The sequence below is a fragment of the Haliotis asinina genome, chromosome 14 (genome assembly GCF_037392515.1).
Source record: "Haliotis asinina isolate JCU_RB_2024 chromosome 14, JCU_Hal_asi_v2, whole genome shotgun sequence".
NCBI lineage: Eukaryota > Metazoa > Mollusca > Gastropoda > Lepetellida > Haliotidae > Haliotis > Haliotis asinina.
In genome coordinates this window covers 48427114-48487889 of record NC_090293.1, presented here as the reverse complement: position 1 = coordinate 48487889, position 60776 = coordinate 48427114, and the positions used below count along the sequence as shown (strand labels likewise).

General features: G+C 39.9%; 3 protein-coding genes across 4 annotated transcripts in view; 1 reads left to right on the top strand and 2 right to left on the bottom strand.

Moving 5' to 3' along the window:
• Window positions 1-14274, bottom strand: part of LOC137261241 (DNA repair protein XRCC4-like) — a 14599-nt gene extending 325 nt beyond the window's left edge. The window contains exons 1-12 of the mRNA XM_067798955.1: window positions 14234-14274; window positions 10107-10245; window positions 8985-9175; window positions 8362-8526; window positions 7690-7746; window positions 5955-6009; window positions 5721-5756; window positions 4613-4724; window positions 3847-3880; window positions 3099-3208; window positions 2573-2662; window positions 1-1973 (exon numbers count right to left, since the gene is read on the bottom strand). The exon at window positions 1-1973 is cut by the window's left edge and continues 325 nt beyond it. Coding sequence (XP_067655056.1) covers window positions 1865-1973; window positions 2573-2662; window positions 3099-3208; window positions 3847-3880; window positions 4613-4724; window positions 5721-5756; window positions 5955-6009; window positions 7690-7746; window positions 8362-8526; window positions 8985-9175; window positions 10107-10242 — 1095 coding nt within the window. The 5' untranslated portion in view covers window positions 10243-10245; window positions 14234-14274 and the 3' untranslated portion in view covers window positions 1-1864. The remainder of the gene's footprint in view (window positions 1974-2572; window positions 2663-3098; window positions 3209-3846; window positions 3881-4612; window positions 4725-5720; window positions 5757-5954; window positions 6010-7689; window positions 7747-8361; window positions 8527-8984; window positions 9176-10106; window positions 10246-14233) is intronic.
• Window positions 14275-27523: 13249 nt separating this feature from the next.
• LOC137261743 (adhesive plaque matrix protein 2-like) lies at window positions 27524-47588 on the top strand. 2 transcript variants are annotated; one of them, XM_067799527.1, is made up of 11 exons: window positions 27524-27630; window positions 31975-32118; window positions 32591-32707; window positions 36007-36123; window positions 36404-36520; window positions 37395-37511; window positions 38394-38510; window positions 39449-39565; window positions 41848-41967; window positions 44577-44687; window positions 46631-47588. In XM_067799527.1, exons 1-11 carry the CDS (start codon window positions 27600-27602, stop codon window positions 46705-46707), a joined length of 1185 nt encoding a protein of 394 aa, XP_067655628.1. In that variant the 5' UTR covers window positions 27524-27599; the 3' UTR covers window positions 46708-47588. The 2 variants fall into 2 exon arrangements, with proteins under 2 accessions (XP_067655628.1, XP_067655629.1); XM_067799528.1 differs by lacking the exon at window positions 27524-27630 and having other exon boundaries at window positions 32028-32118; window positions 32591-32703.
• Window positions 47589-48324: 736 nt separating this feature from the next.
• LOC137260857 (uncharacterized) lies at window positions 48325-60540 on the bottom strand. The gene is made up of 6 exons (XM_067798411.1): window positions 60306-60540; window positions 59592-59729; window positions 58375-58605; window positions 50212-50487; window positions 49483-49620; window positions 48325-48587 (listed from the first exon to the last, which is right to left on the bottom strand). Exons 1-6 carry the CDS (start codon window positions 60538-60540, stop codon window positions 48325-48327), a joined length of 1281 nt encoding a protein of 426 aa, XP_067654512.1.
• Window positions 60541-60776: the final 236 nt, after the last annotated feature.

Sequence of the window (60776 nt, the reverse complement as noted above, 5' to 3'; positions counted from 1 at the left end):
TGGAGGGGTAAATGGATGAGAATAGAGTAAGTGTGGAGTAGATGGAAGCGCTGGGCAGATAAATTGGGTGGATGGACGAGTGGAGAGGAAGGGACACAGTTGGTGGAGTAGATGGGTGGGCTGGATTGATGGGATGGGTGGAGGGGAGAATGGATGGGTCAAGTGGCAGTATGGGGGTGGGATGGAAAGGGTGGGGGACAGATTAGGTAGATGGATAAGCGGAGTGTGGGGGTGGAGTAGATGGGTGGGCTGGATTGATGTGATGGGTGGAGGGGTAAATGGATGGGTTATTTGGCAGTGTGGGGTAGATGGGAATGAGATGGAAAGGGTGGGTGGACAGATTGGGTTGATGGATGAGTGGAGTGTGTAGGTGAAGTAGACGGGTGGGCTGGATTGATGGGGTGGGTGGATGGGTAAATGGATGGGTCGAGCGGCAGTATGCGGTAGATGGGAATGAGATGGAAAGGGTGGGTGGACAGATTGGGTGGATGGATGAATGGAGTGTTCAAGTCTTCATGGGGTAAAAGGGTGGGGTTGGATGGAGGGGATAGTAGTTTCAGCTGGGAGGATAGATGAGTGGAGGGGCAGTGTTGATTGTTGGGGTTAAGGGTGGTGCAGATGGGTGGGGTGGATGGACTGAGTAGATGGGTGAGGTGGACAGATGGGACGGGTGGATAGTTTGGGTGGATGATGAGGAGTGGCAGAGTTTTGGTGGGTTGTATGGATGGATGGATGGAGTAGATGGGTCAGTCAGATAGGAGGGAGGGCTGGAAATATTGATGGGAAATGTGACTTGTCATCTATGATATTGGGTTTTCAATACACGTGTGTGTAATACCATATAAATAAAACAACAAAATACACTGAAATATTCTTGGTCCTGATACACCCTAAAACATCACAATATTCTATTTCTAATATGGCGATATAAAGATACAACCAGTCTCACACACCAAATATTGACCACCAAACATACTGAATACTTTCCCTGATGTCTCAAAGTAAAGCCTGCAAACTTATGCTTTCTTGTAACTTGTATGGGCACTCTATTGACCAGATAACATGCCAGCGCATTCTTCACAGGACAGCTCGTACAAATGTAACAGCTCTAGTTATTCTATGACTCATTCATCTCCCAACTCTACTATTTCACTTCATACCATGGATAAAAGGCAGTTACTGGGGTCATAAGTGTCTGTACATACACACTCTATGATGTATGATGCCTGATTGTGCATCATCGTACCCAGAATGTCAATCAACCCATGTTGGATTTTTTCACTCTGCCTTGCTACAGTTCAAATATATCTCACTGCAACCCATTCTCTCACATACAGCTGTAACATTGCTGATTTCATTGTTACACACAATACAGCTGTAACATTGCTGATTTCATTGTTACAATCAATACAGCTGTAACATTGCTGATTTCATTGCTACACACAATACAGCTGTAACATTGCTGATCTCAACACACAATACATCTGTAACAGTGCTGATTTCATTGTTACAATCAATACAGCTGTAACATTGCTGATTTCATTGCTACACACAATACAGCTGTAACACTGCTGATCTCATCACACAATGCAGCTGTAACACTGCTGATCTCAACACACAATACATCTGTAACAGTGCTGATCTCATCACACAATACAGCTGTAACATTGCTGATCTCAACACACAATACAACCGTAACATTGCTGATCTCATCACACAATACATCTGTAACAGTGCTGATCTCAACACACAATACAGCAGTAACATTGCTAATCTCAACAGACAATAGAGTTGTAACATTCCCGATCAAACCACACAAACAACTATGCTCTCTGCTCCTTGCAAGGGATGCAGAAAGATCAGTTTACTCCAGGTCTGCAAACAGATCGTCTGGATCTTGTTGGTCGGAGGATCTGTTTGACGAGTGAGAGCTGCTTTTCCTCATACTGCTTCTCCGCTCGGGACCGCTGGAGCTGGGGAAGGACAAAACACATCAACAGAGGATAACACTGGTCAAGTTGTTAGATTCTATATGTAAACTGGGCCACTGGCTTGTCTCAAACTATGTTCTTTTTTAAACTGTTTTCCATTTTGCAGCCTTTGAAATACCTGCCTGCCTGATTACCCAGGACGGTTATTTTCAACATGTACTTTCAGATTCTCAAATTCATCTGCCCAATGGTTGAGTTAAAATTTAGAAATATAAATAAAGATATTCATCATATTTCAAGATAATAAATCATTATTAATTCACATGTAAAAAATATATGAATTCCAACTGGATGTCAAACCTGAATTATTTGCATGCAGGTAAGTTTCGGTTAGGGCTGGCAAGTCTTATACAGAACCAGCCCTGTGGTTTCATACCACGCATTTCGCAGTTGGTGCCATAAAGACAGACCATCACAGATTGCACTTGTGTGAGGAATCAGGCTATGCTACAATCACTCTCGAAGATTCTTCTCTGATGAGCTGTTTTTACTGTAATGATACACTAAGAAGTGATGTGAAAGTGCAAGAAATACTGCATTTGTGTGAGCGTCTATCAGTCTCAAGAGACTGCACTACTTACCCGCCGCTATCTGATCGCTTGGACGTGACTTTGGGGAGCACTGGCTTTGAAGGGGTTTGTTTCTTGTTGGCTCCTCTCTGCCTGGCCGGTCTGCAAGGGGGAATTTGAAACTTCTAGGTACGTTTTGGAAAACGAAAGAGTACGATTTTCTCTTCCGAACCCTTATCCCCCAACAGTACCTTTCTCTCCTGCACAGTACCCCAACAGTACATTTATCTCCCCCACAGTACCTTCGTCTCCAAAAAAGTACCCAGATATCATTTCAATAACCTTATCTCCCTAGAAGTAGCTCAATCTTCACAATAGTACCCATACCTCCCTTTCAACAGTTGCAACTCTCAAAAGTACCCCTACAAAAGTATCTTTATCTCCACAATAGTACCTATATCCCCCCTTCAATAGCCCCATCACTCAACAGAACCCCTATCTCCACAATAGTACCCATATCTCATCCTCAATAGCCTAATGTCCCAACAGTACCCCTATCTCCCAACAATACCCCTATCTCTTCCCATCACTCCCTCACCTCCGTGCGACTGTCGTAACCGCTCTATCAGGCTCATCTTCTAACACCAGTGAGGAATCGGCTTCTTTCTTCGCTGGGGGCCGACGTCTGCGTTTTGATGGAGCTGGCTGCTGCAACATCCCATATACACCATCGTGCACATCCCAGGCAACAGCTGCAGCAATACTGACATTGCTAGACTAAACATATTGGTCTCCTTATACTTATATCAACAATAGAATGGATTCATCATAGTGCTAGACTCCTAAAGTACACAGAATAAACTGTTCCCATACCCTGAGCGAGTTTAGTTTTACACTCCTTCAAGCAATACTCCAGCAGTATCACACAGCAGTATCACACATCACAAATTTGCTTCACACACTGCACCCATGTGGGGAATCAAACCCATCTCTTCAGCGCAATCAGTGAACACTTTAACCACTAGACTACCCCATCTTTCTCTAACAGGTAAAGTGATGAACTCAGTTAAAAGTATTACCCATTGATACATCACAACTGATAAACTGTTATAGGTTTACAGTAAAGATGAACTGCAATAACTGTACCAGATAATGTGGTTTCAAGGTGTTTGAGTGAGTTTAGTTTTAAGCTGCACTCAGCAATATTCCAGCTACATGGCGGCTGGTTTCAGAGAATCATTAATGATGGGCATGGGGCCTGTCCATCATCACAGAAGAAGTACAATAATAGACTAGATACAACAGAACCCTGCCAGAAAGAGGATGTAAGTCCAACAAATGCTCACAGACTCCTCATCTGTATTTTCCTCTTCGGCCACACTGCAAAGTCAAACAACAGGAGCTTTAGTTCCATCGCTTTTAGCAATATTCCAGCAATATCATCATTGGGGCAACAAAACTGAACTTAACACATTGTACTTGCTGAGATTCAAACCCATACAGGTGTGATGAGCGAACACATCACCCACTAAGCTACCCATTTAACAATATGGTTACAGCAATGTGCATAATACAAGACATCAGCTTAAAATCACATTGACACAACAAACAAAGATAGATGCATTATGAAAGATATTTCCTGTTCAAACTTGCCCCCAATGAGCTCCCCTTAGTTTCTAAAGAGTATAACAAAATAATTTATTTCATCGGAGATGTTCTCCCAAACAAATGACAACTTATTTTATCCCCATTTTGACATTTATCCCCTTCCAGAAAAACACAGAACAATAAATACACGTTCTGTCAACCTCCAGTTACGACAAATTATCATGATCGGAGTGAGTGAGTGAGAGAGTTTAGTTTCATGTCGCACTCAGCAATATTCAAGGTATATGGTGGCGGTCTGTAAATAAATCTGTAACATGAGCATTGATCTACGCAATTGGGAACCGATGACATGTGTCAACCAAGTCAGTGAGCCTGACCACCCGATCCCATTAGTCACCTCTTACGACAAGCATAGTCTCCTTTTATGGCAAGCATGGGTTGCTGAAGGCCTATTCTACCCCGGGACATTCACGGGTATATCATGATTGGAAAGAACGCGCGAACCTTTCTCCTGTGATTCGGGAGGTGGAGCTGATGCTGTTGGTGATGTCCTCATTTTCTGACTCATCTGATACTCCAGCATCCCCCATACCTGACGTTCCAGGCCTGGCATCACCTGCAACATCAGCAATATCTATGTCGTTCAGTCAGTGTGAGGACATACCATACTGTCACATCACCGCTGTCACAGGGAAGGTTAAGTGAAGAAGATTCAGTTATGTGGCATAAGCAACAGGCCATTGTGCCTTTGTGAGATTTAAAGACTAAAAAAATATATAAAAGTTTGAGATGACCCTTCACTGAAATTGCTTTACAATACAATACAATATATCATGACAAGGCTGGACACATCGGTACACCCAACCTGCCTGTTTTGCGGATCGCAACACTACCATCCCAAGCAATCAATTAAAACTTAATGTAAATATAATCATGGATGATTGTCCTATCGAGCACCATTCATGACACCTACTTATTCTTTATTATTTCTGCAAGTTGACTGAAACCCGATTTTGACTCTCAACTAAACGATCTCAACACAAAGTGATAATGATATGTCTGCACAAAATGGGGGTGTTGTGAAATGGTCGAAGCAAACTCTCTGATTGGTCATAGCATGTAAATCTGCACTTTCTTCATGGGAATTTTTACTTGCATCAGCTGCTTGACTAGGAATCACGAGAATGACAGCAGCTTCTCAAATGAAAGCTGTTGTAAAGTAAAGTTGTTGTCTCTTTAACAAGTATTAGCCAACCACAGGGCTTGCTTTCTGATCACACATTTGATCAAATCTTTAATTTTTGCAAAGATACAAAGACCTGTGACATAAGTCTCTACTTCGGAATTCATGTTACAATTTCTCCCTGAAGTTGGTATGATGAATGGAAATACCTTTTTAAGGATTGATAACATTTTTGGATGCAATGTCTTGGTGTAGATGCTAACACTGTCATCAAAAATGTAAACAAAGGATCTACATTCAAAATTTCTATATTCATACAAAAGTCGAATGCATTAAGGTAATGCTTACACCCACATCTTCACAACACACTCAAACACAATCTTGTACGCAGAACACTTCCATTCATCATTAAAAACTCTTCAAACTTACCTCTAACACTAGACGAGGATGGGACGCCATCTTCTACTGTAATGAATAAACATCACACATGACACATAGATCATTAGTACTCCATAAAAAATCTTAAAGCCTGAAGTAAACACATATAAATATTGCCAAAATGTTGGAAATTCCACAAGCCCTATAGAATACCAGCACAGAGATTTGACGTGGGACAAGCACTGTAGCCACCCAAAACAGAAAATACCACAACACAGAACTTACTTTGTTGTTTCAAAGCTCGAATTTTATCTTTTTTGCTGTTGAGAACTGCTACAAACTGAAATAAAAAAAGAACATAAAACACTGATGACAAACAAGGAAAGACAAATCTGTCTCGGAAAATATATCAGTAGATAACTTGGCAATCACTCAAACCTTGTCAATATTCATTTAACTCAACACAACTGGGTAATCATTCACCAGTCAGTTATCATCAAACTCATCATAAGTCAGTAACCGACCAACTCACCATATGCCAGTAATCACTGAACTCATCAGACTAACAACTAGTCTCTGAAATGAACATATTTTACTGAAAAAAGTTCATAGTGAAAAAAAATAACAATGTAATGAGACTTTCTTCATTCTCAGACTTGTCATATTTTCTAGCCTTGCATGGGCTATTTGGGATATATTTGCTTCAGGGTCTGTACGACAGACTATCAACTCTTCAGAAGTCAGTAATCACTCAACTCATCAGAAGTCAGTAATCACTCATCATAACTCAATAATCACTCAACTCATCAGAAGTCAGCAATCACTCAACTCATCAGAAGTCAGCAATCACTCAACTCAGCAATCACTCAACTCATCAGAAGTCAGCAATCACTCAACTCATCAGAAGTCAGCAATCACTCAACTCATCAGAAGTCAGTAATCACTCAACTCATCAGAAGTCAGTAATCACTCAACTCATCAGAAGTCAGCAATCACTCAACTCATCAGAAGTCAGCAATCACTCAACTCATCAGAAGTCAGTAATCACTCATCATAACTCAATAATCTCTCAACTCATCAGAACTCTGTAATCACTCATCAGAAGTCAGTAATCACTCAACTCATCAGAAGTCAGTAATTACTCAACTCATCAGAAGTCAGCAATCACTCAACTCATCAGAAGTCAGTAATCACTCATCATAACTCAATAATCTCTCAACTCATCAGAACTCTGTAATCACTCATCAGAAGTCAGCAATAACTCAACTCATCAGAAGTCAGTAATCACTCAACTCATCAGAAGTCAGTAATCACTCAACTCATCATAAGTCAGTAATCACTCAAATCATCAGAAGTCAGCAATAACCCATCATAACTCAATAATCACTCAACTCATCAGAAGTCAGTAATCACTCAACTCATCAGAAGTCAGCAATAACCCATCATAACTCAATAATCACTCAACTCATCAGAAGTCAGTAATCACTCAAGTCATCAGAAGTCAGTAATCACTCAACTCATCAGAAGTCAGTAATCACTCATCTCATCAGAAGTCAGTAATCACTCATCAGAAGTCAGCAATCACTCAACTCATCAGAAGTCAGCAATCACTCATCTCATCAGAAGTCAGTAATCACTCATCAGAAGTCAGCAATCACTCAACTCATCAGAACTCTGTAATCACTCATCAGAAGTCAGCAATCACTCAACTCATCAGAAGTCAGTAATCACTCATCATAACTCAATAATCACTCAACTCATCAGAACACTGTAATCACTCAACTCATCAAACTCATCAGAAGTCAGTAATCACTCAACTCATCAGAAGTAAATAATCACTCAGCTCATCAGAAGTCAGTAATCACTCGACTCATCATGCCTGAATAACTACTAAGCTCAATGTTTAATGCTGCTATGTGAAACAGCTCACTGACTGATACCTAGAGCATCAATCAACACAACTAGAACACAATCACATTCATCAATCACACAAGCAAGCCTGCCTAATAAAAAACCTCACCTTTTCATACAGGTCTCTCTCTACCTCCTCCTTTGCGGTGATACATTTGTCCAGCCTCTGAAGCAACAACAATGACCTGCATCACCATCAAAGATGTAACATCACAATATGCTTGAATGTATTCTTTTCCCTGAGCTTTCAGCTTCGTTTTGTGTTACTTTGGCAACCAGTGAAGATCCAGAGTAGAACTGATCTTCAGCAACCCATGCTTGCCACAAAAGGTGTCAATAAGAGGAAACTAATGTGATTGGGGATCAGGCTCGCTGACTTGCTTGACACGTCATCGGTTCCCAATTGCGCAGATCAGTGCTCATGTTCTTGATCACTGTATTGTCTGGTCAAGACTTGATTATTTGCAGACAGCTGCAATATTGTTGAGTGCAGCATTAAACAACAAACGAGGAATGAAAACATTTAAATGAACAACATAGAGAACTGGTTGCTAATGTCTAGATGCTCAAAGGTGGTAGGCTGCCATATAGGTGGAATATTTGCTGAGTGCAGCGTAAAACTAAAGTCACCCACTTTTAGCAATATTCCAGCAATACCCCAGTAGGGAACACTACATTGTATATATATATTGTATATACATATTGTATCCATGTGGGGAATCAAACCAGGTCTTTTGTGTAGAGACCTTTGGAAAGGTTGAATTAGATGTGTTAAATATACCTTGAGGGCCATAGCTCTCTCCTGAGATAGACGTGCATTGTCTGTGTCTAGAGAGCGGATGCGTTCCTGTAGACTTGAGGTGGCAGTGATGTTCTGTTGGAAAATCTGACGGATACACCGAGCTGGATCGTCCTTCATGTACAGGGTGACGCTGCCGAGCTGGAACTGCAACAGAGCATCCATTTATTAGATGTCATTAAGTTTCCATTCTTATACACTTGTTAAATTTAACAGGTCTATAAGTTTTTCATCCAACTACATAAAATGTTTAACGTAATCCAGTAAACAACTGTTTCCTTGTATAGCAGACCAAAATAAGTTGTTAGGATAACAGTTTTTACAGAAAAGATAGAGCACACTGTTAGAAACATGGGCCTGGATTTCAAAAGCTCTCTTAGCACTAACATTGTCTTAAGTTAATGTTAATGCATGACACTTACGACTATCGTAGCGCTAAGAGATCCCACTAGTCACCTCTTACAACAAGCATAGTCGCCTTTTATGGCAAGCATGGGTTGCTGAAGGCCTATTCTACCCCAGACCTTCACAGGTCCTATTCAGTCTGAATAATTTATCTTTTTGTTGCAACATCTCCTGACTGCAGATTCTGTTTTTATCCCTACCTTGATTTCATCAGCTGGAACATGCTTCTTCCAAATAAAGTCGACAGAGTCATCTCCCCTTGTTTTCATCTGAAACTCAAACTGCATCCCACCCAGGTTTTGTTGTGTAAATGCCTTAGCTGTCTGAGAGACATATGTGTTGTAGTCCATCTTCGCCTTGGTGCTCAGGCTGTCGATGTTGTCCTCCGTCACTGTCGCCACAACAACATCAAAGTAAACACTTGTGACATATCAGGAATATTGCTGAAAGTGGTGTGATACCGAAAACTTACTCACTTAAAATTGGATTATTTGTTACTATCAAACTTAGAGTGGAATCTGTCAAATCCGGGCTCTCTGCAATGTGGTTTTCTCTATAAGCCTGACTACTCTCTGAGTCCCAGCAAAATTTTTCCTAATTTATCATTAAAACTTGCTTTCTAATTTCGGATTATGGACTAAAATAACAGTTCACACAATCAGTTTGCTATGAGAACAACGCTTTGTAATGTTGACTTAGCTGCCTAAATTGTTGCAACTCAGACCACAAGACTATTTTAACAGATTTCATCTCCTCTTACAATTTCAAATGTTTCAACTAAATCACTGGTACGTTTTTGAGGGTGGTGTGCACAGCTGATTGCTATTTCTGGCTCTGTATATGAAACAAATACCCATGGTAATCTTAATCCCTGCATACAGGACAATGCCTAGGACAAACAAATTAGAACTGAATAGGTAAGTAATCTTGTCTAGTGATGTTAAATTGCAAATTTGATGTCTTTACTGACAGTTGTTTGTTCACGTGAAGCAAAACAACGTTCTTTTCTTACACTGAAAAACAGTTTGACGAAAATGTAACCCATAAATATGCCGACTAGTGCCTATGGTAATGGACAATCTTTGTCTTTCCAGACTTCCTTACAATCTGGACAAGCTGTCTAACCTGGCACTCATTGTAACTGAAAAAATAATTGGGTTTAGACTATGTGCCTGATTGTACTAGCCACAGAGGGGACTGAGATTTTGTACCGGTGCTGACAACTTGCCAGATTGGACAGATGCTGGTTTTGACAACTTCCATTGTATTCAGACACTAAGTGTCGTCAGTATAGCAACAAGTGTGTGTTCTGGTTTACATACAGTCTCCACTCCAGATGTTCTCCCCATCAGTGACCATCAGCTGGAACCCTTCCTTCCCTCCATCTTTCAGTGTTGTCTGCAGGAAACAGTCCTTCCTGGTCGCAGTGTCCAGCTTTACAAATGTTGTCTGCGACATTGTCTGAAGCATTACCATTACATGATACTGAGTTCAACACTGCGTTCTGCAATATTCCAACTATATGATGGCTGTCTTTGAATAATCGAGTTTGGACCAGACAATATAGTGATCAACAACATGAGTATCATCTTCGCAGCAGGGATATGAAGACATGTCAGCGGGTCTGACCACCCATGGATGTTGGTTGCCTCATATGACCAGCATTGGTTGCTACAGACCAGATCTTCACAGGCGATACTATTTATGACATTGTACTGTTTAATAGCACTGTAATGATCAACATGACAAAGGACTGAATTGTTCTTCTAGCTGAAACCCATTATGTTTGAAAGTGGTGACTAAGCAGATTGGGTGGTCAGACCATGGGATTTGATTGATGCATTTCATTGTTTTAAGGATAGACAGATGCTTGTGAAGTCAATCACTGGATTGTTTGGTTCAGACTAATATATGGAGACTCCTGTTATGTAACTGGAATAATATTGAGTGTTGTGTTACAGATAAGATGGCGGGCTGTAAATAACTGAGTATGAAACACACAGTTCAAAGACTGTTCATTGAGAGCAATGATCAATGCCGACATGTATGATGAAATGTCTCAATGACCACCATTTATCGCTCTCTTGCAAATGTCTACTGGCTAGCGACCAGTTATCGCTGCGTACCAATAATCGCGAACGCCTGGCTGTAGCGCTTGCGCAGACAGCTTTACTTGTACTTCCGTAGTATTTTACATATTGACACATCCAAAAAATGATAGGTTACAAGAGTTAAAATTACTTTGAGTATTTTACGTTGCAGATGTTACAAATATGAATCCCTCGGAAGATGAGACCCACACACATCGGGGGCTGTCACATGACCATTAGTGTGTTGACATGAAATTTCATAAATATTGAGAATTGAATGAAAATCATCCTGGCTGTGTTGTGAATCTATAATCTCTGACTTGACAATTCAGTCCACAAAAAGTGCAGATTTTAATGTGTCTGAACATACCCATAATGCCAACAATCAATCACTTAAAGGGGCACTGATGCGGAGCGAATAATGTTTCTCGCCAACGGTCTAATTACGAAACCAAACCGCGAATTGGTCAGCGCCCGCTCCTTCGACCGTGACGGACAAAGGAACTGGGCTCCTGTCCATATTAGCAGAATTTCTTCACCTAAACAGTCGGGAGGCCGGATGCCCATCATATGCCATTTGTTTAAAAATACCCATGGTATTCCTTGTCTGATCGTAACCAAATATCCCAGCAGTTTAGTTCTTTTCGGATGCTTGGGTGGTATAGTTACTGATCCAATTTGATCCTATTTCAGTGTTTTAACCTCGATATTTCATCATGTTACATGAAAATATGATGTCTACAGGCACGTAGCCATTTGTGTCAGTACGGAAGATTGCAAAGCTTTATATTTAGGTAGTTTTGAGTGTTGGTTCAGCTGTGATAGCAAATATCATACGTACATTTTGGTAGCTATGGTAGCTACAATGGTTTATTATTTATGATAATAAAAACACACAGTTGATTTATTTGAATTCGTAAACAAAAACCGATGACTTTGCCTTTGGTAGAGAAATCTGAAAATTTTCTTACGTAAAAAACCCTTATTTCACCTATTTACCCAAGTACACAGCAAATGCCTGTCTGTATTCCTTATGTAAATTCCTAAATTCCCTTGGTATCCTCAAAACAGTTTCGGCTCATAAGTGTTTTCAGGCTGCATGCGACACAGAGATTACATCTTCCTTGCTGTAACTCGCGTTTGATGGTGTAAACCTACACGTGTTATTTGTCATCATTCTCTGGATGGTCAATTAATGAATTTATAACAGGTATAATTAGTAGTAACACCACTTTGGTTACTCAACAAAGGTTCCCATTTGGCATTTCTCCTGTCTGGAGTAAATACTCAACATTATAAATTAAGGTCTGTAATGGCAAATGTATTGTATGTTATGTAATATGTGCATGTAAGTGATGCAAGAGGGTTTATCAGCTGAGTTAGAAAAACAAACATCGATCAAAGGATTAACCGATAACTCACTGATTGATTAATTACTTTTATCTTCTAGCGGATTTGTCAAAAGGCAGTGTGTGTAGATGACTACACCCTGTCGTAAAGTGTAAGTGCAAAAACAACATCCTCCCTTCAAAGAATTAACCACCCTTGCGTTGATTGATTGATTGCTCATTATTGGTTAACTAAATTACTTAGAATAGTGGACATCATACGATTAGTTGCCAGGTGTGCTATCTTGGGAGACCAATGAGAGGTTTATCTGGTTTTCACCAACGAAAGACGTGAAACGATGTGTTACTTTTTCGCAAATGAGACAGTTGTAAGACATGCGACACAGAGCAGGATTATTTACCAGCTGCAGATGAATGGAATTTCCTCTACGTGGATATTGATGGATACATTCCTGAACAAGGTAGTAGCCTGACATCGTTGCTAGTCTGTTTTACATTCATTTTTTTGCATTTTGTTTTAATTTATTTGTTGTAGCATTCAGCAGAATCTGCATGACAGAAAAAACACACTAGATCGCGTATGTGTGTCAAATAGGATCCACACTGGCATTCTATACAATGTATAAATGTTGCTGTTATGTTAGAAATTTACTGTGAGTATAAGCAGATCGTGTGTTCTTTTATTAATTTTCAGAATCATACAAGTATGACAATAAACTAACTAGGGTTATGAGACATAATATAGAGACGTACATTGGCTTCGTTATTTTTCCGTCCTAATAGTTTTTTTACCATTTCTACCACTGGCAGATGATTAACCTTCAAAGTGTTTCATTTGTTTTCATAATACATTTGTAATGAAGTAAAATGACTTCACCTCAGTTGATCTGTCTATAATTAAACTATCAATTGCGCTTACGGACTGCGCAGCAGAGGTCTCGAACCAGTCACGAATTCTGGGATATCATCCGGGTACTCACGGGAGAAAAACAATAACAAAAGTTTACACCAGTCCACGGAAATTGCTCCGCATCAGTGCCCCTTTAACTTTGAATTGACCCGAATTTCTATCTCCGTTTTAAGGACTCGACAGATACCATGCAGACGATACTGACAAATTATAACAGTAAATTTTCACCTTTATCTTCACGTTTTCCCCCGAGAAAACAAACATTGCCAAAACTGCAAACAAGTACTTAAAATGTCAAGTTTGGTAACTTCAACCCCGTGGTGGCATCTCCATATTCCCATCAGCTTCTATCAGTATCCATCAACATTCACAAATTGAAAGCGAGTTTTGTTCTTTTAAACTTCTTTTTTTAAAACAAATTCCAAGTATGAAATTTCTTCAACATGTCAAGGTTTGAAACACAATAGTTTTAGTACCAAGTTTATGACAAATTAGGTGAATAACATAAAAACTTCAGAAATGGCGATAATTGGCCTTGTTAGTTGCAGGGAAAGCACAATCTACACTACCGTGTTTCCTGTCGACCGTGTTTTGGAGAAACATGATCGACAACAGTAAACAAGCAGAAAACATCGGTGAATAGCTGATCTATCATCGAGACAATTTTTATATCATTCTGTAAGGAAAAAATGGAGCAAAATCGTTAAAAACCGCTTAAAAATGTCGATAACTGGTCGCTAGCCAGTACTGTGGTTTGTAAAACATTTCACAACCTTTATCTGTGAAACAATTTATACTCAGTTTCGGTCACTTGTCATCTCCATTTTTTTAAACACACTTATACAAAAGGCATCAGTTCATCGCTAGACTATCTCTGTGTACACCTAGTTCGATAAAAAAAATATTGAACAATTTTGGAGTTTTGATTGGTTAATGGTCGAAAATAGGACAATCTACCGGCGATATATAAATCCGATTGGCAACCATTAATCAACTACGTGGGACAATTTAGATTTACAGGGACACTCGTCTCTACGAGCACGCACACAATATAACACTTATTTGTCGTGAAATATCATACGTAAAATAACATGGAATACCTTATCTTTGGAAGTAGGAAGTATTTCAGCATAGGTATGGGTAAAAACCTACATGGGGCCAGGGCTACGAATTAGATCTTATGGTTCCTTTCATCTTTACGCTTGTCATAGCACATCAAAATATTTTGGAGAAATAAATCTTGGTTTAATTCATTGTATTTTGCCTTAAAATGCATTTTTGAAGTAACACTCATTCAGCCTAACGCAAATATATATCTTTATTTTCGTCTGATAGTCTATATTTTAACTACATCCCGGTTTCAGTCAGCACATATCGGTTATGTTCGGCGAATAACGGTTATTTTCGGTTCATTGTAGCTCCATGACAGTGCATGTACCTTACACGGTATTTTCCCAATGGAATCAAGGGGGATAAATACCGCTGTTTGGAGCTTAGGTAACTCTTCCCGAGTAAACAGACAACCGCCATATCAATCTGATTGAGATACCACCAGATAAAACGTTAGATTCCATTGGTTGCAAGAATGAACATAAACCAATCAACCGCATTTCTCTCTCTCTAACGTAAAGACTACACGTTGTCAACAATGGTAAGTGGTATACCTGTCAATGGTCATACAAAAGTAACGATATGTCTTTTTCACATTTATTCCTCGGTCGCTTGTTTGTAGACGTAGTAGATAAGGAGTACACTGTGCCTGGACAAATTCTGAAACTGGATCATTCTGGACCCGAACCTTGATTTTTAGTGTCAGTCCACTGTTCAGCATCAACGTTGTCGGTAGCATGTTGAATCCCTTGTACTTGCTAAAGATTCAGGCTGTTGCGACTCACTCACATACTCCGTGAATCGAACCGAAGCCCTTCATCATGTTCATGAACTCACTTTCATATAAAGCGCCTCTGCTTGTCGTAAGAGGTGACTAACAGGATCGGGTGGTCAGCGATGCTCTTGCTGTTAATCACAGGATTGTCTGGTCCAGACTTGATTATTTACAGACCACTGTCATACAGCTGGACTATTGCTAAGTGCCACATAAAAGTAAAGCCATTCACTCATGAATTCAATTCATTATTCGTGGTCACCAGAGCAGAATAATAATGACTATTTACTATTTTTTAAGTGGGCTTGTTTTGCTTGAACCGTTATACCTTTTTTCAAAGTGACATATGCAGTTATGAAATGTGTATTAGCCTTGCAGTAGCATGAGATGCTAGATGACTCTAAATTTACATACCATGAGTCATCTCAGTGGAGATGGTGAACTGCAGCTTGGCTGGAATCTGTCATTTGTCTAAGTACAAAGCAGGACTTGAAACTGACAAGAGTTTGCACCAGTTTCCGTCAGATCCAGTCATCCGAGTAAGATTAATGTAGTTTGTTTGCAACCCACAGACATAAAATCATGTCATGTGTACAAGTATCACACCTGCCTAATTGCATAATGAGGCAGAGACAGGACTCAGATGCACGAGTCATGAATCAATTTATTTTGTTTGTGGTGTATAGCCTGATAGCTGTTAAGTTCAAATTGCATGTGATCAATGATTGAAGCTGTGTATAGCATATTGTCTTTGGCAGACAAACAGGCAGACATATAGGTGTCAATAAACCAGACATTGAGTTTTCTCTGTGGCAAAGGCTGCTGACTACAATCAACAAGTTTTTTTTATGTAACAAGTAGATTATTTACTTGTTTGTTTACACAACCAAGATTAGACTACTGCTCATCGCTCATCCGGGCAAGCATACTGTGTCAAACTCCGCGAACCTACTCACTGCGCTTGTGTGGTTTTGAAACCACTTTTTCCCCAGTGCTGGGGGAAATTTAGTGAATCGTTTGAACTCTGATTTCGTGGGCTTTTTTTTCATCGCGTTTTTTTCAACTTTATTGGTTGAATTGGCATTTTTGATGATTTGTTTCGGTAAGTGCATACCGAAAGGTATCAGAATCTGCAAAGTTGTATTCTACATTGCATGTGACCTTTAACTACTATTCTATACATGAATAATTATTTGCTTTCTTTACCCAAAATGCGTGATCCGTATCATATTTGGGACATAGTGTACCCTTTGCAACCCTACTAAAGATATCAACCATCCAGTTTGTCCAGCCATGATTTCATTGTTTACTGGAATAAAATCATAAGACGATAACAATCCAAACAAAGATTGTAGTTTATAAGCCAAGAGTGAATAATGACCCTATGTTTTGTTTCAGTCGGCGTTGTTCAACTTCCAGAGCTTGTTGACAGTGGTGTTACTGTTGATTTGTACATGTGCATACATCCGATCCATAGCACCAAGTTTACTAGATAAGAACAAGACTGGGTATGTATACCTTCACTAGTCACCATTGCATACGAGAGTATACTGACTGCCTCAGTTGCCCAGAGCAGTGCAATACTTGGCTGCATCTCACCAAACAGCTGATCAGTTGCAGCTAGTACTTTTTGTCACCTTGCTGGTCATAGTGGAATAAAGCAATGACAGGTTTGGCTCTGGGTCTGTATACTGCCTTTCTCTTGACTAGCACCTACAGCCACACATGCACTCACAGACTTAGTACTTCCCCAGGAGAGTGAGCGAGTGAGTTAAGTTTAACAGCGATATTTCAGTTTTAATTTTTGAAATGCTCATTGTGAAAACAGATCTGAACTTTGATAAGGTGAGCTTACAGTTTCTTCTCCAATTTCAGATTATTAGGAACCTTTTGGAAATTTGCCAGAATAGGTAAGTAACTAAATCTCGTTTATGAAATGAATAGTGACAGGATTGAGACTATGGAATTGGAAAGCTCTGTCATCCATCTTGTACCTAAAGTCTTCGCTGATCACATGACTTTGGTGGGAGATTGCAAGACAGACAACTCTGACATGAGAACAGCTGTCACTGATTTATGTACATGATGTAGAATTCTTTGGTTCTAAATGTATCTATGATTGTGCAACTATGCAGAATTCTAATCTAATGTATTATTTTGAGGCATGTCTATGTTTCTTAATGTGAAGGATTCTACTCATACCAAGAGTTCTACATGTATCTAGGATTGTAACATCCTCGATATCTCCAGGGTATACGTTCCAATAAGTCTCCACTATACCCTGGACGCATATACGGGCCAACCCGATAATTTTATTACCTCCTTTTGCTGGCTCAGCTTTCTCACAGTAGCCAATTAGCAAGGCTGCCATTATAACCGAGCTTGCCAGTGTCAACAAAGGTAGCAGTCGCAACTGCGAAGGTTTGCTCGCCGTGTGACCCACAATTTGGGGACAATCATACAGACAAATTTATAGGTCTGAAACCTTTTTAAAAACATATGCAAGAAATCCATCTACCTCTTTCAGGGAACCTCTGCATGGTTTGTTTGCCAAGTTTAATCGGTTAGATAATTTAGAAAGTGAAAATGAGTTGTGATTGGTTCGCTCAACTTCCCAGCGTGGACACCTGATTGGATAAAAAGCCAGCCAAGGGAGGTAATAAATTTATTGGGCTGAGCCGTAGATGCATCCAGGGTATAGTGGAGACTTTTCAGAATGTATGCCCTGGAGATACCGAGGATGGGATTGTAATTGTTTAAAGGATTCTAAACATATATTGGATTCTAAGTATACCCATGATAGTCAACTGATCTAGAATGCTACACATACCAAAGATTATAAGCGTATCTGGGGTTCTGAACTTCTTGATTCAACACATCAACCAATTGTTTTCCACAGAGATGGTTTATTGTTCAAAATTTGGATTTTTCAGTGTTCTGATACATGCCTGAGTAATGTATAATTTAGATCAAGTCAGATTTATTGGAAAAATTCAAGTAAATAATAGAGCTTTGCAGTTTTAACCGGGTCCATGGTATTTACCGGTTCAGACACGAAAATGATACATTTTGCGATACGTTGATAAAAACCCAGTATTTTGACATATGTTCGGAAAACTTCATCACACGTTAGAATCTTCAGATATTTCCTTTTTTCACACCGGATGTCATGCTTTTCTTGCAAAACGATGATAATGATCGTGGTGAAAATTATATTTAACTGAATCTTTAAGTTCGGTTTGAAGTTGTGTTCTGAATTTTTGATAAGTGCTTTACAATCTTTAGGACCTGAAAGTTTTATATTTTTACTCATTAATGACCAGTGGTCACTGATATGTGTTGATGTTTAATTGTTCTTTTCCTTGTGTCATTTGCACTAAATACATGTAATAGTTTCTAGGTACATTTCTATTTTGTCATGATTAAAAGTTTTGATTGAAGCTAACAAGAATTCTTGCAGCAATTCATATCACAATGAATGTTATCACATCACAATATGAAAATTCACTGCAATACTCACATCGGGATGTCCCATTGGTGTTAGCTACTATATCATATCATAGTGAAATATGTTTCAACCATGTTAGACACTCATATTTTTGTTTGCAGGTGAAAGAAAAAGTCCATATGTTGCTGTTTGTTGTGTTGCCATGGCAGCAAGTATTTTGTTCTGGTCCTGAAGACAGTGGTTACATATGTGTGAAGAAGATGATGAAGAGATGAAGTAATGCTGGTGCTGACAACACTGAGCTCCTAGTGGGCAGCGTGAAGACGCTTTGAAAGAGTTATGCCCCTTGAATGATGGACAATACTTTAAGTGTATGAATGGAGTGGGTTGGATTTAAAAAGAAAAAATACTGGAAAGAAGTCATACACTAACTCAACAAAATCCCATGTATATTAATAAATAAACAAACATACATCTATGAAGTAATGCTGTCGTAAGGAGACACTTGTTATTTTATGTATTTTAACATTCTCACCGACTTGGAAAGGTTGTAACTTCGATCATGTGTTAGGAAACCTTGTCTTTCTGGTCAGAATTATTTGCAGGATGTATTTGGATATGACAAAAATCTAGAAATGATCCTTTAATAATGTTTCTGCGGACAGTCATTGTTTGATATTTATTTGTCCATTCTGTGTGATTGTAAGCCATTGTCTTGTTCACAGTAATGAGCATATTCTACATTCATTTGTACAAACTAATCATGTCTGATGTTTTCCTCTTATATACATTTCTGTAAATAAAGGTGAAACATGCTTTTGGAGGAGTATAGTTGATGGAAATGTGGGTAAATACTAGATTGGCTTCTGGTTCAGCAAGTAAGTTGTCCGTGGAAGACCAGCATGTATGTGAGTGAGTGAGGTAGTTGGTTTGTGGGTGCTGATGTGAGTGAGTGCAGTTTTAGCTTGCTGTTAGTAACATTCCCACAATATCACAATGGGGAACTCAAGGAATGGGCTTTACACATTGTGCGTATGTGGGGAATTGAACTGTGCCTTTACATATTGTACTGATGTGGGTAATCAAACGGGGCCTTTACACATTGTACCTATGTGGGTAATCAAACAGGGCTTTTACACATTGTACCCATGTGGGTAATCAAACGGGGCCTTTACACATTGTACCCATGTGGGTAATCAAAGTGGGTCTTTACACATTGTACCCATGTGGGTTATCAATCGGGGCTTTTACACATTGTACCCATGTGGGTAATCTAACTGGGCCTTTACACATTGTATCCATGTGGGGAATCAAATGGGGCCTTTACACATTGTACCCATGTGGGTAATCAAACGGGGCCTTTACACATTGTACCTATGTGGGTAATCAAACAGGGCTTTTACACATTGTACCCATGTGGGTAATCTAACTGGGCCTTTACACATTGTACCCATGTGGGGAATCAAATGGGGCCTTTACACATTGTACTGATGTGGGTAATCTATCGGGGCTTTACACATTGTACCCATGTAGGGAATCGAAGTGGGCTTTTACACATTGTACCCATGTGGGTAATCTAACTGGGCCTTTACACATTGTATCCATGTGGGGAATCAAATGGGGCCTTTACACATTGTACCCATGTGGGTAATCAAACGGGGCCTTTACACATTGTACCCATGTGGGTAATCTCTCGGGGCTTTACACATTGTACCCATGTAGGGAATCGAAGTGGGCCTTTACACATTGTACCCATGTAGGGAATCAAATGGGGCCTTTACACATTGTACCCATGTGGAGAATGAAACTGGGCCTTTACAGATTGTACTCATGTGGGCCATCTAACTTGGCCTTTACACATTGTTCCCATGTGGGGAATCAAACGGGGCTTTTACACATTGTGCCCATGTAGGGAATTGAAGTTTGCCTTTACACGTACTTATGTGGGGAATTGAAGTTGGCCTTTACACATTGTACCCATGTGGGTAATCTAACTGGGCCTTTACACATTGTACCCATGTTGATTATCTAACTGGGCCTTTACACATTGTGCCCATGTGGGGAATGAAACTTGGCCTTTACACATTGTACCTATGTGGACCATCTAACTGGGCCTTTACACATTGTGCCCAAGTAGGGAATCGAAGTGGGCCTTTACACGTTGTAACCATGTGGGTAATGAAACTGGGCCTTTACACATTGTGCCCATGTGGCTAATCGGACTGGGCCTTTACACATTATGCCCATGTAGGGAATGGACCTGGGCCTTTACACATTGTACCCATGTGGGTTATCAATCGGGGCTTTTACACATTGTACCCATGTGGGTAATCTAACTGGGCCTTTACACATTGTATCCATGTGGGGAATCAAATGGGGCCTTTACACATTGTACCCATGTGGGTAATCCAACGGGGCCTTTACACATTGTGCCCATGTGGGTAATCTAACTGGGCTTTTACACATTGTACCCATGTGGGTAATCTAACTGTGCCTTTACACATTGTTCCCATGTGGGGAATCAAACGGGGCTTTTACACATTGTGCCCATGTAGGGAATCAAACTGGGCCTGTACACGTTGTACCCATGTAGGTAATCGGACTGGGCCTTTACACATTGTACCCATGTGGGTAATCTAACTGGGCCTTTACACATTGTGCCCATGTAGGGAATGAAACTGGGCCTTTACACATTGTACCCATCTGGGTAATCGGACTAGGCCTTTACACATTGTACCCATGTGGGTATTGTAACTTGGCCTTTACACATTGTGCCCATGTGTGTAATCTAACTTGGCCTTTACACGTACCCATGTAGGGAATCTAACTGGGTCTTTACACACTGTGCCCATGTAGGAATTGAATGGGGTCTTTACACATTGTACCCATGCGGGTAAACGAACTGGGCCTTTACACATTGTACCCATCTGGGTCATCGGACTGGGCCTTTACACATTGTACCTATGTGGGTAATCTAACTGGGCCTTTACACATTGTGCCCATGTAGGGAATCGAATGGGGCCTTTACAGATTGTACCCATGTGGGTAATGAAACTGAGCCTTTAAACGTAACCATGTGGGTAAACGAACTGGGCCTTTACACGTTGTACCCATGTGGAACCCGTGAAGGTCCGGGGGTAGAATAGGCCTTCAGCAACCCATGCTTGCCATAAAAGGCGACTAACGGGATCGGGTGGTCAGGCTCGCTGACTTGGTTGACACATGTCATTGGTTCCCAATTGCGCAGATCGATGCTCATGTTGTTGATCACTGGATTGTCTGGTCCAGACTCGATTATTTACAGACCGCCGCCATATAGCTGTAATATTGCTGAGTGCGGCGTAAAACTCAACTCACTCACTCACTGTACCCATGTGGGTAATTTAACTGGGCCTTTACACATAACCATGTGGATAAACGAAATGGGCCTTCACACATTGTACCCATGTGGGGAATCAAACTGTTCCCATGTACTCAGTCCGAATGATCTTATGTCAAAGAATCCGCTGGAGGATAATAAACCTACCTCACCACTGTCAAAGTCATTGTTGGGTGACACACACACGAGGACAAATATACAAATATGCATACAAAGAGGGGCAGACAGAGAGTTATCCCCCATCCATAGTTCTGCTTATAACTAAAGTGTGACAACTGTACACATTTTAATCTTCCCGAACCCCAGCTGTTTTTTGACAGCTATCTTTTGTCAAACATTCTGTTTAGAATAAAGGCCATTGTTCTATACACTGGGGCGCTGTAAATGCCTTGGGGTTAAAGCATTTGTTAGTCATCGCCAAAGACCCGGGTTCGATTCCCCACATGGGTATAATGTGTGAAGCCCTGTTTAGTGTCCCCTGTCATGAAAGTGCTGGAATATTGCTAAAAGCGACATGTAACCCGACTATTCTTACAGATGGTCCTGGTCCTGTTTTTTTTATGATATCAATACGATATGTTTTGAAGCATGTCTTTGCATACTGAAGATGATGGTCTGGCGATAAAGATGTAAATTCTTTATCAGTTCTGGTATGTACTCGCACAGCTTGGTCATTTTATCCAAATGATGAAACCAACGGCTGATGTGCATCAATTGGTAACGTGCATGTCAGTCAGACGCTTCGACACATCGTCAATTCTGCTCGTAAAACCCGTGTCAACAAATGTTTGTAGAATATTTACACATGTACGCCGAGTCTTCTAGCCATATAGGCTGTCAGTCTGTATGTGATCTATGTATATCAAAACATACTCATTTCACACTTGGTACCATCGTCGAATGGCCATAACATGTATTAACGAAATATGAGAGACTATTCAGGGCGGGTCTATGATTAATGGTGGGGTGATGGGTAGGGGTGTTCCTAGCCGAGAGCCGCGGTGCGGTCCTATACAGTCAAGACATGATTCGGGGTCATGTCTTGACTGTATAGGACCACATCACGGCTCTCGGCTAGGGTATTCCGACATTTATTGCTACAACAGAGAGTGGGATAGGACTGGGGCTGGCGACAGATAGTTAAATAAATCCAAATCTACGTTAAGTGGCAGACGAGCTACAATGGAAGCTGTCAAAACCGGCATCTGTCCAGTCCAGCGAGTTGTGAACACCGGCATAAAATCAAAGCCCCTATCCAGGGCTTGTACATTACCATCAGCTCTCTACAATCCATCACTTTGTCTAAACCGGATTATTTTCTCAGTCCCAATGAGTGAAGCTTAGACAGCTTCCATTGTATTTGTAAATTATAAACTTTATTTTATCGAACGTGTTATATAATGTGGGCGGTGAACTTATTGTATGTTACTAGGCGAGACCAGTGAGTGAGCGAGTGACCTGAGTTTTAGATCGTCTCTAGCAGTATTCCAGCATTATCACGGCTTAGGGCTGGACAAAGCTGTTTTACATTATTAACATCGACCATCGCAACTAGGACGCGATGGCATGTCTAAATCAAGTCAGAGAGCCTGACCACCCACCCTGAAAGTCTCCTCTTGCATGGGCTGCTGAACAGCAATTCTAACTGGCATCTTCATGGGTCTGGAGTTCGATGACAAGATATCATCGCAAAGCAGCTACCGAGTCGGACCATCCAATCCACTTTGTTGCTTCGTAGGCTGGGAATCGATCATAGAACCACAGATGTAGCATAGTAAATGCTTTTGTTCTTAATTTGCCGACGGAAGTCGGTAATATATGAGCAATGTATCACACCTTTAAAATAATACAAAAAACCCTTAAATTTATATATAAAAAACCCCTTAAATTTATATAAAAATCCCTTGCATGTCCTCCAGAGGCTTAAGAAGTGAGATCAAATAACCCTGTTGGTTTGTCTATTTGCAATCCTTGGTGTGATCAAGTACTCCGCAATTATCTATTTTCTGTATGTGAAACAGCGTCGGTAACAACCACGGCAGCCTAGTTACATCAACAACCTCATCTTTCAAGTAGCACGTAAAACAAACGCAGCTCCGTCACCAGATAATGTTTAATCAATGCTACATGAGCCGATGATCAGAGCGTTAACAACTACGTGCTTGAATATTTCGACAACGTCAAATCCCTTTAGTGACCAGCCACGACGTAACGCCATTAGAACGAATTGTGACCGTCCAGTTAGGCGGGCCGTGTCATACTGCTTAGTATCTGGCTATCAAAGGATAACGTGGATGTTTAATGTTAGAAATCTCGCGCAAAGATACCCTCACTTAAACAAAGTAAACAGACTCTAAGCTCAAGGACCTTGTTTGTTCTTAAAGTCGAGCTCTAGCCAGGTACCAAACTCTACTGAGAATCGGCCCGCTGGCTCTCCAGTCTCCGTGCAAGTGCTGTATCCTCTTGTCCATGGATGGTGTAAACTTGACAATGGCCGCCCTTACTACTACTACTACTACTACTACTACTACTACTACTACTACTACTACTACTACTACTACTACTACTACTACTACTACTACTACTAGGCCACAAATGGGATCGGGTGGTCAGGCCCGTTGACTTGATTGACACATGTCTTCGTATCCCAGTTGCGTAGATCGCGCTCACAGTGTTGATCACTGAATTGTCTGGTCCACACTCGATCATTTACAGACCATCAGAATTACTGCTGTGGGAGGCGTTAAACAACAACCGACCAACTTATTGATTAGCTGCGGTTGATCTAACTGCTCTCCCTCCAGTGTCCGTTCTGGTGCTGTCTCCTCCTTCTTGGTCGACGTGACGACGTGACGAGCGAACGCTTCAACCAATAGGCTACCCCCACCAGTCGCAAGTACAAAAAAAACCCAACGAAGCAGGTGAAAAAAATGTATGGTTTTGACGTATTGCCTGCACTACAGGTAACGTCGGCATCGAAACCATGTTGTGTCGCTAAACACGACTGTTGCCGTTGCGACGCTGGAACGATCGACGTAAATTCGTTAAAAGTCGTTAAGTAAAATTCAAATTTGCACAAGGTAGAAGAACTTTTGAAGAAAAATAGCTCTATAGATTAAATAATAATATTGGTTATTTTTTTGTCAAAGTTTCAAGTACTTTGGAATGTTTACATTCTCGGGTAACTCGGGGATACTTTGGATCGTTCGGAATCCACTGACAACGATAGATAGTCTGGATACGACACGAGACTTGGACGGGACGGTGTTTTCGTTGCTTCCAATACAACTGGGCACATTCTGTCTTGCCCACATATGAGTAACACATCTAAACACCAACGTTGCTACGGGGCATTATTCATGGTATGTGTAATTATAAACCAGTTAACCTCTACAACTAGACGGACGTGTTGGATTTGCGTGTAAGATTAAAACAATCTTGGTTTCAAATTCCAGTTCGCAGCAATTGTGTTTCGACGTTTGTCGATGCGTTAGGGTAACCTAGTGGTTAAAGCCTTTGCTCGTCACGTCAAAGGCCCGGGTTCGATTTCCTACATGGTTGCAGTGTCAGTTCCGGTGTCCACTGTGAGGTGGACTATTGCTACAAGCGGCTTAAAACTAAACTCACTCACTGTCTGTATGTCAGCGCCAGACCTGTACAGAATTCTGAGCCTACGTATGTAGAGTACCCCTATCCTATAGAGAAGCAAGTTTAAATAAGCGGATTTACAGACTAAGGAGGAAAGTCTCTTATTTATATTTGACCCGTGAAAGTCCGGGTTAGAATAGGCCTTCAACAACCCATGATTACCATAACAGGCGGCTAAGGGAATCGGGTGGTCAGGCTCGCTGATTTGGTTGACACATGTCATTGCGCAGATCCATGCTCATGCTGTTGATCACTGGATTGTCTGGACTATTATTTACAGATCGCTGCCATATAACGGGAATATCGCTGAGTGCGGCGTACTACTTAACTCACTAATTTGCTCACATATTTATGTTTTGCAGAAATTTTCACTGTAACTACCTGCTATTACCTTAGAAACTTGTGAAAGCCGTGTACATACCTGCGCCCGTGGGTTTGACAAAGTGGTTCTTATCTTAGAACTAATACACAAGGCGTCCCTCCGAACAACGCCGATATGTAACAGAATTCAGAGAGGCTTATGGCCAAATTTACACTCTGTTATGTAGTGGCCTGAAACGATCATAAGGAATGGGCACATTCCAGATTGATTGTGCCTCTGCAGATATTAATTTAGCAACATCTAACATTGAGATGCATCCCATGTCAGAATCCTATTGGCTAAACTCTCTCACTCTCTGGAGTGAGTGAGTGAGTGAGTGAGTGAGTGTGTTTAGTTTTACGCCGCACTCAGCAATATCCCAGCTATATGGCGGTGGTCTGTAAATAATCGAGTCTGGACCAGACAATACAGTGACCAACAACATGAGCATCGATTTGCGCAATTGGGAACCGATGACATGTGCCAACCAAGTCAGCGAGCCTGACCACCCCCGTTAGTCGCCTCTTACGACAAGCATAGTCGCCTTTTATGGCAAGCATGGGTTGCTGAAGACCTATTCTACCCCGGGACCTTCACGGGTTTCACTCTCTGGAATTAAACGACGATATGTGTGTGTGCCTGCAAGATGGGCTTTTTTAAAGTTATGAAGACATTCTGCCGAGCTTTTAACTCCTTCGCTCGTCACGCCGAAAACCAGGTTCAATTTGAACCCCAGATACAAAACACAAAAGTCCATTTTGTCTGATGCGTGACACCGCTGGAATAGACGTAGGCCAAATGCTAGTAAACGCAAATAAACAAACTATTAATTCGTGAACAAGAATTCAAAGTTAATTACTCGGATCACGAAGCTTTGGACATGAAGTCCGAGCTGACCAATCATAATCCTAGGTAAGACAAGAGAAAATACACACACCAATGTACCTCATTACATTGCTGCATCCATGATCACAGATTTGTGACGAACTTCCTCTTTGACAAATTCCTCAGTCAGGATGTGCATTGTGTTTATGTAAGTAACAAAATGCATAATTATTATGTCGAAAATGGCAATTCTGAAAAAAACCCTAAAACTGTGCTTCTAAAGTACACTACATTTTTTATCTGTTTTTACACTGTGATACAGAGTGTGGCGAATGACATGATGATAACTGTAGATTCTAATACTGAGAACAAGTAAGCGTGACCGTCAGATTATATCTAATTTGTCTCGCAAATCAGGAGGTGAGCTTCCCTACCGACGATTAATATTTAGCTACAGCCACACCATATTTAAACTGAATTTCACGTCGCAATGTACTGATCAACAAAATCAATAGAGCAATCATATTTAAACAGTCATTTCATCTGTTTGTCCATTGTGTTTTGCCATTAGAAAGCACGATACACTAATGGCTTATACGCACGAACGCAAACCTGCTACAACTCTACAGCAATATTTAAGAGTGTTAAATTTATATCACGAACGATGTCTATTTCAGAGCAGTCAGTGTTCAAGTTATCTATCCGCTTCGTTCATAAGACTTGGAAACGAGCAAAACTCATCATGTTATATAACAAGGACGTGCTTTTCATCACTATGGCAACAGGAAAGATTTACACTGTATAAGAACTGACTTGAGTAATGTCGTCAGCAGATGGCACTTGAGTGCTCTGGCTACGCCCAGTACATATAGAACCGATGACTGCTTCATAAGTGATACCAGAAGGTGAAGGGTATCATCATGGAGTCTTTAGTCCGGCCCCTCTTCCTAGGTAGGTCAATATTCCCTCGCAACTGCTTCCAGTTCAGTACAAGATTAATATTTTCATATCTGAAAAATATTTTTTTGCGGTGAATAAATAATTTTCACTGTTTTTGAGCCTCAAAGTTTGTTACAAGACTCGTGTGTTGATATCTTAAACGTATTTTTTTTCTGCTGTGAATGATTAATATGAACTATTTCTGAGACAACTGCTTCTGTCTCATTACAATATTTTGATTTTGTCTTAGAAAGTGCTTTTAGCTAGGAGTATATATGATATAAACTCTTTCCATGGCAACACCTTCCATCAGTTTCGTGATTTCATATGTGAAACAATGTTTTTCTGTGGTGAAGTAATAATATGCCAGTATATTGTTTTCGAGACACTAGTTTCTATCTCACTTAAAAGCTTCATAATTTGATATTTGTGGTGTGTTGACTTACGGTGAGTTAATGAAGTAAACATATTTTGTTTCTGAAAAAATCGTCTTGATGATCCATGCTATTAGTTTCCCTCCGTCATGATCCCGTAGGCTGGCAATGATTATCACAAAGGTATTTTCCTTCAAATGTACTGTTTTGTTCTGCATATCTTGTTTATTCTTCAACAAGAGGTATTTGTGTTCATCTGTTGTTTTTCTTCCAGTTCACGCTATTCTTTTACTTTGCCTTTCGATTCTCCACAATGTATGAAGCCCATTTCAGGTATTCCTGGTGACTTTTTATGTCCCTTTTAGCAATATTACAGCAATATCACGACACGGGACACCAGAAATGGGCTCCACACATCGAACCCATAAGGGGGATCGAACCCGGATCTTTGTTAAGAAGAGTAGGAAGCTTGGAATTCACACTGTACAAATAAGTTCACCGAGCAGAAAATGATCATTTATCACCTTCTAGCCCCTCACAGGGAGCTTGAGTTATCAATGTCCAGTATGTTGTGTGGACTAAGGGCGTGGCTTCAGCGATATAGTAAATCAGTCAGACATATAATCAGCTGAGGGCCCTTGCCCCCTCTCCAAACAGCGAAGAGGACTTCTCCCATGAAACCCTACCCATTCCATCCCACGAAGAACTTTCCGGAGAATATGCAGACTCCCCAACACTGCAGCCTTCTGCATTACCCAGAGTTGTGCAGAACTCAGGCGGTACTAAAGCAAGGGCACTGAGAACAATGGGGAGTCTGACGACCACATATTTAACATGTTTTTCCTGACTCTTGCCAGTCATGTTGCTCTCAAAAGGGACAGAAAATTCAATGCTAAATATAAAATCATTGGCTTATGGAAAAGGACAAGATCAAGTTTGTTGGCTAGAATGTTTCTGAGTCTGTATATGAGCCTATTCTAAAGAAGTTTGAAAGCACTATTTTCCATGACGCGCTGGACATGTTCAGGGTCGTAACATGGATGGAAGTCGGAGTCAGATCCACAGGCATGACGAAGACGGTTGTAGAAGTAACGAGCCACGCCATAATGTCTTTTAAGACATGCTGTTTAAGCCAAGGAAGGGTATTCACCGACACGGCGCTGGGCAGTCTTTGTTAATTTACGGCAAAGTTGACATTTTCTGTTAACATTTTCTTTAAAATTCAGATGTGAGAGGTCCTGAACGCCAAAGGGAAGCCCTCAGTTTCACATATGAGACCAGTCCACTTTATCCACGCTAAGGATTCGGTGGGATACCTATACTGTTCCACACACTGCTTGTACCCTGATTACATTTGTTGAGTTCTATTTATGAGGAAATTTGTGATTTACTTCAGGGAAGCGGAGGACAATTAAACAAATAAAAGTGCATTTTCTAAAAATGAAATTTATGTACTTAAAGAAACTGTTATGCTTTTTATGGACTATTCATTAAATAAAGTAAATTGTTGCCGCTTGAACTTTGGAGGAACTTCACTTTCTAAAGACAGACCTTCTAACTTATAACAACAAAAGGCCAAAGAAAACCCGGTTTCTTGTAAAAATTACTAAAACTAGAAGAAACAGTTCATGGATTCAGCTGTGCCTTAAAACAAGATCGTCAGGAAACCCAATGTCTAAAAGGCAAAAGTCAATTTGGAGGAAATTAAAATTCCAAAACAAGACAATAAAAGAAAAGGTACTTCTCCAAACAGTCGATTCCTTTTAGGCCAAAATATAGCTTTGGACTGAAAGACAGAAAACTGAATTTTTGAAACAGGCTAAACTCTTTCATCATAATAGAAAACACTCTTATAGACAAGTCAGATCATGGTGAGAATGATAGATATCCTCCCATGGATGTCAGTGAAAGATTCTGGAAACAGTTGAGTTCTGGAAACAGTTGTGCTCTGCATCCTGCGACTGTGTTCTTGATTACGATCATGCAGTTCATGAGATAATAACTGGTCGTTTGTTTGTCTGTTACATCTCATCAGATTGCTTTGAAGTCCAAAAAGTCCAAATCTAATATAGCTCCAGCGCCCGATGGCATTCGAAACCGGTTTGGGAAACTGTTCCCATGTGTTCAAACACCATAACTTCACTGCTTCAGTTCTCACGTGGACCCTGGTGAAGTTCCTCCGTGGTTCTGCAAAGGTCACAGAATGCTCCTTACAAAGAAAGGAGACTTGACTGATCCCAAAACTTTCCGCCTTATCACATGTTTCAATACTCAGTGTAAAAGTTTCACAGGATGTTTGACAAACCTCGTGTTATCTTACTGCTCTTCCAATCATATAATCTACAGAGAGTGGAGTTGACAGAGAAAGGGATGTTGAGGGTGCAAGAAGGAACTTCTTGTCCAAAAATGATTTTGGATGTGGCTAAAACACATCACCACAACCTCTCCATGTGCTGGATTGACTGCAAAAAGGCATATGACTCTGTCCCTCACAAATGGATTCTGAAGTCTCTTCAGTGCATTGACGTCCCCGAGCGACTACTTGATTTACTCAAAGTTTTTGACGAGGTGTTGGTCGTACTCGCATGGGCAGCTGCAAACTTTGGAATCTTTTCCACTCAGAAAAGGGGACTCACAGTCCTTTGCTTTTTTGTCTGTATTTAAATCATTTGAGCTTTTTGCTCAATGGAGAGGAGGGTTATCATCCTGGACCGCCTTTAGCACAGATCCCCAACGCCGCTTACCCATCTCTACATGGAAGACATCGAGCTCCTTGCCAAAGGAGATACCAATTTGAAAGAAACAACTTCTCCTTGTAGAGTCCTATTCTAATGTTATTATCATAACTTTTGAACTCGACGAATGTAATACTCTTCATTTGAAATGTATTTAGGTAGTTAATGGTGGATCGGTCAAGGGGAGGAGTTATTGGGCATTTGTGGAAGACCAGGCCTACAGCTCTCTTGGAATGAAAGTTCAAGACAGCTTCAGAATGCCCAGGTTCAAGACAAACTTCAGGCTGAGTACATATCTCACATAAAGGAAATCTGGAGCTCAGAAGTAATGGAATAGCAATCCAACCGGCTCCTTTGCCTGGACCAAGTCGATTGGTCTCAAATATGAATCTGAGGGCTCAGGCTTCTTTTTGCTGCTCAGGACTACTTCCAACTTGCAATCAACATAATGTGTTCCTAAAAGAAAATATTTGCATGGAATGCAGATTACTCGTTGCTTTTCACTAACGTCTCCATCCATGGTACGACCCAGGCGACATAACTGCAGTGAAACCAAACCTGAGCTTGTCCTTTTTTTAATACAGCCAATGAATTAATTCACATCATTGAATTTTCTGTCATATATGTCATTGAATTTTCTGACAGCAATGTGATTAGAAGCCCTCAGGAAAAGCATTCTAAGCATGAGGACCTCACCTCGGTGTCCTTGGTTTGGTACCTCCTGATCTCTTGGCGCAGATCATGAGAGTGGCCGGGGTCTCCACCCGGAGAACAGCCCTCATGAGACTCTGGTCAGAAGGTTTGCCTTACTGGGGTGTCTACATATTCTCTACTATTCACGAACCCTCTCTACTGCATTTTCATTTTAATCTGTAAAACATAATGATAATAATGATCCTTGATGTTCGAAAAAGATGAGTTTATTATTTTATACCGGCGGCATCAGTCACAAACAACATGAATAGGCAAGTCAGTTATTGATCTCAAACATCGACTACTGAATCCACCAATATCCATTTGCGAATGGTCGTAGTAGAGACTGTTTATCTAGAACATATTCCTCTATCAGTTTTCAAAAGTGTCAAACATATACTGAACTGCATAGCCATCTCACCTCGTTTAGTATATGTGGATGAATCACTCTCGGTATTGTCAGGAAATAGACAGAAAACTTACCTCAATCAGATGATAAACAGATACACCATTCAAATCAATCCTTTTGGTTATTCTAATATTGTTATTTGCAGCATTGCTGGTTCTTACTATAGCGGTCGAAGTAATCCACTGCGCATGCTCCACGAATGCTGACTGCAACAATGGCGGGAGCTGTCCTGATACGGCACAGCCCTGCGTGTGCGTAAATGGATACACAGGAGAGACGTGTGATACAGGTTTGTTTAAGTGGATCATCATCATCATCAGCAGCAGCAGCAGCAGCAGCAGCAGCAGTAGCAGCAACAGCAACAGCATATGTTCCGAATGCAATAAAATCCTCTTGAGACAAGTTCTATTTTAATCTTTTACAGACAATGTTATTTTGTAATTTATTTGGCATATACGTAATCATTATAAAACAGATGAATTTATTGTCTAAATCAAATTAAAACAGACTATTCAACAAAACGCTGTCCTTCTACTGCTACTAGAGGGAAGGATGGTTTGAGAAAATTCAAATATGTTACTCCCTTGGCGTATCTGTTGTCAATATCCGTGTTAGAATTGAACGTCATCTTCTTGACCTTCTGTAATGATTAACTGCATCGGGTGATCAAACTTGTTGGCGTGGCAATTCCAACTGCGTAGATCGATGCTCATGATGTCAATCACGGGGTTGCCTGGTCCAAAATTGTTCTCTTATTGCAGCGCCTGTGTGCACCGCTAGTGGAGGTGAATGCAAGAACAGTGCATCCTGCAACACCGACACCAGCCCCTACAGATGTGTATGCGTGAACGGCTATGGTGGAAGGCACTGTGGTGTGGGTAAATATGTTCTACTTGCGTAAGTCAGTGAGATGAGATTTACGCTGCTTGTTCATCTTGTTGAGCTTGACATGATCCGGTGAATACTAATGTACTGTATGGCCGTGTCACAACTGGTTTAGTCTATTATTGTGAAGGGGTGCACCTTTGTCAGTAGATCGTCAACTTGTCCGAACAGCCGTGACACGGTTTCTGTTTGACGTCTCTGTCGAGACAATCTTCAGCATTGTCCTTACTTTCTTTGAAAAGGAAGCTACTTATGGTTTATTGTTTCTGTCGTATGCATGCTGCGTAGGATTGCTGCATGAATAACATACTCTGCTACCCTCTTTACAGATGTTAACTCGAGGTGCCCTTCCGGGTCATGCATATGTAGAGTAGCACAGGTCAGGCCGAACAAGCTCCGACACTCGGAGCGTTAGCGCAGGCGCATCAGACCCGGGGAACCAGGCTGGCTGGAGCAATATTCTAGCAATATCACGTCAGAGTACACCAGAAATAGGCTTCACAGACTGTACCCATGTGGGCATTCGAACCGAACCGGGGTTTCTGGTGTGACGAGCAAATGTGTAAACCCACGTCCCACGTAGGTGTGTAAACATACAGTAACTGCAAGCAGAAATATTTCCTTTATTGACTCGTATATATTTGGATATTCATATCTTATACACCACTATATTACTTACTCAGCTTTAGTTTTGAGCAATTTTGTGAATTTATATAATCTATAAGTTTCAGCACATTTGCAAGGGTGCAGTGGTTTTGATGTACTTATATGTTTTTAACGGGTAGTTTTTGAAAATATTATGTGTTTGAAACAAGCACAATTCGACTGAAATAGAACCCGGGTGAAAATATATTGTTTTTGTAAGTTTTTTTTCATTTTAGTGTTATAACAGTAGAGGAAGGCTGGTGGAAGGGAAATGATATGCCCCTTTAAGAATTGCAAGATGGACGAGTTATGCTTATTTGCAATATAAGTTTAGACGTATTTTTCTCTATGTATTTTTATTCAGAGATTCAGTCTTAATTTGGTACGGACTTCACAAGTTACATCGTCGTGGTCAGCTTCCCACACTTTATGTTGTCTTTTCTGTTGCCTACGTGTGAATGAGAGAGTTTAATTGTAGGTCGCTAAACACAATAACAGCAATGTCACGGCGAATTGGAATCGAAAAAAATCTTCATACATTGTGAAGAATGGAACCCGAGCTATCGGCGTGGCGAGCGAACATATCTGCTAACCTACCGAAATTACCAATGTGGGAATAGTTACTATGGAGGATTGAAGGTGCTGACTGGTTTGTTGTTTAACGATGCACTCACCTATACCCCAGCTATAAGATGGCGGTTTGTAAGTAATCCAGTCCAGACTGGGCGATCCGGTGATCAACAGCACGAGCATCAATCTACGCAATAGGGACACAATTTTAAAAAGTTAAGGCCCTGGTCGTCCCTTATCCCATGCTCCCCATTGTGTATACTACTCACTGATGTGCATTCAAAATTTAAGTAATATCGGTGGAACATTTTCCAAGATACGGACTTCAAAGCGAGCATGGGGCTGGTCTGGGGTCTGGGAAAAAGGTATATCGGTAGTTAGAATTGAAATTTGTTTTATTTTACGTCAGGGCGGGTTGCACGCCAGGGTGTTAGCTTGAACTCGTGGTGGATGATGTGTAAGGGGCATGTCGAGAGGTACGACAATGTTGACCAGCTCGATGTTGTCCTTTTTCATGGTGGCACGTTTTCTACAGTCTCCCTCGTTTTCGAACAGCTGGTCATGCTGACATGGTCTGGTAAATGTGATTGAATCTCTCGACGATGGCTTGGCTACGGTGTACTCCTGCCATGCCTCGTTTCACACCGACGTTGTGCTGGGCCAGCAGCTGTGACATGGTTCCCATGAACTCGCATCCGGGATCGACTTGAAACACATCGGGCCAGGTCAAGTGACTTCTTCTTTGTTCTTCATCAGCGGTTCAGCTTCCTTGTAGAGACTGGTGACGTTGACGACATTCAGGTTCTACTTGTAGGTTTTGCAGAACAAAATCTTCCCATGATAGGCTACTGGATACAAACTACCGAGAGACCAGTTCTTCCATTTTTTTGTCTATTTCTGGAGAAATATGTCCGAATAATGTAGGAGTTTCTGTGTTCTTGGCAATACATTCTAGATCTTCCAAGGAATTGTATTCCGCATTGGGTTTGTTTGCCAGGGCATTGCTGAATGCCTCGAATGAGAAGCAAGGTGGATTTCCCCTGTTGTATACAAAATGTATGCTCGAGATGTACAATGTATTCAAGAAACAATATATATTTCCAATTGCGTACACACTTTTTCCACTCCCTGGTCCCTGTGGTGGACCGTGGAAACTGTTTTGGGCGTTGCTGTCTTCTTTCATTTGACTGGTATGTGGGCTGGTGTGCTGTGCTTCCAGATCTCCTGGACGACCTTCCAGGGAAACATGGCGACCATCAAAAAGTAGGCCCATCTTTGTTTCGATTGCACCATCTGCCCCACCCTCTGGATATCAAAATGGGTTTCCTCTTGTTCCTCCTCAACATTTTCTACATCCTCATGGAGTTCGTCGTCATCGGCGTCGTCCAGCCTAAACAAGATGTCAGCCAGCAAAGTTGGTCCACATGAGCCAACAATATTAAGGCAGTTTTTGCCCAACACAAGCTGATAGTATTTCATATTTCGTGGATGGCATGTTTTTTCCTAGGGATATAGATCCCATACTTCCCTGCATGTCTCTAATGAAATCCCATTCCTCTCCCAATCTACTCCCGATCCTCTCCCAGGGCAAAAAATGCGTTTTCATTTACTCTCACCTCGCTACAAGTACGTCCCAATGAGATCGTAACGAAATGCCTCGGGGAACTACCGAGAGCTCGTTCCATTCAGCTGAAAAAATCTATCACCTCGTTAACATATAACAAGTACGACAATACATGGGATTGTCAGCCTTTCGCCAGACTGACCCCATGCTCACTAAAAAGGGATTATTTCTGAAACTATTTGATTGATTTTCATGAAATTGTGCACGTATCTCAGCAGATGGATATGCTATAAGGAACACTCTCGATGACTTCATCTGTATCTCGAAATTCATTCGAACGATTTTACTCGAATCATACAGGTGAGTAGTATACACAATGGGGTCATGGAATAAAGGACGACCAGGGCCTTATGTTTTTAAATTAAGTCCTTGGGAGTACCTGGTACCGTGCCCACATTGTGTATACTACTCAATAACCCGATCCCTTTATTCGACCCTTCTGTGTTGATTCAGCCCCCAAGTGTACACCCGGTGGAGGCGTCTGCAAGAATGGAGGGTCATGTGACGTTACGAAATCTCCCTACTCATGCACATGCGTGGGTGGTTATCATGGACCTGACTGTCAAACGGGTATGTACCCGGGTATGTACCTGGGCTTTCACTATACATGACACATAATTCACGACATGATCCTATCACGTGCTAGTTCCAATGTTTTCACATCGATTTGAAAAAACCAAAACCAAACTAAATTCACATCATTATACGCTAGTATTCGTGTCAATAATTACATATTTTCTTTGTTTGTGTAATTTTAATTGAAAAAAAAAAATAAAATAGAAAAAAATAAACTATTCCCAAATCACGAGATTTACAGGGGGTTATAGATTCAGATGTGATGTTGTTACAGCCCCCACATGCGCTGCTAATGGCACCGACTGCAGGAACGGAGGGTCTTGTAACACAGACAGCGAGTCCTACCACTGCACATGTGTCGGGGGCTTTGGTGGTGGTTTCTGTGAGCTGGGTAAATGTGGCGGCCTATATCATTCTTAAACGGTGTAATTGAACACGTCACGTCATGGGTAACATGAATTTAAAATTTTATATTTTAATTATGCTTGATTAGTTGGACATTTTGTAAAGTAAGTTATTTTGGTGTTGTTATAAAATTAATGGTGTATCTTTAATTATACTGGTGTAGTTTAATATTTTACATAGTGAAATCTATACTGATTCAATTCATTCCGAGGGACACAAATAAGAAATCACATGAAAGCAAAAATGTTGCCATATTCATTTCCATGTTACTTCACCAGCTGTATATCGCATAGCATGTGAAGAACCCTGGAAAAATACCGGAACACCTGTCTTTTCAAATTTTTCCCTCAGTATATTATGGTGTATTTGAAAATGAGTAATGATGTGTTTCGTCAGGTTTTACACTGATATAACTTCGGATACGACATTTTGAACCACAGCAAAATAACTCACTACACAGCATTTCCAGGTTATCAACACATGCGTCCATCTACAAATTTCCACCTCTGCAGATCCGGGTTAGAACTGATCTTCAGTAGCACATGCCTGTCGTAAGAAGCGACTAACGGGATCCTTTGGTCAGACTCCCTGACTGGTTGACACATGTCACCCTTTCACAATCGATGTTCATGATTTTGGCCTTTGGAGTTTCTGATTCAGATTCGGATATTAACACACCGCCGCCATATAGCTGGAATATTGCTGGCCGTGGCGTCAAAGAATAAAACAACCAACCAACTAATCTCCATTAACGGAGTATACCATGTTTAAGTACCGATTGCTTTCAGTTAACTCTCTGAAAACTACCCCGAACGCTTTCAATCTGATATGACTGCGGATTAATGGTTTTGTTGTTGTAGCTCCAGCGTGCACTGCCGATGGAGATGAATGCAAAAACGGAGGGTCATGTGACACAAGCGAGACGCCATTCAACTGCTCGTGCGTGAGGGGTTACCACGGGAAGATGTGTGAGAAAGGTATAATACAAGGATACGCTCTTTTACCCTATCTGTTACACGTTTTACATGCACACACATAACCATTCTCCGGATAACAACACCCCTTTCTTATTCACCCGATCTAGTCTTTGAACATTACTGCATAGGGTAAAGCAGATATTATATAAAATGATTTATTTCCGGGCTAATAAAGATGCTATCCGTAGAGCGTTTATTGCTTCGTCTGCTTCCATCTCTGTGCCTTATTTACTATCCACTTGTTATTGTTAAGGATATTGTTACAGCTTGTGTTCTAAACTGTAAATAGACAATATGTGTTAAAATATGAAAACCTGCCTTCTTATGCAACTTTGTATAATGAAAGATTTGTGTAAATGTGTACATTTTGTTCCGTCGTTTAATGGCTGCAACAATGCCAATGCGGCGTTAAATTTTAACTCAATCACTCTGAATGACCATCAAAGAGTGTATCTTCATTCATGCTATTACCCTCAGTGACACTTTAATGTTCATGCATACCTGACTACAAACGCAGTGATTTTTAAAATTCCATGGATGTTATTTATCAAAGAAAGTTAATGAAATGAATCCTGTCATTGACATAGACAACATAAATTTACTAAACCATGTGAATGATAGAATTAAAAAATCTGATTCTGTTGACGGCGACGTCGACGGTGACAAGAAGGATTAGGACACGTAACTGCCATCCATTGTTTTGTATAAGAATGTCGTACTCTTATATATGACTATTGTAATCGTTGGGGTGGTCTCGTTTTAATTTGAATTTCACTACGCACAGTTCTGAAATATGCATCAGTTTACCTGAATTAATTGGCGCTTCGCTGTTCTTTCGAGCAAGACAGTTTAACAGTTTGACTAACTTGGTTCTGTCTCCAGCTCCTGTGTGCACTGCCGATGGGAATGAATGCGAACACGGAGGGTCATGTGACACTACACATTCTCCCTCTATCTGCACATGCGTCAACGGTTACCATGGGAAACAGTGTGAGATAGGTATGCGACAAGGACTCACCTCTTTTGAACCTTTATAGACACAAAAATTTTAACAAGACTCGTGACCCGTGAAAATCGGGACTGGAATTGGCCGCCAGCAATCCATGCCTCTCCGAAGAGATGGCGAACGGCATCGGGTGGTCAGACCAGCTGACGTGACTGGTGCATGTCGTCGTACACGAACTAAGCGGATCGATGCTCATGATGTCAATCACTGGATTGTCTGGTCCAGGCCCCATTACAGCTGTGAAATTATTTCTGAATGTGGCATTAAACACCATAAAACAAGCAGGCAAATGGACTTGGCTTCCAGGAGTACAAGAACAGTGATAAGAAAAGGGAGGTAATCCATTCCCTACTACCTGAATGTAACTTGTTCCAGGCCAAATACTATAAGCGGTTAGTATTGTATTGTCTACTTGTTTCACAAGCTATGTCATACACGTATACGTAGAGCCAAGTTTTAGATTTCCTGGGGCTTTGGACACAATTTCTGCCCAGAGGGGTTCGCGGTTAGATCCTGGGGTGGACTAAAGCAGCTATGGCACTTGTTGTTGCTCAGACTGCTAATGGCTATCCACGTTAACCCACAGTCCGTTTGAGACAAAATGATACCGATGAATTGTAATCTAAAACAAAAACAAATAGATATAAAAGAATCAAACTTACATGGAGTGCAATGAAAAACGGACCAACTCTCGACAAAATGAACTGAGAGAGCTTGAAGTTATATAGTATGAGTGACTGAATGGTCAGCTTCAGTTTGCACTGCGGAGAGAAGCGTATGCAAAAAGGGCGGAAGTTGCGACAACGGAATGCATGTTTGCAAATGCGTGACTGGTTACCATGGAGATACGTGTGGACTTAGCGAGTTTGAAAGCTTGAAAGTATTCTCAGACGGATGTTCGTCCTTTCATGCTAATGACAATCTATTCTAGCTCCCGTGTGTACTTCCGACGGAAGTGAATGTGAGAACGGCGGAACGTGTAACACAGACGGCGCCATTTACTTCTGCTCGTGCGTGAACGGTTTCCACGGAGCTATTTGTGAACATGGTAGGGAAAAGATTACTCACACTTATTATTTCATTTCCTGGTAAATATTTGTTTTTGTTCCTTTGTTCATATGTTTGCTTTTTCTTCCTATGTTTTTACTGTTCCCAATTGTACCTCATTACACGCCAGTTCACATTTTTGAGAGTTTGTAAGACAGAATTCGAAATGCTAAAAAATCACATTTTCAGAGCTTCGACCCACGAATTCAAAATTACGTACCGAATGCAGAGTCAGGTTTGTAAGCTGAAAATATGGATCGCCATTTCATGTCATGATTTTGAAGTATATTACTTTTGATTGCAATGAACTTTTCCACATTGAAAATTTCTCTCAAAACAAACCAGAACCGTTGACGTTTTGAAGTATGTTGGGTAATCTCACATAAATGGATATAGTTTTGGCAGTTAGGATAATATGATTTAATAAGCTACCACTGTATAATGTTCCAGTCAACATTAGGCAATATGTCATACGAATTGTGTTCTCAATATGATTAATCATGCAGGCAGGTTTGTTTGTTGTTGAATGTCGCAATCCTCAATGTTCGAGCTATTTTTTAAATAACAATAATAACAATAATATCTATGCACCAGGCAATCTACGCAAATGTATCAAATATCAAATAAGTAGACGAGAGTAAGTGCATCTGAAGGATGATTTCATGACGTGAAAATGCATGTGTATGATTTCTCCCGCCCCGCCCAAAAAACCCCAACAAAACAAAACAAAAAAAAACAGCCAAAAAACACCTCCACACACACACACAAACGTACACACAAACGTACACACAAACGTACACACACACACACACACACACACACACACACACACACACACACACAAACGTACACACGAAAACACGAAATACATAACACCATCAACATTAACAAAAACAACAAAAACAGAATAAATAACACGATACAAACAAACCAAAAATAGTTAGAAACTGATTTTCACAACTGATAGTCTACAGTAGATTATCGGCCTTCTAGAAAAGATATTCCGCGTGTCTGCTGCGTTGTGCACGCCCATCAAATTTGTATGTTTAGGGGTGGTGATAAAGAGTAATGGTGGTGCGTTCATGAGATATCTATCTTTGAAAAGCTAGTGAACGTTCATATTTCCTATCCAGTTTGAAAGTCCATGTTCCCGTACTAATTTTTGAAGAGTATGTTATGTTTTCTCCTTAAAATGTATTATTACTCGCCCGTAAAAGATACTGCAGTGGAATTGTTGCGACGATATTACGCTTTTGAACTAAAATGAATAGAATTATCATTAGAAACGCCCTTACGTTATCAGAAATGAGAGGGCCACTGTAACTTGATAATGCCTGCAAAGTGCTTGCCCATTATCAAGCCCGTTTAGTGACGTCATAAGTAGCTCAGCTGTTGAAGGTCAGACACCTACGGCACCTTTGAACTTGGGTCCATTATTGACGATATATCTGGCTCACATTCGTCACATGTACCTGTGCCATTATGCACTTTCTTGTCTGTGGCAACCATAACAATTGTACCATAAATTACTACATACAGCGATGAAAATATTGCTCATTTCTGATAACGTGCGGTCGTTTTAAAGATAATTCTATTCATTTTAGCTATATTATTAGGGTTACGCTTACCTATTTTTCAGGGCATTATCATTTGCAGAAGCCCGAGATCTTTCATTAACTGCCCGACGAAGGAGGTCTTTTCAACTAGCCTCCTTCGTCGGGCAGTTAATGAAAGACCTCTGCCTTCTGCAAATGATAATGCCCTGAAAAATAGTTTTACCCTTATAACAATACCGCTAGACATATGACGTCATAATGGTTGCAGTATGACGTAAAATGCATTAGACTTGCTTGACTAAAGGAAAGCTGAAAGTCATCACTGTGTCGGCAGTTCTGTCAAATTATGTTGTAGAGTAGTAAACAGAATACTAAACTGGCTTCCGCAGACTACCATTTTTGTGACACTCCTGAGAGACGGAAGGTCGTTTAGTATCCACCATTTGTTACGTATATCCCATTTGGTTTTGTATTCAGTAATATTTATTAATCCAGGCGACTATGATCAACCCGTTATACTCAACTACAAGTCATCATCTAAAGACAAAATGGTATAGTAACGTAATGAATATTCAAGCTCTTTGATATTTAAAGAATTTACTGCTACAACAACCGCCCTGGCATGGGTAACATTCAGAGAGCGACAAAACGAGCAGAGTTATACAAAGTGTCCAAAGTAATTTTCAGACCGATTGATTTAGAACTTCTACCTCATGTTTGGTTCCAGCTCCAGTTTGTACCGCCGACGAGAGTGAGTGTCTGAATGACGGGACATGCAACACCTCCAACTCCACTCACTATTTTTGCGAATGCGTCAGTGGTTACAGTGGGCATCTCTGCGAAACAGGTGCGTGATAGCCATGTTTTATGTTTGTTTGTTTGTTGTTTAAAGTCCCACTCAGCAACAGTCCAGTTGTAGCCTGCGGTCTGAAAATAATCGAGTCTGGATCAGACAATCCAGTGATCAAAAGTATGAGCATCGACCAACGCAATTGGGATACCATGGCATGTGCCAACCAAGTCAGCGAGCCTGACTCTCGTTTCCTGTTACGACAATCATTGGTTGCTGAAGCAAGGCCAGTGGTCAAGAGCATGAACATCGATATACGAAAATAGGATACAATGACGTGTCAATCTGATAGCCGTGTGTTGTGTCAAGTTTCAGAGAGCTCCCTCAAGCTGTTGAGGGTATTGGTCGATATTTCAAAATTGATGATTGCTTCATTGCTAACGGATTGCAGACATGTTATTGCAGATATGTATATAACGTGATGCAACTTGATACTTTAAAGTGATGCCTAATATATCATGAACATACACTTCCTGGAGTGTTCAAGAAAAATTCATAACTTTATGGTAAGTGAAGTGAAATTTCTAAGACACGAAAAACACCCCATGTTTTCAGGCTCTGACAGCTTTAAAGATATGTTCATCGTCAAATGTTTCAAAGACTGAAACAGTAGTTCCAAAATCGTTTCTGTTCGATTATCAGGAAATGTGATCGATTGGTTGGTTGATTTGTCACTGCGATCAATCTTCGATTATTTCAATTAATCGGAACGCCACTACTCAAGATACGAAACTCTTTTCTGGAAGATGAAGCTTTTCATGTGTAACTCACACCATCCACAACATCCTGCATGTAATGTGAACTTGAAGACAGTTTATGTTTTGTGGATAAAGTCGGAGATAATCTGACCTAGAAGCTAATGATAAGGCTTCAAATCCGAAATAAGGCAAACATTGAACTTAATACTGACGCTTCATATCGGAAATAAGGCAAATATAGAACTTATTACTGGCGCTTGATATCGGAGATACGACGAAGATTGAACTTGATGATTAAGGCCCATATCAGGGATAAGACAAATATATTGTACTAGAAGATATGACGACTATAGGACTTGATGATTGTACTTCATACCGCAGATATGAAGTCTATATAGTCTGATGATAAAGGTTCACATCGGAGATAAGACCAAATAATAATGAATGTAGTACTAAGGCTTCATATCGGAGAGAAGACGAATATAACCTGGACAAAATAAGTTAGGGATATTGGCATTTGAATGACTGATATTTTATTAGTATGTCAATGAATAACTACCTTATTATTCATAAATGTTAGAATTAATACATATCCCTAACTATTTTTGTCCAGTATAGAAGTTGATGATGAAGCTTCATATGTGAATATGATATACGTAAATGTCCTGACGAAATATGATGTTGTTTAGTAATCATATGAATCGTTACAAAAACCTCAAATAGATTCCGTTGCTGTTTCAGCATCGAGACCCGTGAAGGCCCGGGATAGAATAAGCCTTCAGCAACCCATGCTTGCCATAAAAGCCGACTATGCTTGTTCTAAGATTGGGTGGTCAGGCTCGCTGACTATTTCTTGCGCATATTGAGCAATACATTACAGTGAGCAAACACTGTGATCAAACTTCCACAAACAGTGTAATGCAGTTTCGACACTCTCTTACAGTTCAGGGACTCAATACTGACAGTACGATCCTCGAGTAATAAATAGAAGATACTTCAAAAAACATTACTGGGGAAATACATGGAATTTACATAAAAAAGACAATCCTAGAGAAATAAGTGGAGCATACATAAAAATAAATCCCAAGAGAAATGCGTAAGACATGCATAAAATACATTCCTAAAATCCTAAGGAAATATTTGGAAAATGCTTACAATACTTTCCGTGGGAAATGCATGGAGTGTACATGAAAAAACAACAACAAACTTTGGGATGCACACATAAAAAGTATTTTGGAGCCTAACACTGTACGCTAATCTGATTGTATACAACCCAAGCTGAGGCGGTTGGGTAGCCTTGTGGTTAAAGCGTTCGCTTTTTTGACGCCGAAAACTCGGGTTCGATTCCCCACATGGGTACAATGTGTGAAGCCCACGTCTGGGCCCCCCCTACACTGATGTTACTGGAATATTGCTACAAACGGTTTAAAACTAAACTCACTCACTGCATCCCAAGCTGTTCAAGTTTAGACTGTAACTAGTCAATGGAAAATGCGCCCGTAAAATATACCTAGCAAAGACACGTCGCACTTGTTTCTGCTGTCGTTCCTGTTGCATCTCAAAATGTTTGGTGCAACGTTTGAAATCACCACTGTTGCATTTCAGTTTGAGGTCGGTATTGCTGTATATCAATTCATGAATTTGACATTTTCACTGGTGCATAAAGGGCGCGGTGGGGTAGTCTAGTGGTTGATGTAGTATCAGTTCCGTATCAGACCGCCAAAGTTTTCCAGCGGCAGAGTCTCGTTTTGAGATTTCCAGATTCCAGATTTCCAGATGTAAGAACATTACCACATTTCCCAGCTTCACGTCACAAGAGACACATATGGGAATATGCCTAGAAATTATTCGACACATTTAAAGTATGTTTTCTTTCCGATCTATTGTCTCTCCAATGTATATTTCTAGAACCCGTGTGTACCACTGGAGGAAAGCAATGTCAAAACGGAGGCACGTGCATCACGAGCACTGTTCCATACTGGTGCACGTGCGTGAAGGGTTACACGGGCAATCTGTGTGGTGAGTATATTGAGGATGATATATGCGTGCCCATATCACGCAATGTTTACGACACGAGTGCCTAAATGGTGGTATTACCCGAGTGAGAGCGAGAGATATACCGATATTTAGGCACTCGTGTCATAAACACAGTATATTATGGGCACGAATATAATATTTACTTTATTACCGAAATCGTTAAATTGAGGACAATAAACCCAAATCTGCCTTCAAACATGGACTGGCTACCCGCTGTCGCCGTGTGTAGAACGCCAAGTCACAGACGAACCGTGACGTCATGGCATTATTCATGACGTCATGTTACTATGACAAAGTGATATTTTGCCCTAGGGCATTGTATGAAAAATATGAATTCCGATATGTTCGCCCTCGTAGGTAATAAAATATACGTATTATACATTGTAATGACTGTTAATTATCATAAGCAGTGACAGTGTTTCTAGCATTACGTATAACATTTCAAATGAAGGGGGTTCTGCTTTCAGGAAAAAAAGAAATATTGTTACAAACGTGAATTCTCTCAGGTGCCCACTTATTTATAAAATATTTTCCTAACAGAATGGAGTTACATAAACCCCGTGACATGGAATAGGGTTATGCATACCCTTTAGAATTTTATCGTTAGTGGTCCAGTCATATAACTGGATCCAAACTGGATCCGATTCCTAGGATTATCGGCGCAGGTTTGACTTTGATCTTGACGTTATATCATTAAATTATTATGATTATGTTAAGTATAAAATGTATCAAGAAATCAATTAATAATACAGCATTACGATATCAGCTGATTGCCAAGTTCGTGTTTATAGAGAGGGGTAGTTGGAAACAAGAATAGGAAAGCTACTTCTTTTCATCAGTTTTAGTGACATTATATAAAACTAATGTGTGCCTCTCATTATATATTAGCCCATCTCTTGTTTTCCCAGAATAACCGCATTTGAGGTTTTTGTTTTGGAGGGACAGGTTTAGCTTTTCGTTAGTAAGACCACTTCCCAGGTTTTACTTTTTGACACAGGTTTGACTTTGGTCTTGACGTTATATCGTTAAATTATTATGATTATGTTAAGTATAAAATGTATCAAGAAATCAATTAATAATACAGCATTACGATATCAGCTGATTGCCAAGTTCGTGTTTGTAGAGAGGGGTAGTTGGAAACAAGAATAGGAAAGCTACTTCTTTTCATCAGCTTTAGTGACATTCTATAAACCTAAAGTGTGCCTCTCATTATATATTAGCCCATCTCTTGTTTCCCCAGAATAACCGCATTTGAGGTTTTGTTTTGGAGGGACAAGTTTTACTTTTCGTTAGTACGACCGCTTCCCAGGTTTTACTTTTTGACACAGGTTTGACTTTGGTCTTGACGTTATATCGTTAAATTATTATGATTTTGTTAAGTATATCACGTGTAATACAGTTTTACAATAACAGCTGATTGCCAAGTTCGTGTTTTTAGAGATGGGTCGTTTGAAAGGAGAATAGACTTTGACAAAGTAATTTTTTTAAATGGAAAGTTAATTCTTTTCATCATTTGTAGGGTCATTTTAGTAGTTTTTCTCTCCAGGATCTAAACAAGACCGGTTACATGTTCAAACTGTAAACTGTTCTCTGAAAAAATGGAAAAAAATACATTCTCTATCCCCATATTCCTATTACACGTTTCATGCAATGCCGTAAGAGGCAACTAACGGGATTGAGTGGTCAAGCTTGCTGACATGGCTGTCACATATCACTGCATCCAAACTTCGTGGACTCGTGGATCGATGCTACTGAGGTTGGTCACTGTAATGTCTGGACCTTACTCAATTAAATACAAACTGTAGCCATCTAGCTGAAATATTGCAGAGTTCGGCACTAAACAACAAACAGACAAAAAACCAATAATTCGTCGCAATTCGCACGCACTTTTTAAAAAAACATTTTTGTCCCTTCTTCCATTCCAGAAAGTGCCGCGGAATGTGTGGCAGCCTTGGTGTGGTCATTGATAGCGTCTCTTGTTGCCAGTTTCTATCTCCTATAATCAGTATCTTCATGTGAGGTCGTTAGTTAAAATGTGATCATATTATAAATTACTGGATACAGAATCGTTTTTTTCAGCTGACCTTCCTTTTTTAAGTTCGTCCATATCATGAGTTTAACCTTGTTTGTTGTACTGGCGATAAAACATGTGTAAAAATGATGCATACAACAGAGAAACGATATGCTATTTTAGAATGCATGATAAGAAACAAGTACTAATGCCATTGCCATGAAAGATGAGAACATGAAACACATCTGATAATTCAATTTAATTTATATCGAACATTTGGTAACAAACGATGACGCGAGATCTCCGAAATGGGTTCGCTGAAAACAGCTTGTAGCCATTCAAAGTAACTTTTCTGTAATAGATTTTGTTTGGAATCTCTGTCCGATAGATAAAATGAGGTCCAACAGCAGGCTTCACAATATTGGAAAAAGTATCGATGTGGTCACTCTCGATTAAAACATGAGCAATTGTAAAATGCCATTGACGTCTTTAAGACAACTTTAATTATCTTAAGCACAGCCCATCATCAGAGTATTTATAAAATTTCTGTATCGCAACATTTCTCGAGAGTAAAATCTGTCGTCAGATAAAACAATCCCTTGATATAGGTGTCTTTTAGTCTGAAACAGTGTCACAAATATGTTCATCAATATTTGAGAACCAGCCATAAAATAAAGTATGCCACGCTTTACTGAGATGTTTCAATTGAATAAACTGAAGACGAGTGCGGAGCGACTATGCACTTTAATTGACAGGGGCACCTGTTCCGGATAGTTCTTTCTCTGTTGTATGCTTCTGTGTTCAAACCTTGATGACGTGTCGAATAACTGTCAAGCTTCAGATGTTCCACTGAATAAAGGTGCAGTTCACAACACTCCTAAGTCTCTTTGTCATTTGAACACGTTTCTGTATCGTTTCATTCCAAGAAATTGTTTATGGTGTTTTTTGTTTGCTATTTAACGCTGCACCCAGCGATATTCTGTTATATGACGGCGGTTGTTAAATAATCGAGTGTTTAACAGCACAAGTATCTTTCTCGCCGTTGGGATAACATGACATGTGTCAACCGAGTCACCGAGACTGGTCCACGTGGGTTGTTGAAAATCAGTTCTAACCCGGACCTTCACGTATGTAATTGTTACTAGAAACAAGTTAGTAACTTCATGGCATGTTTTTTTTTGTAATTTCACACTCATTACACCAAGTACATAAGTAATCAAGTCTACGAGAGACAATCCATTGAGTGACAGCATGAACATCGACGTGAGCAAATGGTTACGGCAAATAGTAAAGCATGTATAATTTAGAGAGAAAAGAGTACTCCTGGCGATGAATGAGCCCATGCATGTGTTGTTGACGGAAAACTAAAGTTGGTCATGTCTTTTGCATGAAAGTATTTTTAAGTTTGTATGAACAGATAAAGTTAAAACAAAAGGTGAGATATTTTATTTGCAAGAACCACAAGACTCGAAAAGTTTAGCTTACCAAGAATGAGAACAAATTGTCGCAAAGTGAGTCTTCTCTTGATATAACTTCGAAACTTCGAAAACTGCATTAATCACCGTGATAACCAGTGGCAAAGTTTCTTGGTCCTTTGCTGACGCATGTTCAAAGTTTACAGTCCCGGGTATAGAAAGTGAAGTCTGGGTTGTCACGGTGGTCCTCAATGTCTCTGTCCAGCCAAGAAAAAGACATGATGTTGCATTTCTCTGTGTCGAAACTGTATTCATAGCTTCTGCACAAGAATGTGGTTTCACTGAGGCAGAATTGTTTGCAAGAGGATATACTAAACCCGTTATAGGATTTGGTATTGTACAGAAATATCGCACGTCCAGGATATGCGGTGAAGGTCGATCCGTATTTGTCGCAGCCTGAAAAGAGACATCATGTGTTATGTGACAAGAACACATGGTTTGTTCATTGTTGCCTAGCACCGCAATCAACTGATCAACAACAAGAACATTGATCTCCGCAGTTGGGACTTGACTGCATGTGCCACCCATGTGAGCGAGTCTCAGTTGCGATAGTCGCCGCTTACGATAAGCATGAATACCAGCACCATGACTTAGGTTTCACCGAAATGAAAAGAGTTTTATTAGCTCACCCATAATTTAACACACCGCACTATCACGTGCAGGTGTGAGTAAGGTTTTACCGTTTTAATATATATTCTAACAATAACAGCCTTCGCAGTTGAACCCGGTATTCGGCTTTAAGAACCAATTGTCTAACCCTCTTAAGTCATCACTTTTTGTTCTAATAGGTTTTGGTACATGTATGTCATGATGTATAGAGCGTGCCAGTTATATTCGGACATTTGACGTAGTTTCCATAGACTCACATTTTTTCAGTGAAGCATAATTTTTCTTGAAGGATGGATCTTTGTAAAATTTGACAGGCAAATATAAAAATTAATCATTTCTTCAGTGCACATCCGACCACTGTTGTACTAATGACATCACATCACCATCACATCACCATCGTATGGTTCCACAATGCACAATCCCACAAGCCGTCATATTGAAGGAGTTCACGGCACTGTGCAAATGTTGATCAGCTGGTTGCCATTTGATAAATAAGCAATTGAAAACTAAACATAAATTATGTGAATGTAGGTAAGATGATTCCCCAGAAACGTGCAAAATTTGACTAGGATCTTATGAAAATTCCATTCATGCAAATGATTCATGCTATACTAGGTTAACATGCAAGTTTGCGTATAGTACGTCAGTTGTCTGAATATAGCTGGCACGGGTCTGTATTTACCTATGTTACATGTGTCGTATCCCTTGTGTCTGGAGTGACTGTAGCCGATCTCACACAGACACTGTCCAGATTCACAGACAGACCTGTCGCCCAAACAGTCACTGGAAGTGTTACACGTCTTGCCAACGAAATCAAGGGCTGTGAAGAAACACGATCATTATGTCTTTCTTATTGATCAAGGGTTGTGAAGAAATGGTATTATGAACTGCACTTTTTATAAATCCAGGGCTGTGAAGAATTATAACAATAATGTTTTTCCTACTAATCAAGGGACGTGAAGACACATAATTATGATGTATTTCGTATTCATCAAAGGCTGTGACGTAACAATATTATAATGTATTGCTTATTAATTAAGGGTGTAAAAAAACGTAACAATAATGTACCGGTATTGTTATTCAAGGGAACGTGACAACGATACATTTCTTGTTAATAAAGGGCTGTGAAGAAACGTGACAATAATGTGTTTCCTATTAATCAAGGGATGTGAAGAATAATGACAGTGTATTCCTTATTAATCGAAGGCTGTGAAGAAAACTTATCATGATGCATTTCTTATTAATCAAAGGTTGTGAAGAAACATAGTTATAATGTATTCCTTATTAATCAAAGGCTGTGAAGAAATATGATTATATGTATTTCTTATTACATCTGAAGCAGGCTGAAACTGAAAGCTCTATCTGCAGATCTCAAATGAACTGTAAGAGAAGAATCCAAACATATTCTCACCTCTGCACATCACGTACATGTTAAACCCGGGCTCGTCAACAGTGGTAACGTTGTTTGAAGACGTTGACCTGACGTCCACGTTGTATCCACGACACTGACCACTGTCCGGTGTGTACCCTACCATCATACACTGGTCATCTTTTATGCAACTCCTCACACAGATTAACCGAGTGTCCACTTTTTCTACCGACCAGATCAGACCCTCAGCGACTCTCTTGTTGTCAAAGTCTGGCATTGTCTTCACCCGACATGAGGGGGAACATGTTGATTCAGACAGTTGAACAACATGAAGATTTAAGATACCAAGGATCACATGAAGCTGTACGTACATGATCTTGCAAATATACCTCAACGCGACATCTGGCTATAGGTGACCACACAGGCATTCATCACAAGCACGTCACGTATTTATCAAACATTCAGAATAGGAACAATACATTACTTTCGTCCTATCAGGTAGGTACGATCACACAAAATGCAAAAACTCTTTGTTCGCCGTTAAGTCCAACAGCCACAGATTTCTCGTTTCCTCTTCAGTTTCATCCCAAGCAACGAGGCCCATTCAAATGAACACTCGATGACACAAAGAATAGCAACGAAATGCACCTGCTGCTCGGTGTTAACTGTTAGGGCAATTTTCCGATAACAACAATGATAAACCCATTAGATTTCATACAATGTATTCATTGGTGATTTCTAACATCCCAGGACAACAATGATGTCCATTAGTGTTTGGTGAGGATATAGTTTTTCGAGGGTATAAAAGTCTCCTCTGAACATAGTCATATGCGTCTTTTGAGCTGTAAGGATGTCCTGGCATTTGGTAGAAACAACGGCCTGTTCTCATCTTTCAACGAGATAGTCCTATTTTACGACGAGCATGAATTGGTGAAGAAACCAGTTTAAAATTCGAAACCGGTTTATCATGTTACGTAGAGCGATATTCGGCTAAGTGGTCACATTTCGAACTTTATTTATTTTTATCCTGAACGCAGCACACAAACATGACCAGTTGGGATCGATGTATTAAGAGTTTATTATACTGCTTTTATGTTACATGTGACAACATGCCTCTAGTGGCGAGAACATTGAGTACGTGAGTCATTATGATTTTTCCTCACGTTTAGCAATATTCCACTTCACACTTCATGTCTTCATTTCTACTGCCTATGTGATGTGAGGTAGTTTAATTTTAGACCGCTTTTAGCAATATTCCAGGAATATCTCGGTAGAGGACACAAGAAATGGGCTTAACACATTGCACCCATGTTGGCAGTCCACCCCGAATCTTCGGCGTGATTGGCATCTGGTTTAACCATCCGCCTACCCATCGCCTGTGTCAAGATGGGATGTAAACGACACACATTTGTACTAATAACAAATAAATAATAAACTGGAGTCCATGCATTGTACTCGCCTGACAGCTACTTGGTCCATGTAAATGTAGAAAACTCTTAATGCTCTTATATAACTTTCATGTTTATACATACAAAGATTTATCACATAATTTATTATTGTATCACATCCCAATCCTCCAGCTTTCCACGGCAATCGTTCTGTTTCAACAACTTTTGCAAAATCTAGATTTCACCGTTCGGTAGAATTGTTTATGTAACACTTGCGAACAGGAAATATACTGTGCACATGTGCTACTCAAAAGTTCAAATTAAAAAAAGAACCAAATCAAGCATGACTGTGCTGGAAAATTAAGTCCTATGGATAGTCAGCTTCTCCATTGTGATGAATGCGACGTTTGAGTGTAGCTACTAACAACGCTACGAGCAGTTTAATGTCACTACCTGTCGTTATATGTTCCGAGTCTGATGTCATTTGCTGTCGTTACATATTCAGGAGTTTGATGTCATTACTGGCGTTTTAAGTGTGATGCTGCTGTCTAGTTTTCCTTTCATCCCTCTGACGTTGTTACAGCTGTATCTCACTTGACAAACTCTACTTTCCGCAAAACAATAGGGAAAACAAATCACAACTGACCACAGGAACGGTATGACAGAAATATTTGAAGAAATAGTCGTAACGTCATATTCCAAATACTTCCATTTCATTCATGCCTCTATGTGCATGCACGTGCATACCGAAACATAAGCCTCATTACCTATTCAGACAATGACCTACTTTTGAGCCGATCCGAATTTTCTTGAGTGAAAGTGAAAATAGACACCACAAGCAACTCTGGTTGAACTGAATTTCAATTCCCTGTTTCATTAGGAAATGGTCTTCACAAATGAATTCTAAGTCAAAATTTAAACAACACCTTCTTCCTCTACTTTATGTCGAGGTTCAGGCAGTATACCTTAACTATTTAATCAACTATGGTCCCTGTTTGATGAAGTTGTAAAATGATTCACAATGTATCTGGCTCACTGGTTAAACCTGTCACGTGGTTTTGCGCTTATTCACCTTATTTCTGTAACGCACAACGGGGTTGATGTAATATCAGTTCTGTGCCGGACCGCCAAAGTTTTCCATCGGCAAAGCCTCGTTTTGAGATTTCAACAATTTCCAGGTTTCTGTTTGTCATAGCTCTCTGTACGATTAGAAGGATGTCATGGTAAAAACATTCTGTACAGGTTATCGCACTACGTTGCGCAATCGGACGGAGCCCAGTAACAGGAAACGAGACTGATCTGTAATCAGTGTTCTGATATGCGTACGCTACTTTGCATACGCGTTTCTATGTAAGAACATTACCACATTTCCCAGCTTCAAGACACAAGAGACAAATATAGTAATATGCCTAAAATTATTCGACACATTTAAAGTATGTTTTTTCCGATGTATTGTCTCTCCAATGTATATTTCTAGAACCCGTGTGCACCACTGGAGGAAAGCAATATCAAAACGGAGGCACGTGTATCACGAGCACTGTTACATGCTGGTGCACGTGCGTGAAGGGTTACACGGGCAGTCTGTGTGGTGAGTATATAGAGGATATTATATGAGTGCCCTTATCATGCTATGTTCGCGACATGCGTGCCTAAATGCTGGTACCCGAGCGAGAGCGATACACTTTGTTACTATGACAAAGTGAGATTTTGCCCTAGGGCATCGTATGAAAAATTTGAAACCCGATGTGTTCGCCCTCGTAGGTAATAAAATATACAGAAACTGCCGTCATCTAGCTGGAACACTAAAGAACAAACAAACAAAAACAATAATATGTGACAATTCGCACTCACTAGAATGTTTAAATGACTTTCTATTCCTTCTTCCATCCCAGAAAGTGCCGTGGAATGTGTGGCAGCCTTGATGTGGTCGTTGATAGCGTGTCTTGTTGCCAGTTTCTATCTCCTATAATCAGTATCTTCATGTGAGGTCGTTAGTAAAGTATAGGAGAAAACACGCCTCAGAGGTTTTGGTAGACAATGTAGAACCGAAGGGGGAGGGAAATCCCGAGGGGCGGAGCCAAAACCGAGGAGAAGTGTTTTCTCTAACATATATAACCCATCAATTATGGGTAATTACAATGTAAATCATCATTTAGTGAAGCTACATAACAATAACTGAAATAACTGAAGCGCGCGTAAAATCAATATAATGACAGTAAGTAGAAGTAGATAATTTAACCCCTCACTCACTCGACGGCCCGGTGGCCGTGCTTTAGAGCGTCTGCCCACTGATGAGAGAATTGCGGTGCTAATCCCGCTTTGGTAAAATCTTTGTATTGTGAGTTTAATCTTGAACGATTTTTTTCAGTTCATTTCAAACACTCATGTATCATTTGATTGTTGATATTCATACAAAGTTAAGAAAAGTAAACCCAGGGAAGCGGTCTTACTAATGAAAAGTAAAACCCGGGAAGCAGTCTTACTAACGAAAAGTAAAACCTGTCCCTCCAAAACAAAAGCCCCAAATGCGGTTATTCTGGGGAAGCAAGAGATGACCTAATATATAGTGAGAAGCACACTTTAGGTTTATATAATGTCATCATATTATAAATTACTGGATACAGAATCGCTTTTTCCCGATGACCTTCTTTTTTCAAGTTCGTCCATATCATGAGTTTAACCTTGTTTGTTGTACTTGCGATAAAACATATGTGTAAAAATGATGCATACAACAGAGAAACTATACGCTATTTTAGAATGCATGAGAAAAAACAAGTACAATTTCATGAAAACACATCTGATAATTCAATTTAATTTATATCGAACATTTGGTAGGAAACGATGACGCAAGATCTCCAAAATGGATTAGCTGATAACAACTTGTAGCCATTTAAAATAACTTTTCCGGAACAGATTTTGTTTGGAATCTCTGTCCAATGGATAAAATGAGGTACAACAGCAGGCTTCACAATATGTCAAAAAGTATCGTTGTGGTCACTCTCGATTAAAACATGAGCAATTGTAAAATGCCATTGACGTCTTTAAGACAACTTTATTTTAAGCACAGGTCATCATCCGGGTATTAATAATATCTGTGTGCGCATCAGGTGGTACAATAGCAAGTAAATATATTGAGATATTCAATGATATTATTACACCAAAACTAACAACTGTTGAAGCTGAAACCCTTGAGGGTGACATTACAATAGATGAAATAAGACAAGCTGTTAAATCAATGAAAAATAACAATTAAAGTTTTCTTCAAAGATCTCCATATTTGGGTTTGTAGATATATATCAGAAACATTCAGGCAAAATATGTTAAGTCCAACAATCAAAAGAGGCGTCATCACATGCATTCCAAAAGCTAACAAAAATAGACAGTTCTTCAAAAACTGGCGCCCAATTTCCCTACTAAACTCTTTGTATAAAATACTCAGTACATGTATAGCCAATAGAATTACAAAAAACTTTGAATACACTAATTCATGAAACTCAGACAGGGTTTATCCCTGGAAGATGTATTAGTGAGAACATTAGATTGTTATATGATAATATTTTGAAGCAAAATTACAGGGTAAAAAGGGAGTGTTGTTACTTATTGACTTTGAAAAAGCTTTTGACACTGTCTCTAAAGAATTTATAATTCTAACAATAGGAAAATTTGGCTTCGGACCCAATATGGAAAAATGGATCAAATATTAATCAATAATCCTACATCTTGTGTTATACGAAATGGTCATTTATCTCAGTTTTTTCACAATGAAAGGAGCTGTAGACAAGGCGACCCGGTCTCTCCCTACATATTCCTTTTAGTGGCAGAAATTTTAGGAACAATGATCCGTAACAACAGTGCAATAAAAGGAATGACGTTGAATAATACTGAACATAAAATTGGACAATATGCAGATGATACTGAATTATTTCTTGATGGATGTGAAGAAAGCTTAAGCATAGCAAGTGACACCCTAAATAATTTCTACAAAATGTCTGGTTTAAGAATAAACGTAGAGAAGACTAAAGCAATATGGATAGGCTCAATGGCAGGTAGTAACATGATTTTATGTCAGGATCTTAAGCTTGATTGGCACAGTGGGGATTTTGATGTACTAGGAATAAAGCTTAATCCTACCTTGAATAACCTTTGGGTAATTAATACAAGAAAAAGACTAGAAATCATTAATAGAACTCTAGGGAACTGGAGGAAAAGAAATTTGACATTTAGAGGGAACATAACGGTTGTTAAAACTTTAGCACTCTCAACATTGGTGCATATATTCACTTCACTCCCAAATCCTCCAAAGGAATTCATTGATAAATTAAACAATATATTTTATAAATTCATCTTGAATGATAAGCACGATAAGATAAAGCGAACAACAATTATCAGAAAATATGAAGAAGGGGGACTCAGAATGGTTAATGTAGAGGTATTCATAAACTCATTAAAACTGTCAGTATTAAATAAATATCTCCAAAATAAAAACACTAGCCCTAGTACCTTTCCATTCAAGGATATATTTCTGCTTGGAGCCAACACTGAAAATTATGTGAAAATAATGAATCCCTATTGGAAAGATGTGTTGGCAGCATGGGGAATATTTTATAGAACACGTAAAACTGATTTTACAGATATTAATCAAATCTTATCTGAACCCCTTTGGTTCAACCATCAATTCCAAAACAGTAATTTTATTATAAGACATTGGTATTTTAAGGGCATTCACTCTATAGGAGACTTGTGTAATAATCAAGGTATTTTGTCATTTAATGAACTTAAGGAAACTTACAAAATCAAAGGCACAGTTCTTGATTACTACCAGGTTCTTGCAAATATACCAAGAAAATGGAAAGATACTATTAGAAATAATCTATTGATTGTTCATGACCACTATCTCAGCACATCACTGATATGTTTACTTTCAGCATCAAAGAGGTCAAGATATTTCTATGATAAGCTTATAAGTACTGAAAATTTCCCTTCTATATGTGAAAAATGGCAACAACTCTTTGACACTGTAATCCCATGGGAACACATTTTTAAAGATTATAGAGGATGCACAAAAGACACTAAACTGATTGACTGTCAATTTAAATTTATTCATAATATTATATACACAAAAAAAGAAAGACAGAAAATGAAATTAGTTGATGATGAACTTTGCTCTTTTTGTAACTTAGTGTCTGAAAATTTGATACATATTTATTGGGAATGTGAATGTGTGAAAACATTCTGGTTGAAACTGAAAGAATATATTGACAATAAAACACCAGAAAAATTTACCCTGACACAATATACAGTCTTAATTGGTGGAAATAATACTGACTTAATGAACCATATACTTCTTGCTGGTAAAAAATACATTCATGTATCAAGTATTAAAAACACCAAGTTATCACTGGACGCATTTCTAAAAATACTGGGTGATATTTTCAAAATTGAAGAGTTTATTGCTACTCAGAATAATAAAATGTTACAATTTGATAGAAAATGGTCACCACTGCTGCCATATATCCAGTATGTATAATTTTTATTCATATGAACTTTTGTCTTATTGTGTACTTGTGCTGTTGCATCATTTATTTGTGTATGTGTCTACTGAGTTGAATGAATAAAAAGACAAAAAAACTTCTAAGAGAACTGCAGCGAAGCTTAAAAAAAATCTGTGTATCGCAACCTTCCTCGTTATAGCGAGAGTAAAACAATCCCTTGATACACGTGTCTTTTAGTTTGAAACGGTGTCACAGATATATTCATCAATATTTGAGAACCATAAAATAAAGTATGCCATGCTTTACTGAGATGTTTCAAATGAATAATTTGAAGACGAGTGAGAAGCGACTATGCTCTTTAATCATCGACCTATTTCATGGATCGTCAGAGGAACACCTGTTCCGGCTAACATGCAATTAGTTCTTTCTCTGTCCTTCTGTGTTCGAACCTTGGTTATGTGTAGCATAACTGTTAAGCTTCAAATGTTCCACTGAATAAAGGTGCAGTTCATAGCCCTCCCAAGTCTCTTTGTTATTTGAACTAGTGTCTGTGTCGATTCATTCCGAGAACTGTTTTATGGTGTTATTTAACGCTGCACCCAACGATATTATGCTATATGGCGGCGGTTGTTAAATAATCAGGTCTTCAACAGCACCAGCATCTTCTTCGCCTCTGGGATAAGATGACATGTCAACCAAGTCTACGACACTGATCCACGTAGTCGTCTCTTGCGACAAACACGGGTTGCTGAAGACTAGTTCTAACCCAGACCTTCTCCTGTTGGTTTATCAGTACGTATGTACTTGTTACTAGAAACAAGTTAGTAACGTCATGGCATGCTCTTGTAACTTCACACTCAGTACACCATGTACATGATTGCAGTATGTAAACAATCGAGTCTACGAGAGACAACCCATGGAGTGACAGCATGAACATCGACGTGCGCAAATGGTTACAGCAAATGGCAAAGCATGTATAATTTAGAGAGACAAGAGTACTTCTGGCGATGAGTGAGCGCATGATATTGACGGCAAACTAAGTTGGTCATGTCTTTTTTGCATGACGGTATTTTAAAGTTTAACTTTTGTATGAACAGATAAAGTTAAAACAAATGGTCAGATATTTTATTTCCAAGAACCACAAAACTCGGAAAGTTGAGCTTACCAAGAATGAGAATAAATTGTCGCAAAGTGAGACTTCTCATGATATAACTTCGAAAATGCGAAGCCTGCAGACGATTGATCACAGTAATAATTCGTGGCAACGTTTCTGGGTCCTTTGCTGACGCATGTTCAAAGTTTACAGTCCCGGGTATAGAAAGTATAGTTTGGGATGTCACGGTGGTCCTCAGTGCTTCTGTCCAGCCAAGAAAAAGACATAATGTTGCATTTCCCTGTGTCGAAATTGTATTCATAGCTTTTGCACAAGAATGTGGTTTCACTGAGGCAGAACTGTTTGCAAGAGGCTACATTAAAACCGCTGTAGGTTTTGGTATTGTAATAATATATCGCACGTCCAGAATATGCGGTAAAGGTCGATCCGTACTTGTCGCAATCTGTAAAGAGACATCATGTGTTGTGTGATAAGAACACGTGGTTTGTTTATTGTTGCCTAGCACCGAAATCAACTGATCAACAACCAGAACATTGATCTCCGCAGTTGGAATTTAATGGCATGTGTCATCCAAGTCAGCGAGTCTCAGTTGCGATAGTCGCCTCTTACGACAAGCATGGATTCCTGTAGGTCAATTCTATTCCGGATCTTCATGGCTAACATGTTTTGTACATACCGATATAAGCCGGTTTGCCCTGATAACGCTGGAAGGTTTACCAGCACCATGCCGAGATGAGCATAATTACCTGAACCATGATTTGACATACAGCACTATCACGTGCAAGTGTGAGTAAGGTTTTATCGCTTTAAGAAACATTCCAGCAATAACAGCCTTCGCAGTCGAACCCAGCATTCGGCTTTATCAGCCACCGAGAACCAATTGTCTAACCCTCTGAAGTCATCACTTCGTTCTAATAGGGTTTGGTACATGCATATGATGATATGTAGAGCGTGCCAGTTATATTCCGATACTTGACGTAATTTCCATAGACTCACATGTCATTTCCGTGTAGCATAAATGATTTTTCTTGAAGTGAGTTTAGGATGGATCTTTGTAAGAGTTGACAGGCAAATGTGAAATCATTTCTTCTCGGCGCACATAATTTCAGTTTTCCGACCACTGTTGTATGAATGTTGCACTAATCTGTTACGTATGGTTCCACAATGCAAAATCCCACAAGCCGTCATGTTGAAGGAGTTCACGGCACTGTGCATATGTTGATCAGCTGGTTGCCATTAAAAAAATAAGCAACGGAAAACTAAACAAAAATTATGTGAATGTAGGTAAGATGGTTCCTCACAAATGTGCAAAATTTGACTTGGATCTTATGAAAATTCCATTGATGAAAATTCTTCATGCTACACTAGGTTAACGTGTAAGTCTGTGGTAATTACACCCGACTATAACTAGCACGGGTCTGTACTTACCTATGTTACATGTGTCGTATCCCTTGTGTCTGGAGTGACTGTAGCCGATCTCACACAGACACTGTCCAGATTCACAGACAGACCTGTCGCCCAAACAGTCACTGGAAGTGTTACACGTCTTGCCAACGAAATCAAGGACTGTGAAGAAACACGATCATGATGTCTTTCTTATTGATCAAGAGTTGTGAAGAAACGGTATTATAAACTGCACTTTTTGTTAATCCAGGGCTGTGAAGAAACATAACAATAACGCATTTCTTATTCGTCGAAGGCTGTGACGTAACAAGATTATAATGTATTATTAATCGAGGGCGGTGAAGAAACATGACAATAATGTATTTCTTTTTAATCGAGGGCGGTGAAGAAACATGACAATAATGTATTTCTTTTTAATCGAGGGCGGTGAAGAAACATGACAATAATGTATTTCTTTTTAATCAAGGGATGTGAAGAAACATGACAATAATGAATTTCGTGTTAATCAAGCTGTGAAGAAACGTGACAGTAATGTACCGGTATTTCTAATTATGAAGAAACATAATTTTAATGTATTCCTTATTAATCAAAGGTTGAGAAGAAATGTGATTATAATGTATTTCTTATTAATCACGGGCTGTGAAGAAATATGGATGTCTTCTCACATCTGCTCTATATACTAGCTCTATCTGCAGATCTGGAATGAACTGTAAGAGAAGACTCCAAACATATTCTCACCTCTGCACATCACGTACATGCTAAACCCGGGCTCGTCAACAGTTGTAACCTTGTCTGGATACGTTGACCTGACGTCCACGTTGTAGCCGCGACACTGACCACTGTCCGGTGTGTATCCTACCATCATACACTGGTCATCTTTCATGCACCTCCTCACACAGATTAACCGAGTGTCCACCTCTTTTTCCGACCAGATCAGACCCTCAGCGACTCTCTTGTTGTCAAAGTCTGGCATTGTCTTCACCCTACATGAGGGAGAACATGTTGATTCAGACAGCTGAACAACATGAAGATTTAAGATACCAAGGACCGCAGGAAGCTGTACATACATGATCTTGCAAATATACCTGAACTCAAGGTTTGTTGGCCGTTAAGTGCAACAGTTAAGTCCAACATGTACAGATTTCCCGTTTCCTCTTCAGTTTCAGCCTAAGCAACGAGCCTCATTCAAATGAGCAATCGATGACACAA

What these genes read in the sequence shown, in the direction of transcription:
- LOC137261743 (XM_067799527.1), top strand. Translation starts at nt 27,600, where the DNA reads ATGGAGTCTTTAGTCCGGCCCCTCTTCCTAG. An exon ending in TGGTGGTTTCTGTGAGCTGG is followed by an intron (nt 36,521 to 37,394) that starts GTAAATGTGGCG and finishes TTGTTGTTGTAG; the next exon opens with CTCCAGCGTGCACTGCCGAT. An exon ending in TTACACGGGCAATCTGTGTG is followed by an intron (nt 44,688 to 46,630) that starts GTGAGTATATTG and finishes CTTCCATTCCAG; the next exon opens with AAAGTGCCGCGGAATGTGTG.
- LOC137260857 (XM_067798411.1), bottom strand. Translation starts at nt 60,540, where the DNA reads ATGCCAGACTTTGACAACAAGAGAGTCGCTGAGGGTCTGATCTGGTCG. An exon ending in CATGTACGTGATGTGCAGAG is followed by an intron (nt 49,621 to 50,211) that starts GTGAGAATATGT and finishes GTTTCTTCACAG; the next exon opens with CCCTTGATTTCGTTGGCAAG. An exon ending in ATACGACACATGTAACATAG is followed by an intron (nt 48,588 to 49,482) that starts GTAAATACAGAC and finishes GTCTCTTTTCAG; the next exon opens with GCTGCGACAAATACGGATCG.